Source organism: Gopherus flavomarginatus, chromosome 6, assembly GCF_025201925.1.
Source record: "Gopherus flavomarginatus isolate rGopFla2 chromosome 6, rGopFla2.mat.asm, whole genome shotgun sequence".
Classification (NCBI taxonomy): domain Eukaryota; kingdom Metazoa; phylum Chordata; order Testudines; family Testudinidae; genus Gopherus; species Gopherus flavomarginatus.
Window position 1 is genome coordinate 1 of NC_066622.1, and position 59,836 is coordinate 59,836.

A 59,836-nucleotide genomic window follows, 5' to 3' on the forward strand; every position below is an offset into this window, starting at 1 on the left:
ACCCCAACCAACCCTCACCCTCACCCTAGCCCTAACCCTAACCCTAGCCCTAACCCCTAACCCTAAACCCTAACCCTAAACCCTAACCCCTAACCTCTAACCCCTAACCCCTTAGCCCTAGCCCTAAACCCTTAGCCCTAGCCCTAAACCCTTAGCCCTTAGCCCTAGCCCTAACCCTAACCAACCCCAACCCTAACCCTAACCCCTTAGCCCTAGCCCTAAACCCTTAGCCCTAGCCCTAAACCCTTAGCCCTAGCCCTAACCCCTAAACCCTTAGCCCTAGCCCTAGCCCTAAACCCTTAGCCCTAGCCCTAACCCCTCACCCTCAACCCTAACCCTCACCCTCACCCCTAACCCCAACCCTAACCCTAACCCAACCCCCAACCCCAACCCCACCCCTACCCCTAAACCCTAACCCTCCCCCTAACCCTAACCCCTAACCCCTAACCCTCACCCTAAACCCTAACCCCTCACCCTAAACCCTAACCCCTCACCCTAACCCTTAACCCTAACCCTCACCCTAAAACCCTAACCCTCTAACCCTAACCCCTGACCCTGACCCTAACCCCTGACCCCTGACCCCTAACCCTCTAACCCTAAACCCTGACCCCAACCCTAACCCTCTAACCCTCAACCCTAACCCTCTAACCCTCAACCCTAACCCCAACCCTACCCCTAACCCCTAAACCTAACCCTAACCCCTAAACCTAACCCCTACCCCAACCCTAAACCCTAACCCCTCACCCTCACCCTAAACCCTTAACCCTAACCCTCACCCTAAAACCCTAACCCTCTAACCCTAACCCCTGACCCTGACCCTGACCCCTGACCCCTAACCCTCTAACCCTAAACCCTAAACCCTGACCCCAACCCTAACCCTCTAACCCTCAACCCTAACCCTCTAACCCTCAACCCTAACCCCAACCCTACCCCTAACCCCTAAACCTAACCCTAACCCCTAAACCTAACCCCTACCCCAACCCTAAACCCTAACCCCTAACCCTCACCCTAAACCCAACCCCAACCCCTAAACCCTAACCCTAACCCCTAACCCTAAACCCAACCCCTAACCCTAAGCCCTAAACCCTAACCCCAACCCCTAACAACCCTCACCCTCAACCTAACCCTCACCCTAACCCCTAACCCTAAACCCCTAACCCTGACCCTAAACCCTACCCTAACAACCCTCACCCTCACCCAAACCCCTAACCCTAAACCTTAACCCCAACCCCTAACCTAACCCTAACCCCAACCCTAAACCCCAACCACTAACCCTAACCCCCTAACCCAACCCTAACCCTTAACCCTACCCCTAACTCCCACTCCCACCCCCCACCCTAACCCCTAACCCAACCCTCACCCCACCCCTCACCCTCACCCTAAACCCTAACCCCTCACCCTAACCCGAAACCCCAACCCTAAACCTCACCTAAACCCTAACCCTAACCCCTAACCCCTAAACCCTAACCCTAAACCCTCCCCCTCCCCCTAACCCTAAACCCTACCCCAACCCCCAACCCTAAACCCTAACCCCTACCCCTAACCCTAACCCCCTAACCCTAACCCCCTAACCCTAAACCCTCACCCTAAACCCCAACCAACCCTCACCCTCACCCCAAACCCAAACCCCAAACCCCAACCCTAAACCCAAACCCCAACCCTAAACCCTAACCCTAAACCCTAACCAACCCTCACCCTCACCCTCGCCCTAGCCCTAGCCCTAAACCCTAAACCCTTAGCCCTAGCCCTAACCCTAAACCCTTAGCCCTAGCCCTAACCCTAACCAACCCCAACCCCAACCCCTAACCCTTAACCCTTAACCCTAACCCCTAACCCCTTAGCCCTAACCCCTTAGCCCTAACCCCTTAGCCCTAGCCCCTCACCCTCAACCCTAACCCTAAACCTCACCCTCACCCCTAACCCCAACCCTAAACCCTTAACCCTAACCCCTAACCCCAACCCTAACCCTAAACCCTAAACCCTCCCCCTAACCCCTAACCCCTCACCCTCACCCTAAACCCTCACCCTAACCCTTAACCCTAACCCTCACCCCAAAACCCTAACCCTCTAACCCTCAACCCTAACCCTCTAACCCTCAACCCTAACCCCAACCCTACCCCTAACCCCTAAACCTAACCCTAACCCCTAAACCCTAACCCCTAACCCTCACCCTAAACCCAACCCCAACCCCTAAACCCTAACCTCAACCCTAAGCCCTAAACCCTAACCCCTAACCCCAACCCCTAACAACCCTCACCCTCACCCAAACCCCTAACCCTAAACCTTAACCCCAACCCCTAACCCCAACCCCTAACCTAACCCTAACCCCAACCCTAAACCCCAACCACTAACCCTAACCCCCTAACCCAACCCTAACCCTTAACCCCACCCCTAACCCCCACTCCCACCCCCCACCCTAACCCCTAACCCAACCCTCACCCCACCCCTCACCCTCACCCTAAACCCTAGCCCTAACACTAAACCCTAGCCCCTCACCCTAAACCCTAACCCCTCACCCTAAACCCTAACCCAACCCTAACCCTAAACCCCAACCCTAAACCTCACCTAAACCCTAACCCTAACCCCTAAACCCTAACCCCTCACCCCTCACCCTAACCCCTCACCCCTCACCCTAACCCCTCACCCCTCACCCCTCACCCCTTAACGCCAACCCTAAACCCTAACCCCTAACTCCTACCCCTAACGCTTAACCCTTAACCCCAACCCCGACCCCAACCCTAAACCCTAACCCAACCCTAACCCTACACCCTGACCCCCCTAACCCTAACCCCTAACCCCCAACCCTAAGCCCTGGCCCTAACCCTACCCCTAAACCCTAGCCCTAACCCTAACCCCTACCCTCGCCCCGGCCCTAACCCCGACCCCAACCCTAAACCCCAACCCCCTAACCCAAACCCCAATCCCAACGCCAACCCCTCACCCTTAACCCTAACCCCTAAACCCTAACCCAACCCCAACCCCTAACCTACCCCACCCCTAACCCACTAACCCCGACCCTGACCCTAAACCCTAACCCTAGACCCCGACCCCAACCCCTACCCTCACCAACCCTAACCCTAAACCCTCACCCTCACCCTGACCCCTAAACCCTAACTAAACCCTAAACCCTAACCCCTAACCCTCATCTCTCACCGTCACCCTAACCCCTAACCCTCACCCTAACTCTAAACCCTAACCCCTAACCTACCCTGACCCTAACCCCAAACTCTAACCCCAACCCCTCACCCTCAACCTAAACCCTAACCCCTCACCCTAAACCCTAGCCCTAACCCCTAACCCCTCACCCCTAACCCAGCCCCAGCCCTAACCCTACCCCTAAACCCTACCCCAACCCAAACCCTAACCCCACCTCTAACCCTAAACCCTACCCCTAGCCCTAAACCCTAGCCTAATCCTCACCCCCACCCTAAACCCTAACCCTACCCCTGATCCCTGACCCCTTGACCCTAACCCCAACCCTCACCCTACCCCTCAACCCTAACCCAACCCTACCCCTCCCCCAACCCTCACCCTGACCCAAACCCTAACCCAACCCCTCACCCTAACCCTTGACCCCAACCCCTAACCCCTCACCCTAAAAACTAACCCTAACCCCCTAACCCTAACCCTTAACCCCCAACCCTAACGACCCTAACCCTAACAACCCTAACTCTAACCCTAACCCAAACCCCAACCCCTCACCCTAACCCCTGACCCCTAACCCCCTAAAACCCAACCTCCGACCCTAACCCTAACCCCGACCCTAACCCTCAACCCCAACCCTAGCCCTACCCCTGACCCTAAACCCGACCCTGACAACCCTAACCCTAAACCCTAACCCCAAGCATCTCAGTCACAGCAGTACATAGGAGGCAGTCTCTGTGCTATCCAGGACTCAAGCACCGTAGAGCTGTATAAATCAGACACTTTGAATTGCATACAGAGATTAGCAGTGCAGAAGTTGAATAAGTTTGTTCTTAGAACTAAACACCACTCCAGTATGGGACAACTATAATTTCAAGTGGTCTTCAACTGCAGTCTCCTATGAAGTTCAATTCAGTAATGCATTTTGAAAGTCAGACTACAGGGCAACACAGAGAGAGACACCACATCTTAACAAAACAATTTATTTTGACTGAGCAAAATGTACAAGGTGCTCAAATGACAGTGAATTTTCTTGACTACATGAATCTACAGATCCATTGCATAGACAAGCAACCAATGGGAGCAGACTGCTTCTTCTACCGCATGTAACTACTTTTTGCCAGACTTCTTGATGCCACCACCAGCTGCCAAAAGAAAGAAAGCCATAATACAGACATCTGAAGCCTATACAGAGGTTTAGTCCCACATGCCAACTTCTTCTACAACTTCCTTTATTACCACCTCCACTCAATCCCCCATCTAAGAACCTTCACCTCAACCACATTGTTTGTATTATATTCCACATAACTTTGAGTTAATGTTTTTTGCATAATTTTACTACTTTCTCAACTTCCTCATCAACATATGCTTTATTTTGCATTACGTTAAGCACCTATTTTTGTCAATAGGACTATGTATCCAGAGACCTCTTGCATCCATTCAAAAAAATCCTCTACTTTGTCCTCTTATTACAGAAGATGTACATCACACAAACCAGTGCTAACAACACTGAAAATCTGTTCATTCATCTCTCTGGCCCTGGTAACCACTGTGGGGTCACATGGTTGTAACAGCAAAATTTGTCCCACTAAGTCTGAAAATATACTTGAAAGGCTTTGCCAACATTTTTCTCCTCTCCTCCTCCCACATCATGTCTGGGGAGGAAAACCACACAGATTAACAGAAATTCAGAAAGTTTGCTGGTCAATTCTCAGAACAAATGAGCCCCCATCAATGGCTCCACTCCCTTGCCAAGGGCCCTAATTAGTCTTGAGAAATCTTTTGGCGGAAGAGCAAATGCTCATGTGAGTACAGCATGAGTGTCTCCTCATCCCACCTAATCAAGGTGTATTTAAGGCTGTAAGAATACAGACAACAGCAACCTTCCAATAGCAACTAGAGGCCCCAATCAGAATCAAGGCCTTGTTGTACTAAGAACTGGAGGGGGGGGCGTGGGCTGTGGTACATGGATCAGCATTCATGTCACACTTCCTGTCAGTACCTGGCTGGGACCAAGGAAGCTAACAATCCAACCAGCAGACCAAATTCGGTGATGAATCCTGGTCATGTGCCACCTGAGGCATGTTGCATATGTGCTAAGATTAAGTAATGTAGAAACATGAGAGATTATAAGATCTTCAGGACAGGGACTATGTAGGGCAGACAGACAACAGAAGGTAGGGAGAAGAGATGGTGAATTTAAAAAAAATTTTTTTTGAAAAGGTCAACCAAATTTTTTTTTTGTATTTAAATACTTTAAAAAAAAACATTTAAAATTAAATTTGCAATCATCATAGATTACAGTACGTTTAGGCCTAAACATAGGCCATTAGAATCATGTACATTACATAAAATAGAAAGCAGGACACGTTTGCTACCCAAGTATTAAAGAAAGTCAAACCAATGAACTACTAGAAGTCTATGGGTAAGTACACAGAACCAGAGTTGGCTGAAGTGCTAAATTAGCTTTTCACAGCAGTAGCCACTTTCTGCAGATACAAGGAGAATAATTTTATCTCAGTTCATTCATTCAGTTTAATTCAACAATTAGTTCATTCAAAGTTAAGAAATGGGGAGTTGAAAAAGCTGGAAAGCTTGTTTCAACTCTTCCCATCTGTGAGTAATGACATGGTGTGAAAGGATGAGACCTCGTAGTTCCAAAATCTTGAAGAACATGGTGACCAGAAACAATCAGTTAAATTCACTAACTATAGCAAAACTGTTATATTAAACAGTTTTAAATTCAAAGCGTTTGATGAACTTTTTCTTATGCATCCTGCACATTTAAGATTGTTTTATTATAAAAATAAAATTCTGTGTTGGTGAGATGAAGTAGTAATGGGATTGTCAACAGGCACAGTTATTAGAATGGACTAGTTTTTGTCTGTCCAGGCAGACCAATGAATCTATTGAGCTACTTGATTGTAATAAGTTTAGTTATATGAATATTGTAAATCACTCAAGACTGGTGCTCAAACAACTACAACAGATGAAGAAAGAAATCTTAACTGAATCATTCTGGTCTCCATTTATTGCTCATATATTCTTGTGCGTGTTTAATAACTTGAGTAATATGCAATTAAAAGCAGCTCACTTTGGAATGTAAAATAACTAAGGCTGTCAAGCACCAGCATTAACTGCAATTAATTAACTGAAAGCAAAATTAATGCATTAACTTTCTTAACACATTAACTGCATACCTGGGGCAGGGTGGAAGACATCGGCAGCAGGGGGGCTGAGGCAGCCCCAACCCACAGCTTCCTGGGTGATGGGGGGGACTGGAGCTCTGTGCCACAAACCCCACGGGGGGGGGGAGGGGGAGGCTGGAGCCCCCAGTCCCCAGCCCTGATCCTAGATTTGAAAATACAGAAACCCCAAAAAATATTTAAATAAATGGTATTCTTATATTGTTTAACAGTGCGATTAATCGCTGGACAGCCCTGAAAATAACCTAAAGTATAGTCCTTGTTATGTCACTGTAGCAAAAAAACAAAAATAACTCCTTAACTTTTCCTATCCTTAAGGCAAGCCAGTTATTGAGTGGGCCACTTACTAAGGGGGCCTTTCCCAGAAGCTTTGGTCTTCAGCTCCTCAAGTTTCTTCTGCTCTGCCTTCTGTTTTTGCTTGAAGGCCAAATCTTCCTGAAGAAAAGTCAACATTTGTTAGCATCTTCCCTCTGACCACTGCAATGAACTGACAAGGGTTTTGTGAAAAACAGTAAACTGAAGGTAAGCAACTGGAAATCGTAAAATTCCAGAAAACAAAGACCCCCAAAATTATAAATCTCTTCTAAACTAAAGAAAGATAGCCACAGAATCATAGAAACGTAAGACTGGAGGGGACCTCAATAGGTCATCTAGTCCAGTGGTTCTCAAACTAAGGCCGCCACCGCTTGTCCAGGGAAAGCTCCTGGTAGGCCAGTTCGGTTTGTTTACCTGCCACGTCTGCAGGTTCAGCTGATTGCAGCTCCCACTGGCCGCAGTTTGCTGCTCCAGACCAATGGAGGCTGTAGGAAGCGGTGCAGGCCAAGGGACGTGCTGGCGGCCCTTCCTGCAGCCTCCGTTGGCCTGGAGCCGCGAACTGCGGCCAATGGGAGCCGCAATCGGCTGAACCTGCTGACACGGCAGGTAAACAAACCAGCCCAGCCTGCCAGGGGCTTTCCCTGAACAAGCGGCAGCCCTAGTTTGCAAACCACTGATCTAGTGCATTCCCGTCACTCAAGGCAGGACTAAGTAGTAACTACACCATTCCTGACAGGTGTTTGTCTAACCTGTTCTTAAAAACCTCCAATGACGGAGATTACACAACCTTCCTAGGCCAGTGGTTCTCAAACTGTGGGTTGGGACCCCAAAGTGGGTCACCACCATATTTTAATAGGGTTGCCAGGGCTACTGTTAAACTTGCTGGGGCCTGGGGCTGAAGCCAAAATCCAAGCCCCACGAAGTCCTCAAGCTTCGGAACCCCCCGCGGTGGGGGGCTCAGGCTCCAGTCCCTCTCCCTGGGGTCTTGTAGTAATTTTTGTTGTCAGAAGGGGGTACAATGAAATTTCAGAAACCCTGCCCTAGGCAATTTGTTCCAGTAGTTAACCACCCTGACAGTTAGGAGGTTTTTCCTAATGTCCAGCCTAAACCTCCTTTGCTGCAATTTAAGTCCATTGCTTCTTGTCCTATCCTCAGAGGTTAAGAACAATTCTTCTCCCTCCTCCTTGTAACACCCTTTTATATATTTGAAAATTGTTATGCGTGTCCCCCCACCCCGCCAGTCTCCTCTTCTCCATACTGAACCCCAATTTTTTTTCCTCCCCAATTTTCCCTCATGTCATGTTTTCCAGACCTTTAATCATTTTTGTTGCTCTCCTCTGGGCTTTTATTGGACACAGTATTCCTGTTGAGGCCTAATCAGTGCAGAGTGCAGTAGAAGAATTACTTATTGTGTCTTGCTTACAATACTCCTCCTAATACATCCCAGAATTATGTTCACTTTTTTGCAACAGTGTTATGCTGATGATTCATATTTAGCTTGGGATCCATTATGACTTTAGATCTCTTTCTGTAGTACTCCTTCCTACGCAGGCATTTCTCATTTTGTATGTGTGCAATTGATTATTCCTTCCTAAATGGAGTATTTGCATTTGTCCTTATTGAATTTCATCCTATTAACTTCTGACCATTTCTCCAGTTTGTCCAGATCAGTTTGAATTTTAATCCTATCCTCCAAAGCACTTGCAACCCCTCCCAGCTTGGTATCCTCCACAAACTTCAGAAGTTTACTCTCTATGCCGTTATCTAAATCATTGATAAAGATATTGAACAGAACTGGATCAGGACCCTTGATATGCCCTTTTATATAATATTAAATGCCCCAAAAAGTAACAAAATTAAGGTTGCCCAGTGTTGCCATGAGCCCTACCAGAATATGGAGAGTGGCTAAACTTTAACCTCTGGAAACCAGGAAATAAGAAGTTAAATACATACCAGAGTCTCAATGCAACCTTAACCCTGCCCTTTTTGAGCAATACCCCAACATGCCAACACCACACATAGCTGCACTCCATCCTTAGAGGAACTAAGGAACACTGTTACAGGTTGGCTTAAAAAAAACAATTTAACTTAAAAAAAAAAAGTTATTTTTTAATGAAATTAAATTACTTGTCCTTTTTTAAATAAAACCATTTTAAAATTAAATCTGAAGTTATGACAACATACGTTAAGGGTTAAATATACTACAGTCTATTGGAATCTTTTACATTAAATAGAAATTATTGAACAGTATATGTCTGCTGCTTAAATGTTGAAGAAGATCAAACCACTGAACTGGTAGAAGTCACTGATTAAGTACCTGGAATCAGAGTCTGTTGATGTGCTAAACAAAACTTCTGACAGCACTAGCCTCTTCTGCAGGTGTAAAGAGAATATTTTCTTCTTTTCAGTTTATTCAACTAGTTTGGTTTCTTAACTTTTAATTAACTAATTGTTGAACTGATTGGGGCTTTGGTGGTTGGCTCTAAGCTTCAGGCCCCGCCCTCCCAGCTTCAGGGCTCTGGGCTTCACCCATCCCTGCTCCAGCCATAGGGCTTCAGCTCTGGGCTTCAGCAGTGCCAGCCTTACCTGATGCCATGGTCAAGAGGCAAGCAGGGGGTGAAAAGCCACGGAAGGGAGCTCGGGGTGATTGACTATGTATCTGTATTTCAAATCATGCTTACTCTGGGTGACACCCACAAGCTAGCCTTTCTGGTACAAAAATGAAGAAGCCAGACAGTTTTGCTGATGAGCCATCAGCAAAGCCAATGGATCCGGGTAGAACTTAACCTTCCTGTGAAAGTTTTGGCCAGCCTGGAAGCAATGGCTGCTATAACACTGCAAGAGCATGTGACCAGACCACGTGTCTCTGAATTCCATCTTGGATACCAGTATTTTTTCCACAAACCAGTCTGGGAACCAAGTTTTGAAACAAAGGGTTCCTCATATGCTAACGCTATATAAGGTAGGGACTGACATCATCTGTTGTTCTTCACTCCTCACACAAGATGACTCCAGGAAATACCTGCGGAACAAAGACTGAACTGGGGGAAGTGCTGGACTCAGGCTAATGGGATTTCTAACCCGTATATCAGTGGTCAACAACCGGTCAATCCTAGAGGATCTCCCTGTTGATCGTGATCTCTTAGGGTTGCCGCTAAGACAGGATTGCTGCCTGCCCCAACCTCACACTACTCCTGAAAGTGGCCAGTGCAGCCCTGGGGACAGGGGTCTCCCTCCATGCACTGCTCCTGCCTGCAAGCACTGCTCCCGCAGCTCCCATTGGCTGGGAACGGGGAGCTGTGGCCAATGGGAGCTGCAGGGGTGGTACTTGCAGAGAGGGGCAGTGCACAGAGCCACATGCCCCCCTATCCTCTGCGCCAGGGCCACAGGGGTACATTGGCCCCTTCTGGGAGCAGCGTGGGACTGGGGTAGCCAGGGAGCCTGCCTTAGCAGCAGCCATGCTAGACCACCAACCGGGAGCTGCCAGAGGTAAGTGCTGCCTGGCAGGAGGCCACACCCCAAACCCCCTCCTCACCCAGAGCCAGTACCCCCACGCCCCTTCTGCACCTTAACACTCTGCCCCAGCGCTGACCCCCCTCCCAGAGCCAGCATCCCATACTGTCTCCTGCACCCCAATACTCTGCCATAGCCCAGAGGCCTCTCCTGCACCCAAACTCCCTCTTGCACCCCAACCCCTTGCCCCAGGCTCAGCCCAGAGCCCCCTCCCACACTGCAAACCCCTCAGCTCCAGCCCAGGGCCCGCAACCCATCCCAAACCCCTTTCACAGCCCAGTGAGGGTAGGGGACAGCAAGAGGGGGGAATAGAGTGAGTAAGGTGGGGCTTTGGGTATGGGTGGCATAGATCCTGGGTTGCCCTTAAACTCAAAAAGTAATCTTGGGTATAAAAAGGTTGGAGACCACTGCTGTATATGTAGACCTGACAAACCCAAGCTGTAAAACTAATGCAGCTTGTGCCTTAAGAATCTAAGTCTGCCTGTACCATCAGTTAGGGTGAGAATCCGCTAATTCATATCCAATCTATCTAGTATATTAAGCTTAGTGTTTTTTTTATTTGCTAGGTAATCTGCTTTGCTCTGTTCGCTATCCCTTATAATCACTTAAAGTTTATCTTTTGTAGTTAAACTTATTTTTGTTTTATCTAAACCAGTGAGGTTGAGTGAAATGCATGGGAAATCATAGCTCAAGGGGCAAAAACTGTTGCATAGTCCTCTCCACAATTAGGGGGAGGTGAACTGGACAATAAATTCATAATGATTGGGGTTTGGACCATGGCAGGACAGTACAGCTTTGGGGTCCTAGGCTGGGAAGCTGGCAGTTATTTTGGCTGTAGCCTCTCTATTGTTGATTCACATGCAGTGGCTGGTCAGAGAATCTGCATGTAACTGCAGCTGGGTCAGTATGTCCCTAACTGTGTGTATGCTGGTGGAAGTGTAAGACCGAGAGCGTGTCTGCAGCTTCTCACAGCAGCACAGTGTAAGAAGGAGTCAAGGCTGGTGGGTCAGAGGGCTCGGTGACACCCCAGGGAGAATCAGTCACAGTGCATATTTGTTTTTCCTAAAGCTAAGCTCCTGGCCCTCAGAAACCGTGTACGGGCTTTGGAGACTAGAGTGGCTGAACTGGAGGAGCTAATGGAGACAGGTGCATCGATGAGACTTTCTGGGACACAGTAGATCGGTCCCACACCTGGTCTGATAGCCTCTGTGCTGCTGAGGAGGATGAAAGTCTCAAGGAAGGAGAACATCCAACTGGAGCAGAGGGAAATGATCCCATAGTTGGGACCCAGATAATGATGTGGTATCCTCTAGTACTGAGGATACTTCTCCAGGGGAGGAAACTTCAGTTATTAGGAAGAGACAAGCAATAGTTATGGGGGATTCGATCATTAGAAACATAGATAGCTGGGTTTGCGATGACTGGGAGAACCGCATAGTGACTTGCCTACCTGTGCAAAGGTTGCAGATTTCTCGAGACCTCTAGAAGGACTTATGTCTAGTTCAGGGGAGGAGACAGTGGTTGTGGTACATGTACGTATCAGAGACATAGGGAAGGATAGGACAGAGGTTCTGCAAGCCAAATTTAGGCCGCTAGGTAAGAGACTGAAGTCAAGAACCTCCATGGTAGCATTCTCTGAAATGCTTCCAGTTCCACTGCACAGGGTCAGTTAGACAAGCAGAACTGCAGGGTCTCAATCCGTGGATGAGATGATGGTGTAGGGAGGAAGAGTTTAGATTAGGAACAGGGGAAACTTTTGGGAAAGAGGGAGCCTATACAAGAAAGATGGGCTCCACCTAAACCAAAATGGAACCAGATTGCTGGCACATTAAAGAGGTCACAGAGAGAAGTTTTTAAACTAAGGGCTGTGCGAAAGCTAACAGGTGCGGAGGACCATGTGGTTCGGACAGAGACATCCCTTAGGGGACGATCTATTAATGGAGATTTTCTATGTCCTAGTAAGGAGGAGAGGGTGGAAGATGATAAAATACAGGTAGGATCTGATGAGAAACAGTCAAATGAAAGCAAGTCCCATTCAATTATATCATGTAATGGCAGACAGCTAAAAAGTGACAAGTGCTAATATTATTTATTCTTCTAGTATTTGTATAAGATGGGTGAACTACAGTGCCTCGTATTAAATGAGGATATTGATATAAATTGGCATCACAGAAATCTGGTGAAATGAGAATAATCAATGGGACAAAGTAATATCAGGGAACAAAATATAGCAGAACAGAAGAACAGGTTGTGCTGGTGGGGGAGTGGCACTATATGGGAAAAAAGCATACAATCAAATGAAGTAAAAATCTTAAATGAGCCAAACTGTACCACAGAATCTCTATGGATAGTAATGCAATGTTCTAATAAGAATATAGTAGTAAGGCTATCTTACCGACCACCATGGTGATAGTGACTGAAATGCTCAGGGAGATTAGAAAGGCTAAAAAACCCATGAAACTTGATAATAATGGGAGATTTCCAACTATTCCCATATTGACTAGGTGCATGTCAACTCAGGATGGGATGCAGAGATAAAATTTCTAGACACCACTAATGACTACTTCTTGGAGCAGCTAGTCCTGGAACCCACAGAAGGAGAGGCAATTCTTGATTTAGTCCTAAATGGAGGACAGGAACTGGTCGAAGAGGTGAATATAGCAAGATCGCTTGGTAATAGTGACCATAATATAATTAGATTTAACATCCCTGTGGTGGGGACACCACAACAACACTGCAGCATTTAGTTTCAGAAAGGGGGACTAAACAAACATGAGGAGTCAGTTAAACAGAAATTAAAAGGTACAGCACCAAAAGTGAAATCTCTACAAGCTGCATGGAAACTTTTTAAAGACGCCATAATAGAGGCTCAACTTAAATATATACCCCAAATTAAAAAACATTTTAAGAGAACCAAAAAAATGCCACCATGGCAAAACAAAAAAAAGTAAAAGCAGCAGTGACACACAAAAAAGCATCATTTAAAAAGTGGAAGTGAAATCCTAGTGAGGAAAATAGAAAGGAGTATAAACCCTGGCAAATGAAGTGTAAAAATATAATTAAGAAGGCCAAAAAAAAAAAAAAAAAAATCGAAGAACAGCTAGCCAAAGACTCAAAAAAGTAATAGCAATTTTTTTTTTTTTTTTAAAGTACAACAGAAGAAGGAATCCTGCTACACAACCAATAGGGCCACTGGATAATTGAGAAGCTAAAGGAGTACTCAAGGATGATATGGCCATTGCAGAGTGATTGAATGAATTCTTTGCATCGATCTTCACGGCTGAGAACGTGAGGGAGATTCCCAAACCTGAGCCATTCTTTCTAGGTGACAAATCTGAGGAACTGTCTGAGACTGAGGTGTCAGAGGGAGTTTTAGAACAAACTGATGAACTAAACAGTAATAAGTCACCAGGACCAGATGGTATTCATTCAAGAGTTCTGAAGGAACTCAAACGTGAAATTACAGAACTACTAAACTGTCGTTTGTAAGCTATCATTTAAATCAGCTTCTGTACCAAATGACTGGAGAATAGCTAAGTGATGCCATTTTTGAAAAAAGAGCTCCAGAGATGATCCCAGCAATTACAGGCCAACAAGCCTGACTTCAGTACCAGGCAAACTGGTTGAAACTATAGTAAAGAACAAAATTGTCAGACACATAGATGAACATGGTTTGTTGGGGAAAGAGTCAACATGAGTTTTGTAAAGGGAAATCATTCCTCACTAACCTACTAGAATTCTTTGAGGGGGTCAACAAGCATGTGGACAAGGGGGATCCAGTGGATACAGTATACTTAGATTGTCAGAAAGCCTTGTGACAAGGCCCCTCAACAAAGACTCTTATGCAAAGTAAGCTGTCATGGGATAAGAGGGAAGGTCCTCTCATGGACTGGTATCTGGTTCAAAGATAGGAAACTATGGGTATGACTACACTCACACTTCAAAGTGCTGCCTCGGCAGCGCTGCGGGAGCGCTGCCGCGGCAGCGCTTTGAAGTGTGAGTGTAGTCAGAGCGGCAGTGCTGGGAGAGAGCTCTCCCAGCGCTGCATGTAAACCACATCCCTTACGGGTGTAGCGTGCAGCGCTGGGAGCCGCACTCCCAGCGCTGCTGCCCTGATTACACTAACGCTTTACAGCGCTGTATCTTGCAGCGCTCGGGGGGTGTTTTTTCACACCCCAGTTGCAGCTCTGTAAAGTGTGAGTGTAGCCAAGGCCAAAGGGTAGCAGTTTTCAGAATGGAGAGAGGTAAATAGTGGTGCCCCTCAGTGGTCTGTACTGGGACCAGTCCTAGTCAATATATTCATAAATCATCTGGAAAAAGGGGTAAACAGTGACATGGCAGAATACGCAGATGATACAAAAACCACTCAAGACAGTTAAGTCCCAGGCAAACTGTGAAGAGCTACAGAAGGATCTCTCAGAACTGGGTAACAAAATGGCAGATGAAATTCAATGTTGATAAACAAAAAGTAATGCACATTGGAAAACATAATCCCAACTATACATATAAAATGATGAGGTCTAAATTAGCTGTTACCATTCAAGAAAGATCTTGGAGTCATTGTGGATAGTTCTCTGAAAACATCTATTCAATGGGCAGCTAAAGTCAAAAAAGCAAACAGAATGTTGGGCATCATTAAGAAAGGGACAGATAATAAGACAAAATATCGTACTGCCTCTATGTAAATCCATGGTACACTCACATCTTGAATATTGCATGCAGATGTGGTTGTCCCATCTCAAAAGAGGTGCACTGGAATTGGAAAATATTTAGAAAAGGGCAACAAAAATGATTAGGGGTATGGAGTGTCTGCCATATGAGGAGAGATTAATAAGACTGGGACTTTTCAGCTTGGAAAAGAGATGACTAAGAGAGGATATGATAGTAGTCTATAAAATCATGACTGGTGTGGAGAAAGTAAATAGGGAAGTGTTATTTACTTCTTCTCATAACACATGAACTAGGGATCACCAAATACAATTAACAGGCAATAGGTTTAAAACAAACAAAAGGAACTTTTTTGCACATAATGCACAACTCCTTGCCATAGGATGTTGTGAAGGCCAAGGCTATAACAGGGTTCAAAAAAGAACTAGATAAGTTCACGGAGAATAGGTCCATCAATAGCTATTAGCTGGAAATGGGCAACACCGGATTGATCACTTGATGATTACCTGTTCTGTTGATTCCCTTTGGGGCACCTGGCATTGGCCACTGCCAGAAGATACTGAGCTATATGGACCTTCTTAGGTCATACTGGATCAGACCATTCTCATTCTTGCATGGAGCCGCTGGAGGTGAGCACACCCCCCATCTGGCACCCCAAGCTCCTCCTGCACCCCAAGCTCCTGCCCCAAGCATTTCAGGAAAATTTGTCAGACTGGCTACCAATAAGAATTGGTGGCTGCACTCTGAGGCCACCAAAATTTTTGTTGAGAACCCCTGCCTCAGACCACTGCCTCACTATAACCACTTCACCAGTCAAGTTTACCTCCACAAAACCCAGTTACAGGTGCCACTGCTCCCTCAACCCTATTCCAAGGTGAGCAACGTCCCCTCCCGGCAGCCAGACCCTCAGCCCACCCACGAAGGGAAAAGCTCAGCACTGACTCCCACCTCGTCCATGTCCTTTGCCTGTTTCTTCGGTTGCTTCAGAGGTTTCTTCTTACCGCCTACACCAAAGGAAAAGAAAACAGTGAGAGGCAGAGCCGGGTGTTCGCATGAGAGCCCCTCCCCCACCCCCGGACCCTTTAGGGGGGAGGGAGAAAAGAGGAGAGGGGCGCTCGCCCCGGAGCCCTCACGGGGAGAAAGGGAAAGGGGGGGGCGCGAGCGGTGCCCACCCCAGAGCCACGCACGAAAGGGCGGCGGGAACACAAAGCCAAGCAAGTCTGTTTCCTCTGGGGCTGATCCGGGAAATGGGACGGGCTCAGCCTCTAGTCGCATTAGAGCGAACCCTAGGGGCCAGTAGGAGAAAAGGGGACACTAGCTTTGTAGAGACCCCGTTACCGTCTCTGCCCGACATAGCGCGACTCAGGTCCCAGCACCCTCACGAGCACAACGCTACCCCGGAAGTACAAGGCCGTCGGCTTACCGCTTCCGTCTGACTTTATGCGGCCACCGTACGGGTTCAGAGGCCCGCTTCCGAATTCACCCGGGAGTGGTCAGCACTGCGCGTGCCCGAGATAGGAGAGGCAAGGGTGTGGAACCGCGGCACGCGCACAGAAGCGGGCAGCCCGGCGGGCAGGTACCGATAAGGGGTTGCAGGGAGATGGGTGGAACGCGCGGGGAGAATTGGAGGGAGGGGTGAGCTGGGGGGCGTACAGGGAGTATTGAAGGGAGGCACAGAGGGAGTATTGGGGGAAGTGCTTATGAGATTAATTTCAATGGTCTCTATTATGCAAGAGTTCAGACTAGTTTGTCATGAATTCCATGAAGATTTACATGTAAATCTCTTAGTTTAGAAATTGTATAAATATCAAGAATTGCCTTTCTTTGAATTATTTTTTGAGGTGAGCCCAGTCTTTTGACTCCTTCTGGCACAGTAGTTTTTAAGGTTTCAAGGGCGAAAATGGATTGAATATTAATTTATATCACGTTTTTTGTAAAATCTAAACAAGTCCTATTTGACATAACACGTGAAGATGAGCAACTGAATATTGCAACATGTGCAAGTGCTTATGTACAAGTGCTAGAAGTCTCTTCAGATCGTATAAATCTTTCGCCTTTTAATAAAGGCATCTTGGTAGAATGGGGATAATCAGTGGGATACGGTAATACAGTAAAAGTTTTTTTAACTGGCATGGTGGGGGAACAAGGGGTTCTGGTAAATTAAAAATGCTGGTTAACTCAGAAGGAGGGGTTTGGGGTGGGCTTGTACATGGGAGGGGCTGCTGGGCCAGGACGTGGGAGGGAGTTTGGGTCCAGGAAGGGTCTTGGGGCATAGGAGGAGGCTTGAGGGGGCAGATGGTGGGGTGCTACCTCTGGCGACTCCCCATCCCTGCTGCTCCTGGCAGAGGCACGGCCAGGCAGCTCTGCAAGCAGGTACAATCCTGGTCCACAGCCTCCTGAACTATACTCTAACTTTGGTTAAAGAACAGCAGATTGCTAGAGTACATCCTGTAGTATATGTACAGAATTCTATGTACAGAATACTTGGCCAATAGTTTGGTTATAGTTAAGGCTACGATTTAGTCACGGAGGTCATGGCACACATGGATTCCGTGACTTTACCGGACATCATGATTTCTTCAGCTTAGGTTGTCAGCAGCTGGAGCTGGGGCTATACTCCCCTGCCCCGCAGCTTGTGGCGGGGTCTGCAGCTGGGGCTGTCTGCTCCTGTCACACAGCTTGTATGCTTATTTTTAGTAAAGGTCATGGACAGGTCACGGACTCCATACATTTTTGTTTATTGCCTGTGACCTGTCCACGACTCTTACTAAAAATAACTGTGACAAAATCTTAGCCTTGGTTATAATGAACAGGTGATCAGCTTTCCACAGGCTGTCAACACTGTAGCAAGGTGTCTTCTACATTCATTGAACTCACTACCTTCAGTGTTTATGTTGGATCACAATACAGTGGATGGACAGGTGAGCCCTTTCCTCCACTTGAGCCAGTTCCCCGCAGTCCAGCCCTCTGTTTTCACTTAAGGTGGAGAACACAGAGCTCAGCCTACTTAAGCAATGAAACTTGTGACCCTCTAGTTAGTGTTTGCACTGGTGTGAGGAAATAGATTTGAAAAAATCTAACTCTAAGTTAATGAAAAAAGGTGTGTTTGTGTGGTAGTTTATCAGCAGTCCCATGCAAAAAGCTTGTATTCATTTCCTAGGGTTTTAAAAAAAAAATGCTTAACCAGGAGGCAGTCCTGTGGTGGACAGAAGTGCAGCTTCTGATAGAGAAGGTTTTATCTATATACACCCAGCCTCATCAGTCAGCTAAAAAGAACCCTAAATCCTATTTAACTACCTATTGCACCAAATCTACTTGGGACCCACTTCCTACCAGGTTTTCTGTAGAGAGTCAAATGTTTTTCTAAGATTTCTGTCAACAATGAAAACTAAAATGGCTATGGATAAATTTCAGCCAAAGTCCAATTTAAAAGATTTCCAATTAAAAATTGTAAAGTGAAGCCAAACAAAAATTCAAAAGGCATAGAAATTAATACTGAAATTTCACACTAATAGGGTATCTACTTTTGGATGGGGAGTGGGGAACAATGTATATACCTTTCTAGCCTATTTCAGAAAGCAACCCTTTCTGTGGAGCCATTACTAGCTACTTTGATGATCTTCGTGGTTCATGTCTAGATTTTAGTTTTCCAGATACTTACGTGTGGAGAAATTATGTTGAATACTAAATTTGGCACTCCTACTGTTTTACCTCTGTCCCTTGTGTATTTGTCTTTCCCCACCCCAGTATTTAATTTCTCTTGGGGGAAGGGGGAAGGTGTCTTTTTTCCCCCCTGCACTGATCTTTTTTTGTCTTTCCCTTTTTTCCTTCTGCTTCCCCCCACCTCCGCCCAGGATCAGTAGAAGGAATGGAATAGTGCTAAGTTCAAGTGTGGAAGTGTATAGTAAACAGATCCATAGGTAAATTGCTTCTGTGCTTGAGTGCTGTGCTTCTTTGTGGCAGTTGCTGTTGCTTCCAATTCTGCAAAAGTCCACTACTCAAGGTCCCTTGAGTGAATTAGTAATCAGGAGGCATCATGGCAATATTTATGAAAAGCAGGAAGGCAAAAATATATGGCAGAACTGCCATGCATAAACATTTTGATGAAAACCATGGAAAGTATCCTAGTGCAGCCTAGGTAAGTAATGGTTGTGGAGCCATCATTAGTGTTAATTTATTGATATTTAACAAGCACATATGTATCTTTTTACAGCCTTATGTAAGTTAGATTTAAGAGGTATGTATGTCCTTTTCATTTGGTGACTCTTCTTTGCTTTATCCTTGCAGTGGTTTTAATCAGTGATTGGATTCAATATTTAGATCTCATGAGGTGTAATGGTACCATATTCTCAGTGTGGTATGGCATGCAATATCGCCATTCGTTTATACCGAGGAGCCAAAGAATGAATTTACATGTAGTGAGGACTTACTGCTCACCAGTACCTAAGAGGCCTGAGACTAAGACTGCAATGGAAATGGCCATGATACTTTTTCATCGGATGACAGAAGTAGGGAAAGTTTTTGGAAGAAACTCCCTCAAAAGAATCTCTACAACAGTCAAAAGTTGGTGGGATAGATATGAAGAGTTCGTTGGTCTTAATGAAGTTCGAGATGCTCAAGGAAAAGTGACAGAGGTAATTCTTTGCATTGTTAACATACAGAGACAATGTGGAAGGCTACAAGTGATGAGTTGTCTTGTTAAAACATAAGTTCTAGCTTTGAAATATAAAGGAAAACTTGACACTTCTCTGTGGCACCCAGGGTTGGGAGGCTTCTCACCAGCACCTGCCATTAGCATGAGGAAGTCTTGTCTATGCTTGCCGTGGTTCAGTTCCCCAATATCACTAGCCTGTGGTTACACAAACACTGCCTTCCAGGGCTCCGCAGGCCCTGCTGTTTCTTTACAGGTTAATGATAGGTACACACCAACCCCCGAGTCTTCCATGTATCCCTCTGGAGTGCCCAGCCCCTGTTCCACTGAATGCTTCCAGAATTAACAGATACCCTACTTCCAAAAGAATAGTACACACCAACTTACTAGTTTCACCTCAGGATCACCACTCTGCTCAACACACAGTCCTTAAACACATTTTTAATGACAACAAGAAGTTTATTTAATGCCGAGCAGAGTCAAGTAATAACAAGTAGATGGAAGTACTGGAAATAAAGGATTACATATAAAAGATAGCTCAGTGGTTTGAGCATTGGCCTGCTAAACCTGGGGTTGTGAGTTCAATCCTTGAGGGGGCCATTTGGAGATTGGTCCTGTTTTGAGCAAGGGGTTGGACTAGATGATCTCCTGAGGTCCCTTCGAACCATAATAATCTATGATTCTTTGATAATACTCATTCTAGAACCTACTAATGCTCACCAGCATTTTTCAGCCAAAATAGGATGTATCCCACTCTGCCGCGCTCTCAGCTTGTCCCCTCAGTAAAACATTCACAGTGTAGCTCTGTACCTATAGTTACAGTTATACCAGTTCAAAAATCCATTGTCTTCACTTGTAAACAGGACTTTTCCTCCTGCTGGTTTATTTCTTCTGTAAATTCCCTCTCAGAATGTAAATGGATGCCCATTGTGAACCAATACTCAATTTCCATGTAATCAGACATATAGATAAACATCTCTTGCCTGAAGAAACCTGTTTTCTTACCTTCTGGTGACCAGACCAAAGACATAGACCTTAAGAGCATAGTTTTCAGTATATACATGTAACTCCTTACATGTTATCAGTACTTTCACAATTATTATGAAGACGAGTGTGACACAGGGCTTGTCTACATCACAAAGTTGCAGCGCTGGTGAGGGGGTTACAGCGCTGCAACTTAGGAGGTGTACACATCTGCAGGGCATCACCAGCACTGCAACTCCCTGTTTGCAGCGCTGGCTGTACTCCCGTTTTGTCTCGGGTGTAGAGGATCCAGCGCTGGTGATTCAGCACTAGTAATCAAGTGTAGACACTTACCAGCGCTTTTCTTGACCTCCGTGGAATAAGCAGGTATCCCAGCATACCTGAGGAAGCCTCTCTGGTAATGAAGCAGGTCTCCTTCCCCGCGGTTTGCTCCGGTGTTCTCTGAATCCCCCCCCAAGCTGGTCTCCTTCCCAGCGGTTTGCAGGGGGGTTCGGGGAACGCGAGAGCAAACCGCGGGGAAGCAGGTCTCCTTCCCCGGTTTGCTCTCGCGTTCCCCGAACCCCCGTGCAAGCAGGTCTCCTTCCCCGCACCCCCGAGCAAGCAGGTCTCCTTCCCCGCCGTTTGCAGGGGGGGTTCGGGGAACGCGAGAGCAAACCGCGGGGAAGGAGATCTGCTTGCTCGGGGGTTCGGGGAACGCGAGAGCAAACCGCAGGGAAGGAGACCTGCTTGCTCGGGGGTTCGGGGAACGCGAGAGCAAACCGCGGGGAAGGAGATCTGCTTGCTCGGGGGTTCGGGGAACGCGAGAGCAAACCGCGGGGAAGCAGGTCTCCTTCCCCGGTTTGCTCTCGCGTTCTCCGAACCCCCGTGCAAGCAGGTCTCCTTCCCCGCCGTTTGCAGGGGGGTTCGGGGAACACTAGAGCAAACCGGGGAAGGAGACCTGCTTTCCCGCGGTTTGCTCTCGCGTTCCCCGAACCCCCCTTGAAGCCGCCCAACAGCGCTGCAGTGTGGCCACATCTAACACCACTTGCAGCGCTGGTTGCTGTAAGTGTGGCCACTCTGCAGCGCTGGCCCTATACAGCTGTACTAATACAGCTGTAACAACCAGCGCTGCAAAATTGTAGATGTAGACATACCCACAGTCTGTCAGTAAAGACCTCACATGACTCTCTTTGGTGAACTGGCATGTAAATACCAGATCTAGGGGATCCCTGTGAGCTAGGACTCAAGCGATTAACTCAAAAAAATTAATCGCAATTAAAAAAAATAATCACAGTTTTAATTACACTTTTAAACAATAGAATATCAATTGACATTTATTAGCTATTTTGGATGTTTTTCTACATTTTCAAATATATTTATTTTAATTACAACACAATACAAAGTGTACATACTCACTTTATATTATTTTTATTACAAATATTTGCACTGTAAAAATGATAAATAAAAGAAATAGTATTTTTCAGTTTACCTCCTATGAGTACTGTAGTGCAATCTCTTTATCAGGAAAGTGCAACTTACAAATGTAGGTTTTGTTTTTGTTTGTTTGTTACATAACTGCACTCAAAAACAAAACAATGTAAAACTTTAGCGCCTACAAGTGCACTCAGTCCTACTTCTTGTGCAGCCAACTGCCAAGAGAAACAAGTTTGTTTACATTTACGGGCAATAATGCTGCCTGCTTCTTATTGACAATGTCACCTGAAAGCGAGAACAGATGTTTGCATGGGACTTTTGTAACCAACATTGCAAGGTATTTACGTGCCAGATATGCTAAACATTCGTATGGCTCTTCATGCTTTGGCTACCATTCCAGAGGACATGCTTCCATGCTGATGACTCTTGTTAAAAAATGTGTTAATTAAATTTGTGACTGAAATCCTTTGGGGAAAATTATATGTCTCCTGCCTCTGTGTTTTACCCACATTCTACAATATATTTCATGTTATAGCAATCTCGGATGATGACCCAGCATGTTGTTCATTTTAAGAACACTTTCACTGCAGATTTGGCAAAACACAAAGAGGGTACCAGTGTGAGATTTCTAAAGATAACTACAGCACTTGACCCAAGAGTTACGAACCTGAAATTACTTCCAAAATCTGAGAGGGACAGGATGTGGCACATGCTCTCAGAAGTCTTAAAAGAGCAACACACTGATGCGGAAACTACAGAACCACCAAAAGAGAAAATCAACTTTCTGCTGGTGGCATCTGACTCAGATAATGAAAATGAACGTACATCGGTCTGCACTGCTTTGGATCATTATCGAGCAGAACCCGTCATCTGTATGGACGCATGTCGTCTGGAATGGTGATTGAAGCATGAAGGGCAATTTAGTATCGAGGTTCCCTGCAGAACTGGCAGCCCAGGGTGTCTATCCCCACTCACCCCTGGGAAGTCCCCTATGCCTCTCTGCTCCACTATCACCAGTTAATGCTGCTGCTGCTTTTCCTGCAGCTCTTTCTCGGGCTCTTGCTGTCTCTCACAGTCCTCTCACTCTCTTGGACTCAGCTCCGATCCCATCCATCTCCGATCCCCTGATGGGGAACCCGATTGTGAAGACCTCCATCTGGTTGGGACCCAGACTCTTGGGGATGCCTGGCTACCACTTCAACCACTCCCAGATCCTCTTGTAGCCCAATCTGGGTCAGGAATCTGCTCCTTAGAGTGGTCTTCGTCCTTCAGCTGAACGATTAACTGTGCCTTGGTGAATGTCCCAATGTGTAACCCTCTCTTTTTGCACAAGATTACAATGTCCTCCTTGAGGAGATGGTGATAGACCATCATTTCACTGTTCCCAAGTTGCTTTGGACTCACAGGCCTGTGTGCTCTTAGCTCCCTCATGGTTTCCAGGAAGAACCCCTGGTGTGCCAGCCCTTCTCGAGGTCACCACCTCTTTGCCAGAGTCGAGCTGGAGACTCCTCTGCCCCTGGGACCGCTCACTGCAATCCCCAGGGAAACCCTATTACTGCAAATGTCCTTCTCGCTGGTCAGACACTCCCAGGGATTAAATCGCCCCCTGAGCCATCCCTCTCTGAGCCTTCAGCACGCCTATTCCTCGTTATCCCCCCTTCGTTTTACTGCTCCCCAGTCACTTACTGCAAGAAGCACCATCCATGGGGTGCAGTCCATCCCACCGTTGCCACCAGTTGTCACGGAGTCCCTGGGCGATGCTCTGGAACTGCTCCCTACAAAGCCAGTCAGGACTCTAGTGAAGTGTCCTCTCTGTGAGCAGACTGTCTTCAGGGCAAGAAGCTCACATGGCTTCACCTTCCTGGGTCTGACCTTGGAGCATTCAGCATCCTCTGCCCTTCCATGTGCTTCCCACAGCAAGTCCGCCCAGGCAGGGTCCTGGGGAAGCCAGAGTGTCCTGCACCCCAACTTCACAGTCAGACGTGTTTCTTAGGTTTATTAGATGACAGGAACACGGTCTAAAACAGAGCTTGTAGGTACAGAGAACAGGACCCCTCAGCCGGTCCATTTTGGGGGGCAGTGAGCCAGATAACTACATCTGCACTCACTCCATGTCCCCAGCCAACCCCAGACTGAAAAGCTCTCCAGCCCCTCCTCCTTTGAGCTTTGTCTCTTTTCCAGGCCAGGAGGTTACCTGATCTCTTTATTCTCCAACACCTTCAGCTGGCACCTTTGTAGAGAAGGAGCCCAGGTCATTAGTTGCCAGGAGACAGAGTATTGGCCATTTTCTGTCCAGCCAGCATCACATCTGCCCTCGAGGGCTCTGCAACAATCACACCCCCTTCTCCCATCACCTAAATACTTAAGAACTGCATAGGGGAAACTGAGGCACCTACATAGTATTCAGAGAAAACATGAACATTCACACAACAGTGCCATGCAAATGCCTGTTCTCACTTTCAGGTGACATGAACAAGAAACGGGCAGCATTATCTCCTGCAAAGGTAAACAAACTTGTTTGTCTGAGCGATTGTCTGAACAAGAAGTAGAACTGAGTGGACTTGTAGGCTCTAACATTTTACGTTGTTTTATTTTTGAATGCAGGTTTTTTTGTACATAATTCTACATTTGTAAGTTCATCTTTCATGATCAAGAGATTGCACTACAGTGCTTGTATTAAGTGAATTGAAAAATACTACTTTTTATTTTTACAGTGCAAATATTTATAATAAAAATAAAGTGATCACTGAACACTTTGTATTCACGCAGTTAATTTTTTAAATTATGTGACAGCCCTACTGTAAACCTTATTCATCCCTGTATCCCCTGCTAGTTGACACCAAGGTCCCTGGGTCACAAAGACTGTGGATACAGTACTTAGTTCGCCAGTAGAAAGGAGAGTCCTTCACTGAACTTTGGAAAAAGAGCAACTGTATATCTTCTTTGCTGGAAATGAACTGAGGAATGAATTAATATTATGAATGTGTTCAAACCTAGTAGCTCGTCTTCTGGACTTTGTTAACTGAGAAATCTCCCTTCTCCAAATTCACATCTATGAAGTCAGCAATTTAGACCTAGTTAGTGATAAATGGGAACTTGTTTGCATTCCCTCTTTTCAGGCTGAAAAAGTGTTTATGGTAGCTCGAGGGATCGTACGAGAAGCTCGTGAGAGCATAGAAGCCCATCAAATCAAACTGAAGGAAGTTCGCGATCGTTTGGATCGAGTATCCCGGGAAGACACCCAGTACTTAGAACTGGCTACCCTGGAACACAGATTGCTGCAGGTAAGGGATATGCCAAGAGTTGGAGCTTGGGGACAGTGGGTCCCTTGTTTTTACCTCCACTGATCATTATTGCAAATAGCCAATCCTATTTCTAAAACTGAAACCTAAATTAATCTCTAGTGCCATTGTCTTGGGATGAATTTGGTACTCTACACGTTAGAGAGATGGATCATATAGGTTAGGGTTGGAATACACTAGTAAAGCTGTGGAAGAAAACCCAAGATTAAGTGAACATTGAGAATAAATTGTCTGCCTAAGGAGGCAGGAGTAGTTGGGACAATGTTCCCTGTAAAGCTGGAATTCAATAAGAAAGTCTAGAACTGAATAATTTTTAAAGGCAGAATTTAGTTCATGAGCAGCTACTCTGCTTGACAGGACTGGCTGTAGGTAAAATAATATCTGCATGGCCCCATACATCTTCCTCCCCACTTACGACGTTGTCCATTCCCACCTGGGTGTCCATGATAACCACACCTGCTGCCGCCTGTCTGATTGCAGAACTCCTTAATCTTATTAAAGGTTGTGCACACTCAAAAATAAGTGGCACTTCTACTTGGATCAGAATGCCACTAGGTGGAGCTGACATGCAGCTTTCCAAGCAATGATGTGAGAAGGTCTTCTACCAGTTCTGTTACCAGAGTTCAAAAGGACAAGAGAAAGAATTAAGGATAGCGCTCTAGCTGATGGGTCAGGTCAGTGTGTTATGAGACCCCTGGAAGAATAGGACCTCGTGACTGCATACATTACATAGGGCTAAAGTTGTCACCACTGTCTAGGTCAAGGCTAAGATATAGTTTGTAGTTATTCCTGTTGTACAAGTGGTAAAGTAGAGGCTCTGAGTGACTCATAGAGGGTTTCACAGGAAGCTGATATCAGAACCAGTCTCATGATTTCCAAGTTTATGTCTCATCTGTTAAGACCAAAGAGTCTGCTGAGTAAGTATTTTAACTCTTATGTCTCTATTTTCTGCATGTGTACTATGTGGCATCATACTGGATGCTGCTGCAGTACCGACCCTACCCTTGTCACTGTACGCATTTTCCTCCTCAGTGAATGCATTCACACACACAATCTTAATGGTCTGACAGTTAATCATCTTTTATATTGTGAGATTGTTTACTACCTACCTCCTTAATCAACACATTAGTGGGATACACAGTTAAGGCAAGATCTGTGAAGTAGCTAAATTCTGGGCTGCACTCAGCCTAGAGTTGGAGGCCAGGGCTGCGTAGCGAGAGCCAGAGGGGTCAGTACCCGCTGCCCCACGGTCAGAGTCCAGGGCCACGCGGCCAGGTTCCTTAGGTCCCGCCCCTGGAGCCTGCTGCTCAAACCCCTTCCCCCCCGATGTGGATCAAGAACTCAACTTGCTCCTGCAGCGTTGTGCCCCATCTCTCTCCAGAGGCACTTCAGGGCAGTGCAGCGCATCCAGGAGCAACAAGGAGGAAGTGGGAGGGGCCGATGCTTTGCCCCCCACCCATCACCGCCCAGGAGGCTGTTATGGCTGCACAAAAAGCCCCTGCTGGCCGCATTAGAGAAACCTTGCTCTAGTGGAACTCCTAAGGCAGGGGTTCTCGAACTGGGGGTTGGGGCCCCTCAGCGGGTTGCCAGGTTATTACCTGGGGGGTCACGAGCAATCAACCTCCACCCCAAATCCCGCTTTGCCTCCAGCATTTATAGTGGTGTTAAATATACAAAAATATGTTTTTAATTTATTAGGGGAGTAGCACTTAGAGGCTTGCTATGTGAAAGGGCTCACCAGTACAAAAGTTTGAGAACCACTGTCCTAAGGTGTGTGAAACAGTTTTCTGGAAGTGTCTCATGTTCCGGAGATGTCTTGATAAGTAATTGAAGATCATGGCATTTGCATGCACTTGTTGGGGCCCGGATGTAGGTGGCCAGCTCTAGTGGTTGGAGCACAAGTTGGAGCTGGGCATCAGGTCAAGGATCGGAATCAGGGTCAGAGCCAGAATCAGGTTTGGGGAATCAAGCCAAGAGTTGGAGCCAAAGTTGGAGACTAGAGGTATGGAACCAGGAACAGGTCAGGAAAGCAGGAACAAAGAGCAAAGGAGGGAAACCGGATTCAGGAGTGAGGTAAGAAGGCAGGGTCTGATATAGCAGCCAGGTAGAGCCCAGTTGTGGAGACAACTTCCTGTGCCTCTCTTTGCTCAGGGCTTTCTTTTTAAATTCAATCAGAGGTCCTGGTGTTCCTACAATCAGGACTCAGAGGAGCCTCCTGATGTAGCTTCAGGTTTCATCATCTCTTTGGTCAATCAGTTAGTAGTGAGCTGCTGGGTGGGAGCTGGGAGCTGACAGCCAACTGGGAACCCAACAGACCCGGTTCAAGACCCATGGGGTCATGACAGTACCATCTCCCCTAGGGGTATCCTGGTGGTGGGGGGTGCTGGACCACCGTTTCTCCGTGGTTTTTGTGGAACACCTAGAGTAGAGGCATAAATGTTTTCTGCCAGTTCCCACGTACGCGCCTTTGAGCCATACCCTTCCCAGTTGAATAGGTACCAGAGTTTGTCCTACTTAAACTTGGAATCGAGGACCTCATCAATGATGTACTCTTTGTGGCCTTGCATGCATACCAGTGGAGGAGGTGATTCCTCCCACTGAGGGAAGGGGGTTTCAATATATGTTTTCACATTGAAACATGGAATAGCAGATGGATCCCAAGGGTTGAGGCAGATGGAGCTCAAAGGTGACTGAGATGATTTGTCATCAGATTTGATAGGGACCCAGGAATTAGGAATTTAGTTTGTAAGAAGGTCTGTCTGTACAGAGATGTTTTGTTGAGAGCTATACCTTATCCCATATTGAATAAGGGGGACTTGGTTGACTGTGCTGGTCTGCATGCCTTTTATAATCCAGTTGTGCTTTTTCAAGATGGCCCTTCAGTCTCTCCTGAGTCTGATGGATCTGTTGAATCCAATCTGATGCTGCTGGATTGGATGAGGGTACAGCTAATTTTGGGTGGAACTTGTAGTTTTCAAAGAAAGGGCTCTGACCTGTGGAAGCATGTTCTGCATATGGTAATAGTGAGGATCAGTCATTCAAATGGTAGTTGGTGTAGCATCATAGATACTGTTCCAAGATTTGGTTTACGTTCTCTGTTTGACCATTGGTCTGAGGATGTTATGCAGAAGAGAGGCATATATGGACCCACAGAATTTGCAGTGCTTCCCACGAGAACCAAAAGATGAATTGCATCCCTCAGTGAGAGATAACGTTATTGGGAAGACCATGGATATGGACAAACATGGGCTATCCATAGCTGGACTGTTTCTTTGGATACAGGGAACAAAATGGGCCATTTTTGTAAGATGGTCTGCAACTGTGAGGATGATCATAAATCCACTGGACCCTGGCAGTTCTATAATAAAATCTAATGCAATAGTTGCTGAAGCCCTTGTTGTGGTTTCCAAGAGTTGAAGGAAGCCAAAGGGTTTACCATGTGGTGTCTTGGCAGAAGCACACATGTTGCAGGAATCAACAAACAGCTATGTTGTAGAATATTTTTGGAGCCACCACAAGAAACAGGATACCAAACATGGGGTTTTAAGGTGCCCCAGATGTTCGACTAGCAGGAAGTCATGGCATACTTTTAGTGCCTCCACATGTGGGGGAACAAGGGGAATGTAGATATGACCTTTCAGGAACATGACTCTCTCCTGAGTGTCATGTGGTTCTTTGTTTAGTGTGGCTAACTCCTCAGAAGGTATTCTCAAAACAGAGGCAGAATGGATTATAGAAAATAAATCCTGTGGGGTGGCAGCATTCAGGAGATTATGGGGTTTAAGTATGTGAGATATTTCCTGGCTCAGACCCTTTTGATTGGTATAATATTCTCCCTTTTGGATAAGGTAGCAGATTTGCCATTTCTAAGTCTTTGCCAGGACGATAGGAGATAAAGAAGTTGAACCATGAAAAAGACATCCCCTCAAGGGGATGATGCCATTTTTTGAAGGCTTTTTTGATTACTAGAAGTGCTTTGTTCAGGATTTTGCATTTCTTCTCTGTAAGGTTGAGTTTCTGGGAATAATAAGCACAGGGATGTAAAGTGTGCTCTGCCCCTTGTCTTTGTGAGAGTACTGCTTCAGTCACCATACTAGAGGTGTCTGCTTCTGCAACAAACAACTGCATGGTGTCCAGGTGAACCAGTATAGGAGCAGTAGTAAAGGCTAGCCTTAATTGTTTGAAAGCAGTTTGGACCTCATGAGGCCAATGGAACTGAATGTTCTTGTGGAGTAGGGCTGTGAGAGTTGTGATTTTGCTTTGAGATGTTTGGGATGAACTGATGATAAAAGTTGGAAAAGCCTAAAAAGAGCATTGCAGGTCATGTACATTTTGAGGCACAACCCAAGTGCAAACACCTGTACCTTGCACAGATTCATCTTGGTTCTTTCAGGAGACAGGATGAAACGCAGGAACTCTATAGTGGTTTGGTTAAAAACAAATTTTTCTGATTTAGCATGAAGGCCATATTGACATCGTCTCTCTAAAATGTTGTGACATGGAAATTATGCTGTTCTAAGTTGTCAGAAAAAATGAGTACATTGTCAAGAGGCACTACAACATATTTCAAGTATCAGAGGGGTAGCCGTGTTAGTCTGGATCTGTAAAAGCAGCAAAGAGTCCTGTGGCACCTTATAGACTAACAGAAGTTTTGGAGCATGAGTGGGTGAATACATGCATCCGACGAAGTGGGTATTCACCCACGAAAACTCATGCTCCAAAACTTCTGTTAGTCTATAAGGTGCCACAGGACTCTTTGCTGTTTTTACAACATATTTGTTTATTATATCCTGTAACACATTACTGAAGAAATGTTAAAAAATGCCCCAAGCGTTTGTTAGACCAAATGGCATTACTGAATACTTGAAGTGGCATAACAGAGCCTAAATGCTGTTTTCCATTCATTTCCCACTGAAATACACATGAGGCTGTAGGCCCCTGAAGGCCTAGCTTTGAAAATGTTCAGGCAGTCCCCATGTGATCTAGCAACTTGGGAATTAGGGGCAGCAGTATTGATTCCTGATAGTGATTTGATTCAAGGTTTGGTAATTTAGGCAGAGCGAGAGGTTCAGTGCTTTGGGTTCTGACATAGCATAGATTAGCTCAAATGAGACCTGCACTGCTGGTTGCAAATCTATTGGGTAATCACAAGTATAGGATATTAATTGATAAACTGTATCATAATGTGTATACACAAGGGAGCAGAATTAAGACTGTGCAGACAATCTTAACTCTGACTTTTTCTGACTTTAGTGTTTTTTGGTACAGTCTTATCGTTTGTTTGGTGGAATCATATGAAAATGTGGGGTTTCGGAGAGGAAACAGCAGCATATGAAGCTGGAGGCCCTTATGTGAAAACACTCTAGTCGGTGTAGACTTTCTAACAGTCTGCATGAAAGGGACTGCAAGATTATGGAATGACACAGAAGAAAAAACACTTATAATCAGCCAAGTCTCGACCTCAAGGGTTAATGCTTGTAACAACCCCTCCCACCCCCTCACCGCCGCAAAAAAGTAAAATAATGTAATATAATCGGAAAGTTAACAATAAAACTCCCCAGGTAACAGATTCAGCAAAGTCTTTCTAGCCCTGGAGGTGGAACCCTCCCTTTTTGAAGGTATTCTCTTGCCTCTGCCTCTCAAGCAAGCCATATTTATAGTCTTCCCTTCTCAGCCCCTGTGTAAAGAGAAGGGGAAGTTGGGTGAAAGTTAACTTCTGATTTACTGATAATATTTTGCACCCCATTACACAGATGCATAAATCTTAATAATAGTAAAGCTATTAGAGTTGCTTTATCTGTGTAAAGAGTAGTATTTATTTATTTTTGTAGGCTATGCTTGTTCGTGTGATGCTTGTCTATGCTTGTGCTGTTCGAGGTCAATTGCCAGATCTAAAAAGTATCTGTATCACTTGGGCTGGAAATATGTCATGACAATTTAAAGACAAAGTTTGCTCTCTTTTCCTGTCTGCCAGCACATAGATGGACACTGCTCAACCTATTTTCCTCTTGTCTTCCTCTCTGCCCTGGCTGCTAGGAAGGGGCTTTCTACCCTCCTTTACACAGCCTTGGCTGCTGGGACATGGGATTGGTGGGGTTGAGGATGGAGAAGGAGACAAAGGGAGTATCAATGAGACTTGAGTCGCAAAGCATAGTGCATAAAAGAGGAAATATAAGAAGACAGAAGTATAGCTGTGAAGATTCTTAAAGGCCAACACAAAGAATGTGAATTGATGTGGTAAAACGTAGGTCATCAATGAAGTATCTTGACGTAGGGAAGATACTGTTGGAGGCTTTCCACTCTTTCCTCCATTTCCCTCCATCCTGTGACAAGGGAAGTGGGTATCTCTGTAGCTTTCTCCTTGTTCATATGTAACCCAGCTCCACTTCTCCATCTCTTTATGTGGTGTGGGAATTACAACCCTAAGAGCATCCCAGTGCCAGAGGGGAAGGAACTCACTAGTATCAGGTAAGGAGTGACCAATTCAATGTACTCCAACTCACTATGCTTATAATGTGTATCTAAAAGTAGTCATGTAAAATATATCATTGGATAATTAATAACTCAGTCATTAATATTCTTGCATGGTGCATGCCCAGGGATGTATAAACAATTATAAATAAGTGCTGGAATTATATTCTTAAAATGTGTTTGGCAAGCAGTGCATAAACACAGGCTGCCTTAGACAAAGGAATATGTATTTGCTTCTCTATCCAGCCCAGTCATCAGGCAGAGACAATGAAGGTCTAATTACAAATTAGGTAAACAAAGATATCAAACTAACAAGTGGAGGAGGAGACAGCATGGCATCTAAACCGCAGCAGGAGAGAGTTTCTTGGTCTGAGTTTTACTTTTAAAAGAATACATTGCAAAAGTTTGCTGGTCTATAAAGACAGAATGAATGAATCCTAAGTGAAAGGCAATTGAATCAATTGCTTGTGTACAATATTACTGTATTATAAAACTGTATCAAATAAGGTCTTTTCTGGAAGCTAACGACACGCTGGTGATTTATGTTGTTGTGAATTATCTGCATTAACACTACATAAGGAGTTATGGATACCCATTAATAATATGCTTTACAGTCTTTGACCAGGCCAAGGAGGAAACAGTTCCCTCCCATATAGGAGGGAAGCACCTATCTCCCTGTCTCCAATGAGATTAAGCAAGGTGTGACAAAAACAATGGAAGACCCATTTACATAGAAATCAGTACAGTGATGGGAAGTCCATAGGAAGGGAAGGACAGCATGAGGTCATCCTGCTTCTTGAAACAAGGTCAATGAACTTTGGAAGATATAAGCAAGGACGGAAGCCGTCTTTGGCATCCATCACTAGACACACACACGGGAGAAGAACTCTTGCAAGCGGAGCCTGGTCTACACTGGGGAGGGGAGGGGAGGGTTGATCTAAGATACATGATTTCAGCTACGAGAATAGCGTAGCTGAAGTTGACATATCTTAGATAGACTTAGCTCCTGTCCTTATGGCACGGGATCGATGGCCGCAGCTCCCACGTCGACTCTGCTTCTGCCTCTCACCCTGGTGGAGTTCTGGAGTCGACGGGGAGCGTGTTCCGGGATCGATTTATCGCATCTAGATGAGACGCGATAAATCAATCCCCAATGGATCGATCGCTACCTGCCGATCGGCGGGTAGTGTGGACATACCCTAAGAAAGTTGAGTCCTTCAGCCAAAGGAGAGGGCAGGAGGGATTGAAGTCTCTGGAAACTGCATATAGGTGAGACACCTGCATAGGCAAAGATATTTCCTAGATTGACAAGGAAAATCAGTCCTTTGTGCTTCTGTGGAAGGTTCTGACTAAGAGAGTTATCAGTGGCTGGGGGGAAAAAGATTGGTAAGAAATCTACCTTGAACAAAAACTGTATTTTACATCTTAGCCACCCACTAGAAGGCATATTCTGTTTTGTTTTACTTGTAACATTTTTTATATTCATTCCTTATACTTGAACTCACTTTATCCTATGTATATTTGGTTAATAAATTTGTTTTATTTTTATTTTATTATAAACCAGCTCAATGCTGTGTTTGAAGGGAAGGGTGTATTTACCACAGTTAAGATAATAAGCTGTAATGTGCTTTTCATAGAATCATAAGACTGGAAGGGACCTCGCTCAAAAGTACAGTACCCTGTGTTTTGTTTCTTTTAAAAAGCAACACACATTATTATTTCTTCTGAAGTGCCCAGGAGAGGGCTGGACACTTCAAGGCACATAGTTCTGTGGAAATTCAGGACTGGAAGTATGTTGGGGTCACCTTGCTGGTTGGAAGCCAGAGTGGGGTTGTGGGTCACGGTGAACCAGGACTGGCTGCATAGCACACAGATACTCATGGTGTAAACTGCATATTTGTTGCTTATTGTGAGCATCCCAGGCAGAGAACTATAGCAGCAAAAGATTGTGAGGCACTCAGAGTTATAGGGTGAGAGGTGATACAACCGCTCACTGGTGGTCTGGATTGCATCTTGAACCCTGTGACAGGGATATATTAACAGTTCTCTATACATGCTCTCACTCTTGCACTCGGAGAGAAGGATCATGGACAAAGTGAAGAAATGGGTCTTGGCAGCTCCAGTGCTCCCAAGTCTTCATGCTGAGTTTAGACCAGGGGTCTCAAACACGCAGCAGCCTGCGCCTGCCCCCCCGCCCTGCCTTCTTCCAGGCCAGAGGTGGGCAAACTACACCTGCGGGATTGCCCCCCTCAATCCCTATGCCTCTCCGTGAAGCGGCTGATATCACGTTCCTGTGGCCGGCGGGGGCGGAGGGGGAAGTAGAGGGCGCCATGTGTTGCCCTGGCTTCTAGGCACGCACACACCCCCGCAGCTCCCATTGGCTAGGAACGGGAAACTGCGGCCAATGGGAGCTTCGAGGGAGGTACCTGGAGGTGCAGCAAGCAGTGCGTGGAGCTGTGTGTCCCTCTTCGCCAGGGGCCTCAGGGACATGGTTCCAGCTACTTTGCAGAGCGAGGCCAGGGCCAGGGCCGGGGCCGGCAGCCTGCCCTGGCCCTGGTGTGCGCCGCTGCCACCCCAGAGCCCGAAGCCCTCCTGCGCCCTGCGCCCCAACTCCCTGCCCTGAGCCCCCTGCTGCACCCCACATCCCAACCCCGTGACCTGAGCCCCCTGCCTGCACCCCAACACCCTGCTGCACCCCAACTCCCTGCCCCAAGCCCCCTGCCTGCACCCCAATCCCCTGCTGCACCCCAATCCCCTTCCCTGAGCCCCCTGCCTGCACCTCAACCCCCTGCCCAGAGCCCCCTGCTGCATCCCACACTCCTTCTGCACCGCAGTCCCCTGCCCTGACCCCCCGACTGCACCCCAACCCCCTGCTGCACCTCAGCTCCCTGCCCTGAGCCCCTGCCACACCCCTCATGCTCCCTCTGGGAGCAGGGAGGGGGCGGAGTTGGGGTGGGGACTTCGGGGAAGGTGTTGGAATGAGAGCAGGGAAGGAGTGGGAAGAGGCGGGGCCTCATGGAAGGGGTGGAGTGGGGGCAGGGCTAGGGGCAGTGAGGGGGGGGGGTGTGTCAGTGATGCGGCCCTCGGGCCAATGAACTAGCCGTCATGTGGCCCTCGTGGTCATTTGAGTTTGAGACCCCTGGTTTAGACCATCTATACTTCTCTTGATGCTCAGGGAGAAGTATAGGAAAAGAAAATGAGGAAACCAAGAACAGACTCAGGAGAGGAATATAGTGATGCCTAGAGAAGGGAGAGAAGAGGAGGAGGATACACCTGAAACCACCATTTAAAAAAAGCAGTCAGCTACATTGGAGAAGAGAACCAAGAGAGGACAAAGTCACAGAAGCCAGAGGCTTCAGTGAGAAAGGGGAGATTCACTATGTGGAAAGGAGTCAAGGAGAATAATTAGGGAAGAGATATCCTTGGTTGCAGCACTCTTTGCTGCAATTAGGGAAGAGAGATTCTTGGTTGTATTGAGCAGATTGTGTGATGCTCCTCAGGGATATCTAGGTTTCTGAGGCACCCCACCACCACCTGCCCTTAGTATGAGGCAGGCATGTCTTTGCCTGCTGTGAATCAGCTCCCTGAATCCACCAGCTTCTGGCAACACAAGCACTACTTTCCAGACCATTGCAGGTCTCACTGTTTGTATAGATAGTGATGGCACACACCTATGAGTCCTTGGTGCATTCCCTGCTGCACCCAACCTCTGACCCATGGAATACTCACAAAATTACCAGGCCCAATGTTCTCAAAGGAACAGAACAGACCAGCTTGTAAGATTCAGCTCTCGACTGCCACTTTGTGGTAACACCACAGAACTTAGATATATTTGTAAAGAAAACAAAAATACGTTTATTGTCAAAGATTCTAGTAATAGTGAGTAAGAATATTGAGAACACATGGTTACATATGAGACAAAATTTTAACACTTTCTAGAGATTAAATTTAAACAGGTTAACTTCCTGTTTGCAGTGTTGTTGTAGCTGTATGGGTATGAGATATGAGAGAGACAAAGTAGGGAAGTGAATATCTTTTATTGGGCCAACTTCTGTTGGTGGAAGTTACAAGCTTTTGAGCTATGCAGAGATCGTCGGGTCTGCAGAAGGAAGCAGAGTGGCCGGAGATTAACCTCCTGGCTAAAGGAGTTTTATCTCACCCAAAGTTCTCTTCAGTTGTTTTCAACCTAGGGTAGCTGAGATCCCTTATTCATTTTTATACTTCCTCAGTGAAGGGTGCTTGGGAGTCTTCTCTGCCCCCAAATATAGTTAAGAAAACTTTTGAAGTGTGCCCACCAGAAAGGGTTTTCCCCCCTGTCATGGTATAATTCCCCACTCTGAACCTTAGCGTCCAAAAGATGGGGTACCAGCATGAATTCCTCTAAGATCAATTACCAGCTTAGAACCTGTAGCGCTGCCACTAACCAGGAATTCCAGTGCCTGGTACACTCTGGTCCCCCCAAAACCTTGCCCGGGGACCCCCAAGACCCAGACCCTCTGGATCTTAACACAAGGAAAGTAAACCCTTTCCCTCACCATTGCCTCTCCCAGGCTTCCCCTCCGTGGGTTACCCTGGAAGATCACTGTGATTCAAATTCCTTGAATCTTAAAACAGAGAGGAAAATGCACCTTCCCCCCTCCTTCTCTCTTCCCCTCCCCGATTCTCCCTGAGAGAGAAAGTAATCGTAACACAGAGAGAAATTAACCTTTCTCTCCCCCTTCCCTCCTTTCTCCCCACCAGTTCCCTGGTGGATCCAGACCCAGTCCCCTGGGGTCTCACCAGAATAAAAAAACAATCAGGTTCTTAAACAAGAAACTTTTAATTAAAGAGAGAAAAACAGTAAAAATTATCTTTGTAAATTTAAAATGGAATAGGTACAGGGTCTTTCAGCTATAGACACTGGGAATATCCTCCCAGCCTAAGTATACAAGTACAAATTAAAATCTTTTCAGCAAAATACCAATTTGAACTCCTTTCAGCCAAATGCACATTTGCAAATAAAGAAAACAACCATAAGCCTAACTCGCCTTATCTACCTAGTACTCACTATTCTGACCTTATAAGAGCCTATATCGGAAAGATTGGAGAGAAACCTGGTTGCACGTCTGGTCCCTCTGAGCCCCCAGAGTGAACAACCACCAAAATCTAACAGCACACACAAAAACTTCCCTCCCTCAAGATTTGAAAGTATCCTGTCCCCTGATTGGTCCTCTGGTCAGGTGACAGCCAGGCTCACTGAACTTAACCCTTTACAGGCAAAAGAGATATGAAGTACTTCTGTTCTATTAACTCTTACTTATCTGTTTATGACACCCCCTTCCTGCTTTTCTCTTCCTGTTAGATTTTTTTTTTCTCTGAATGCCTCACAATCGTTCATCTGCATTCAGCTCAGACTGGTGGTAAGAAGCCCATTCTGAATGAGGCAATACTCAGTTTAGTTGTGAACATATAGATGAGTAAACATCTGTCATCTGACAGAAAACCAGTTTTCACCTGCACTGGTGACCAATACCTACAGACTTTTAAAGAACATATTTTCAGTATGTATACCTAACTCCTTACTTTGTATTTGTATATACATTTTGATGACCAGAGTGACACAGCCCTCACGATACTCTCTGGTGAACTAAAATGTATACAGCAGACCCATGTGAGGCCTGTAACCCCTCTGCACCTACTTGTCAATTGGCATTAAGAAGTTCTTGGGTCACAGGCAGTGATTATAATTACTTTATTAGGGACTGTTTTAGTGGAATGGAGGGGATCTAGGAGACAGTTGTAAAAGCTGAGGCATCAGAAATGCATAGTATGCTCAAGTTTCAAGATGAAATCTGGTTAAATTAGTAACTTTATTTGGAGTTTATAGGATAGGCATTAGAGCTTTATTTAGACTTGGAAGAATTTTAAGTGTGTGTGGGTATATGTGTGTGTGTGTGCGCGCACACACACAAAAGCTATGATTTAAAAGTTATTTAGGTTGCAAAGTCACTGAAATACACCTCTACCTTGATATAACACTGTCCTTGAGAGCCAAAATATCTTACCGTGTTATAGGTGAAATCATGTTATAGTGAACTTGCTTTGATCCATCGGAGTGCGCAGCTCTGCCTCCCAGAGCACTGCTTTACCGTGTTATATCCAAATTCGTGTTATATCGGGTGGTGTTATATCGAGGTAGGAAATGCTATATTTAAGTTTGTCTTTGCCAACCTATATGTGCCCCCTCGTGCATATGCACAATGATACAGTCTTTAGTTATACGATCACATACTATTTTCCCATAGGACTCTTGCTTTATTCTCTTGGGGAGAGGGATAGCTCAGTGGTTTGAGCATTGGCCTGCTAAACCCAGGGTTGTGAGTTCAATCCTTGAGGGGGCCACTTAGGGATCTGAGGCAAAAATTCATCCTGCTAGTGAAGGCAGGGGGCTGGACTCAATGACCTTTCAAGATCCCTTCCAGTTCTAGGAGATTGGTATATCTCCAATTATTTTCTTTTATTCAATGCACATCATGGATGGTGCTCAGGGAATCTTCATTCAGTGTGTGGTCCCATACTTCACATGTAATCTTAAAAGAATCTTAAGGTTGAAAAGCCAAGCACTCAAAAGTTAGGAAATATTATAATCAAGGTTACTTCTTCCCCCGTTTGCATGTGCATTATGGTAGAGACTTCAGCTATGTGATTCTGCATCTTGGCAGGGGGTTAGACCTGATGAAACTTGCAGTCCCTTCTAACTCTGTGATTTGGTGCTCACATACAATTTTTTCACAGGTCCACTTCTTCATTCTATTCTCAAAGTGGACAGTGCTCAGTTAATGATTCAGGATAGTGTACTGAATGAGACTAGCTGTTGTCTGTAGGGCCTCTGCCTCATTTTCTGCCAAAGTTGGAAGGTGTGTAGTGAATAAGGAAGGGGACTGTAAGAAGAAAGAATGATCTTGTATCTAAGTCAGTTAATTGCATGTCAATATGCCTGGATCTGCTGCAGACTTCCTGTGACATGCTAGGCAAGTCACTTAAACTAGAATGTTTGCAGTTGTTGTTATCTCTGTTTTACAGATAGTGAAACACTTCCAGATTTAACTCTAATCCACTAGCCTATAGTGTCAGCTGGGAAATGACTCATAGAAAGATTAAGGGCCAAAGTTCCATAAGTATCCACTAATTTTAGATGTATCAATGATTGGGTGGCCAGCTTCAAACTGTCTGCCTTGTTTTTAGAACTGTTGAGCATTCAGAAGTGCAACTGAAGTTAGTGGGTGCCATGGATACCCATCACTTCTGAAAAATTGGTCCAAATTGCATCAAATATGGCAGTGTATCCTAGCGGATAGAGTACTGGACTGGGACTTAAGAGACCTGGATTCTACTCCCAGCTCTGCCATTGGCCTACTGGGCAAGTCAGTTCACCTCTCCAACTCAGTTTCACTATATGTAAAATGGGATAATGATACTTACTTCCTTTATAAAGCACTTTGAAACCCATGGATGAAAAGCACTATATAAGAGCTAGGTACTATTATTATTTTCAAGTTGTATATCCACGTACTGAGTGTCCATGCAAATTTGGCCTTAATCTTTTCTTGCCTAAGTTCCCCTTCTGTTACATGGTGCGAATAATATCTCCCCATGTCACAAAGATAAACTCTATATTTCTCATATTCAGATATATGGTGATAACAGAGAAAGGTCTGTGAGTAAATTAATGATTCTGTATTTAACAGAGAAAGTATTGAATTTAAAAAGAAATATTGAACACTTTCCTTCATTTGCTGAACTGTTCTTTCTGGGCACAGAATGAGGTAGAGGTCTAGTGGAAAAAATCTAGATTTGGATCTTGTCATTAAAGACAGTATGTACTATGGCGCCTGTGATGGGTGTATCAGGCCTTTGTGGCCCCTGCTGGAGGCACTACTGCTCTGCCATATCCCAGGAAGCAGCAAGGTTGAAGGAAAAGAACAGCAAAGGTGAGTCCTCCAGTCCTGCTTAGAGAGACTTCACTGGAGCAGCTGTCTCAAAAGCTAGAGAGAACTGGTCCTTTGAGGGCTAGAAGGGCTAGCAACAGCCAGTCACAGCCCAGCAGGCTCAGATAAAAGGAGCTACAGGGCCCTAGCAGTTCTGTTCCAGGCTGACACCAGAAGGGCAAGGAACGGTGTTCTTCTCTGGCCAAAGGAACTTGAAGGATAGCCAGAGTTTAGCTTTCTGACTGCATTTTGAAATCTGTGTTTGCAGAGAGAGAGAGGATTTAAGAACCTTAATCCTGAGATAAGGGTGAAGCTAAAAGGATCAGGTAGGAAGAGGCCCTGGGAAGAAGCAGGAACAAATTGAATTAAATCGTATGTGTCAGCTGTTTGTAGGGTCTAGGGTGACCAGACAGCAAATGTGAAAAATCGGGACAGGGCGGGGCGGGGGGGGAGGTAATAGGAGCCTGTATAAGAAAAAGACCCAAAAATAGGGACTGTCCCTATAAAATCAGGACATCTGGTCACCCTAGTAGGTCCCTGGTTTGGAACCTGGAGTAGTGGATAGGCACAGGTTCCCCTACTGGCCCCGGTGTAAACCCTAAGAAGGGGACAAACCAGGGCCGGTGCAGCCTATTAGGCAACCTAGGTGGTCGCCTAGGGCGCTAGGATTTGGGGGTGGCATTTTCTTCGGCTGCAACCAGATCTTCGGCCACCCCGGTCGCCGCCAGCATTTAGGCAGAGGGAGCTGGGGCAGGGGGCGCGGAAAGGGCCACCTGCAGCAAGTGGGGGGGGGGGGAGGCGGCACTCAGGGGAACTCCCCGCCCCAGCTCACCCCTGCTCTGCCTCCTCCCTGAGCATGCCGTCACTGCTTCACTTCTCCCGCCTCCCAGGCTTGCGGCACCTAAGCTGGGCCGGGGAGGGGAGCTACCATGGGCGGAGGTGCCTCAGGGCAAGGGGGGAGCTGCCACAGGGCTCAGGGAGTGGGTGGAGCAGAGGTGATCTGGGGTGGGAAGCTGCTGCACGGCTCGGGGATGGGGGAGGGTGCAAGGTGGAAGTTTCGCCTAGGGCGCAAAACATCCTTGCACCGGCCCTGGGCCAACCCTTATTTGGGAGCCTGAACAAAGGGCTGATTTTAAAGGGCTCAGAGCTGGGGCTGAAGACCTCAGTAAGGGCAAACAGACTGTTTAATTATTGGACTCTTTAATACTCCAGAAGGAGTTCATTTGGCTTTTGTGACTTGCCAGAGGGCCGGGCCACTGAAGAACTGCTAAGGTTATCTGGCAGCCTACAAGGGGTTCCAAAGATGAGAAAAGAACTGTGGTATACCACCCAGACACTATGAAGTGCTCAAGAGGTGAGGTGTTTTTTAACTTCTCATTGCTTGACTTTGAAACTTGAACCATTCCTTTTTAACATAAGGAATTTTTTTATATTTCATTTACGGATCACATTATTGTAGTACCCAGAGGCCGCAGTTAGGATCAGGGCTTCTCTGTGCTAGATGTTGTACAAATACAAAGGCTGACATGGAGCTCACAGCCTAGGAACACAGGTGATATATGTAGGCTGGGGAAGAAGGAGATAATCAAGTATTCCAAATGTGTATATGCATTTAAAATGTTATGGTTTTTTTAATTGCTTAAATGTTGACTCTTTAGCTTAGTCATTAAATGTTGGGTGACTTCTAGGCCACACAGCAGAAATGGGTCTTGAAAAGGAATATAAAGGAGAGGATAGTAGGTTTATGGGTGTGTTCAGGGAGGGCTTTCCATTCACTTTAGTTTGAGTGACATATGCTGAAATTCTCATGCTGCCTGTACTAAAACATCCTTGGAATTTCAAACCATTATAAATGACAATTTACTAATGCCACCAGTCTTGCTGCCAACACAGGAACACTAGATTAGACCTTATCCTAACAGATAAAGAGGAATTTATCTCAAAATTAGAAATTGATAGTTTCAATACAAGTGATCATGATCACTTTTATAAGGTGCGAGCAGAATAAAGTCTAGACCAGTAATATACAGTTGGTGCTTTAATAGGACCAATTTCACAAAGCTGAAAACAGTTATGAGCTAAGGCAACTAGGAGGAAGAATTTAATCCGAAAAATCTGAATGATAATTGGACATCATCTAAGAACACCTTACTAGATGCCAAAAAAGCCTGAATCCCACAACTGAGGAAGAAAGCTGTACTGGTTAAAAAAAGCAACCTAGTTTAGAGAGGATGTGAAGGGAGCTATGTGTCTGTCAAAAGACAGAGAGAGAGAGAGCTGTATGAAAATTGATAAGAGAAGCCAAGGGACACAAGGAGAAATCTATGGCCAGCAGAGTTAAGGACAATAAAGAGGAGTTTGTTAAATTATATTGGGAACAAAAAGAATCCTGACAATGGTAGTGGTCCATTAATAGATGAAAATGGTAGAGTTATCAATCATAATGCAGAAAAGGAAGAAGTGTTCAGTAAATATTCCTCTTCTGTATTTGGGTAAAAGCAGATGATGCAATCTTGTCATCTGGTGATAACACTCTTTCCATTCCACTAGAATTTATGGAAGATGTAAAGCAGAAGCTACTAAAGTTAGATATTTTTAAATCAGCAGGTCCAGATAATTTGCATCCAGAAGTTTTAGAAGAACTGGCTGAGGAGCTTGCTGGCCCATTAATGCTGATTTTTCAATACATCTTGGGGCACTGGGGAAGTTTCAGATGACTGGAAGAAAACTAATGTTATGACAATTTTTTAAAAGGGTAAATAGGATGACCTGGATAATTATAGGCCTGTCAGCACAATGTCAATCCTAGGCAAGAATGAAGCATCTGATATAGGACTCAATTAATAAAGAACCTAAAGGAGGGTAATTTAATAAATGAAAATCAACATGGATTTATGGAAAATATATCCTGTCAAGCTATCTTCATATTTGTTTTACATTATGAAATTACAAGTTTGGTTGACAAAGGTAACAGTGTTGACGTAATATACTTAGAGAAGTCAAAGACATTTGACTTGGTACTGCACAACATTTTGAATAAGGACTGGAATGATATAAAATTAACATGGCACATGTTAAATGGATTAAAAACTGGTGAACTGATAGATCTCAAAATGTAATTGTAAACATGGAATCATCACTGAGTGAGTCTATTTCTAGTGGGGTCCTGCAGAAACTGGTTCTTGGCCCTACACCTACACTATTTACCATCTTTATTAATAAATTGGAATAAAACATAAAATCATCGCTGATAAAGTTTGAAGATGACAAAAAATGTGGGAGTGGCAGATAATGAAGAGGACAGGTCACTGATTGAGAATGATCTGGATCACTTAGTAAAATGGGCACAAGCAAACATTATGCATTTTAATATGTCTAAATGTAAATAAATACGTCTAAGAACAAAGAATGTAGGCCATACTTACAGGGTGGAGGACTCTATCCTGGTAAACTGTGACTCTGAAAAAGATTTGGGGTTCATGGTGGCTAATAAGCTGAACATGAGTTCCCAGTGCAAAGCTGTGGCCAAAAGAGCTAATGTGATCCTGGGGTGCATAATGGAGGAATCTCAAGCAGGAATAGAAAGGTTATTTTACATCTGTATGTGGCTTTGGTGTGACCACTGCTGGAATACTGTGTCCAGTTCTGGTGCCCACAATTCAAGAAGGATGTTGATAAATTGGAGAGCGTTCAGAGGAGAGTCATGAGAGAGATTAAAGGATTAGAAAACATGCCTTACAGTGATAAATAGATTAAGCTCCTTGAGTCTATCTTAACAAAAAGAGAAGGTTAAGGGGTGACTTGATTGTCTATAAGAACATACATAGGGAACAAATATTTAATAATGGGCTCTTCAATCTAGCAGAGAAAGCTATAACATGATCCAGTGGCTGGAAATTAAAGCTAGACAAATTCAGACTAGAAATAAGGCATACATTTTGAATGGTGAGAGTAATTAACTAATGGAATAATTTACCAAGGATGGTGATGGATTCTTCATCACGGACAATTTTTAAAACAAGATGTGATTTTTTTTAAAAGATCTGCTGTAAGAATTACTTTGTTGAAGTTCTCTGGCCTGTGCTGTACAGAATATCAGACTAGATTATCATAATGGTCTCTTCTGGGATTAAAATTTATGAATCTATGTAAAAGAAGCAGAGTAGAAGAAAGTTTGCAGATTCTTGTTTGAGAAGCAAACACATGGGTGGTTGAAGCTAGCATTGTAAGTGGGCTACAGGGTAAAGCAGTAAGAGAACAGCAGTGGATAAATACTGAGGGACAGAGCTGTGAAGGGCTTGCTGATGAGGAGAAAACATTGGAACTTGATATAATGGAAGAGGGGAAGCCAATGGAGTGATTCAAAGGGAGATTAAGTGATTGTAGTCAGTGAAGATCAAGGAAGATGATCAATTAGCTGTGTTTTGTTTGGGTCAGATAATGTAGATGAGTCAGTTTGAGTCAGACAATTTATAATGGAAGGCCAGAGAGGAGGCAATTTTGGTAATCCAGATTTGGGAGATGAGGGTCTGGACAAGTTTTAGCAATGTAAAAAAAAAAAGAGAATGGACTCTCAAAATATTCTGGTCAAGATACAGACCAAGCCTGTGTGTTGTGTGACAGAGGACTATTTGACAGCAAAAGATGATGGTGTCAGTGTTGACAGAATGAAGGTAAGGAGATAGAATTTTGGAGCAAAGTGCAGTGCACGCAGCCACATTATTTTCAAATTGCCTGAGACATCCATGAGGTGTCATCAGAGGAACAGACTGAGATGCAGGATTGCATGGAGGCAGACGTCAAAAGTGGTAAAGTAGATTTAAGAGTCATTGGTGTAAAGATGGTAATTTAAAGCAATGGGAACACATAAGATGATCCACAGTTAGATTGTAAAGGGAGAAGAGGAGGATACCAAGGACAGACCTATATGTGACAAATCTCTGCACAGCAAAGCTTAAAGTGTAATTCTTGGTCATCATTTTTAGTCTTTAATTTTCACTGGAAATTACATCTCAGATTGTTATAACTAGATTTGACTAAGGAAATCTGACACTAAAATAAGACATTTCTGAGATAGAAATGATTCCAGGACACAGCTGAGGTATATTAAATTCCACTATAGTTCTGTGCATAGAGGAAAACGTATGTATACACCAAACCAAGTATTTAATTTGTAGATGTAGACTTCAGTGTGATTTTATAATTGCACATCACATCTTCAATATGTCGTGTTTTTTGCAGGAAGAGAAGAGGTACCGAACTGCCTATTTAAGTGCAGAGGAATCCGAGCGGGAAAAATTCTCTCTCTTCTCTGCAGCTGTGAGGGAAAGCCATGAAAAAGAGAGAACAAGAGCAGAAAAAACAAAGAACTGGTCCATTATTGGTTCTGTACTGGGAGCTATTATCGGTGTCCTTGGTTCCACCTATATCAACCGAGTAAGGCTGCAAGAATTAAAAGCCTTAGTTCTTGAAGCACAGAAGGGACCGATAAGCTTACAGGAGGCCATCAAAGAACAGGCGTCCCACCACTACATACAACAGAAGGATCTCAGTGACCTCATTGTGACCCTGAGGAACATGTTGGAAGCTGGGACTGGGACAGAAGGCACAAGTGCATCATTAAAAACAGACCCTCTTTTAGTTTCTTTAAAAGAACATCTAAACTACTCTAAACAAGTCAGTTCCTGCATGGGGAGTTTACAACAGCAGCTTAGCACCCTGGAAGAAAGTTTAGGACAAATTACTGCTGAGGTACAAAATGTTAAACATGCAGTTCATTCTAGACCTGTGGAAAGAGTGGTGCTTGGCTCTTCAGCTGAGGTAAAAGGCCAGGCCTTAGCCACGCAGGATGTGATTCTAGAATTGTGTGATGCAGAGCGGAGACTGGAAACACAAATCAAGAGAAATTCAGTCTTCAGCACTGCACTAACATGCACTGTGTTTGCTGTTACTCTTCCTGTGCTATACCTTTTATTGAAAGGAAATTAGTCTCCAGTGGCGAGAAACATAATTTACTAGGTTAATAAAATTACATTTGCACTCTAAACACTGGGAGTAAGTGCCAGTCAAAAAATCTGTATTAACAGTTTCTAATCTTGCTTTCTCCATGATTCATAGAAATGGAAAATACATTTGAACATTTAGTCCTTCCCTCCTCGGCAAGCTTACTTTTTGCAGTATTTTTTTTTCCTCTAGTGATTTGTACAGTCGAGTTTAAATATCTCAAGCAATGAGAGTTCCACAACTTCATTTTGATAGATTCTTCTGCCATAGTCTTTTCTAGTTTATTCTGCAGTCTTGTAGAGCTTACTCTGAGAGACTGTTCCTCATGTTCAGTTTTGTTTTTTTTTAACTTTTCATTATTTGTGTTTATATTCTTTGGCTTCCATATATAATTCTCCCCCATTCAAGCTTATTACTTATCCTACTGATTTTTCAATTTGTCCATACCCAAAACTCTGCTGGACAATTTACCAAACAAATAAAAATGTCTACCATGAAGATTATCTAAATTTTTAAATAGGGTACAGTGAGTGGAAGTGACAAACAATAGGGATGGGATGTCTAAGGAAGGATGAAGATTACAGTAATATGATCTTGTGATTACCCATTCAAGGTGTGTGTACAGCTTGAGGATGTAATTAAAATATTTTCGGTAACTTACTGACTCACTTTTATTACTAATTTATATAGTGCCTCAAAAGTATGCTTGATGCTTTAGCTGCCTAATTATAGACTGCTCCCAGACCGAAAGAGTTTAGAACCTAAATAGATGACAGATAACTAAATGCAGATTGTGAAGAACTTCAAAAAGATCTCACAATACTAAGTGATTGGGCAACAAAATGGCAAATGAATTTTAATGTGGATAAATGTAAAGTAATGCACATTGGAAAAAATAACCCCAACTATACATACAATATGATGGGGCTAATTGAGCTACAAGAAGTCAGGAAAAAGATCGTGGAGTCATCGTGGATAGTTCTCTGAAGATGTCCACGCAGTGCGCAGAGGCGGTCAAAAAAGCAAACAGGATGTTAGGAATCATTAAAAAGGGGATAGAGAATAAGACTGAGAATATATTATTGCCCTTATATAAATCCATGGTACGCCCACATCTCGAATACTGTGTACAGATGTGGTCTCCTCACCTCAAAAAAGATATTTTAGCACTAGAAAAGGTTCAGAAAAGGGCAACTAAAATGATTAGGGGTTTGGAGAGGGTCCCATCTGAGGAAAGATTAAAGAGGCTAGATCTCTTCAGCTTGGAAAAGAGGAGACTAAGGGGAGATATGATAGAGGTATATAAAATCATGAGTGATGTTGAGAAAGTGGATAAGGAAAAGTTATTTACTTATTCCCATAATACAAGAACTAGGGGTCACCAAATGAAATTAATGGGCAGCAGGTTTAAAACAAATAAAAGGAAGTTCTTCACGCAGCGCACAGTCAACTTGTGGAACTCCTTACCTGAGGAAGTTGTGAAGGCTAGGACTATAACAGTGTTTAAAAGAGAACTGGATAAATTCATGGTGGTGAAGTCCATAAATGGCTGTTAGCCAGGATGGGTAAAGAATGGTGTCCCTAGCCTCTGTTTGTCAGAGGATAGAGATGGATGGCAGGAGAGAGATCACTTATGTTCTTCTGATGAGAGGACAGGTGCAGATATACAAATGTGATTGAGATGTCTGGCACATGACTGTTGCATCCCCTTTTGCTGATTCAAGTCTATCCCATGCTTTCCCTGCAGCCCTTATCCATCACTCGCTACCCTAGAACAGGTCTACACTATAAAGTTTTGCTGTCGTTGCTTTGTCAGTCAGGGGTCTGGGAAAAACAAAACAAAACACACTCTTGGTAACATTGCTATGCTGGCAAATCCCCTAGTGTAGACACAGCTATGGAGACAGAATAGTGCTTCTCTCGGCATCATAGGTGCTGACTCCATGGGTGCAACCAGGGCTGGAGCCTCAGCCCCAGACAGGGATCAGTAGTTCCTGAGCAGCCCCATCCCCACAGATCAGCTAGTAAATGGCTGCATTAATCACCTATGAGCTGTTCAACTTTTGTAGCCCCTGGGCCTTGCTTCAGCCCTGGGTGGGGCCCCTCCTCCAGCAGCCTTAGGGAGCTGCTCCAGCCAGGGTTAGGGTTGGATGATGGGGGAGCCCAGGGTTCCTTCTGCGCTGCGGAAGCCCCACCTGATCAGCAGCGGTGAGACCCTGCTCACCTGGGTCGCCCCGCCTCCTACCTAGCGCTCCTGGACAAGCTCCAGCTCCAACAGAGTTTTTCAAAATGTGATTTAAAATCCCTTCCCCTTTCCTCAATTTTCTGTCTCTTGATTCTTGTGAATGATATCATTTCACTTGTTCTCCTGTTAGCATAGGCTTTGTCTGGACTAGCATTTGTCCTCCTGTTGTAATTGACTGCCAATTGCTTGTTAAGTGATTGTAAATGCTAATCTAGACTTTGCAAAGTATCAGGACATGGTGGCTCAGCCTCAGGCAAACCACAGAACTTTGTGCCTAAGAACAAACATTTGTGGAGAACTTCAGTTATCAACACAATTAGCAATTACGATCTGTTAGCTCAAATTATAACAGGACCATCAACTCTAGTCTAGACAAAGCCAAAGCATGAGTCCGCCAGGCTAGGCGGGACCTGGATTTTTAATATTAAAGGAGGCAACATAAATGTGTCTTCCCTCCCCAAAACAAACAAAAACAGAACATCCAGGCCCCCAAATCTTCATGCCTTCTTTACACATCAGAAGAAAATCAAACAAAGGCACAGTCTCAGTTATTGCCCCTGTCATAAACAGATAGTTAAAGGTTAATGCCTCTTTTACCTGTAAAGGGTTAAGAAGCTCAGTAAACCTGGCTGACACCTGACCAGAGGACCAATAAGGGGACAAGATACTTTCAAATCTTGATGGAGGGATGTCTTTGTTTGTGCTCTTTGTTTTGGGTGTTGTTCGCTCTTGGGACTAAGAGGGAGCAGACGTCAATCCAGGCTCTCCAAATCTTTCTGAATCAGTCTCATGTTTCAAAATTGTAAGTAATAGCCAGGCAAGGCGGATTAGTCCTATTTTTGTTTTCTCAACCTGTAAATGTCCCTTTTTTGCTGAGAGGATTTTACCTCTGTTTGCTGTAACTTTGAACCTAAGGCTAGAGGGGGTTCCTCTGGGCTATATGAATTTCATTACCCTGTAAAGTATTTTCCATCCTGATTTTACAGAGATGATTTTTACCTTTCTTCTTTAATTAAAAGCTTTCTTTTTAAGAACCTGATTGATTTTTCCTTGTTTTAAGATCCAAGGGGATTGGATCTGGACTCACCAGGGATTGGTGGGGGAAAGGAGGAGGGATGGTTAATTTCTCCTTGTTTTAAGATCCAAGGGGTTTGGATCTGTGTTCACCAGGGAATTGGTGAAGTCCCTCAAGGCCACCCAGGGAGGGGAGAGTTTTGGGGGAACAGGAAGTGCTCCAGACACTAACTTCTCGATGGTGGCAGTGTACCAGATCTAAGCTAGTAATTAAGCTTAGAAGTGTCCATGCAGGTCCCCACATTTGTACCCTAAAGTTCAGAGTGGGGAAGGAACCTTGACAGCCCCTTTACAGATCACCTTTAAAAATGAAATTATCCTTTACATTCCTAATTCCCCAAAATCAAGGTAACTGCTGACTTTGAGGGCCTGAAAGACTGAATCTGGGTGTGAAAATTTGTCCCTTTCCACCATTGCAAGTACATAAAGAACAGAGTGCTGGGAGCACAACAGCATAGGTTAGGGTAAGAGAAAGCTGATTAGGCGAAAGAGGGCCACCAAAAAAATCTTGTCATGAAAATAGCCACAGGGTTGGTTTAGTTGTCAAGATTTTTCAGGTCATTTAAGTGAGATACAGTCCTACTAAAATAATCATGTGATATCCAAATTTTACACTTTTATTTTTAACCACATACTTGGGGCTCAAACTATGGCTGTGATCCTGATAGTACTCTGTCAGGATCCATCGTGGTTAATTTCCACCACCCACTTTCCTTTTGGGGCAGCAATAATTAAAAAGCTATTTAGGGACTGGGGTAGAATTCATGGTGCAAATTTAGGTCATTTGATCAAGAGGTTCCCAATGCATGTCCTCCCCCTGCATTATGAGCATCTATTAATTTTCAGGTTTCAGAGTGGTAGCCATGTGTCATAAACAGATAGCTAAGGGTTAATGTCTCTTTCACCTGAAGCACCTGACCAAAGGACCAATCAGGAAACCGGATTTTTTCAACTTTGGGTGGAGGGAATTTTGTGTCTGAGGTCTTTGTCTGTCTGCCTGCTTTCTCTGAGCTTTGGAGAAGTAGTTTCTGCTTTCTAATCTTCTGTTTCTAAGTGTAAGAACAAAGAGATCAGATAGTAAGTTATATGGTTTCTTTTCTTTGGTATTTGCATGAATATAAGTGCTGGAGTGCTTTGATTTGTATTCTTTTTGAATAAGGCTGTTTATTCATATTTCTTTTAAGCAATTAACCCTGTATTTTGTCACCTTAATACAGAGAGACCATTTTTATGTATTTTCTTTCTTTTTTATATAAAGCTTTCTTTTTGAGACCTGTTGAAGTTTTCTTTTCTGGGAAACTTCAGGGAAATTGAGTCTGTACTCACCAGGGAATTGGTGGGAGGAAGAAGTCAGAGGGAGATCTGTGTGTGTTAGATTTACTAGTCTGATTTTGCATTCCCTCTGGGTGAAGAGGAAAGTGCTTTTGTTTCCAGGATTGGAATTACAGAGGGGGGACTCCCTCTGTTTAGATTCACAGAGCTTGTGTCTGTGTATCTCTCCAGGAGCACCTGGGGGGGGGGGGGAAGGGAAAAGGATTATTTCCCTTTGTTGTGAGACTCAAGGGATTTGGGTCTTGGGGTCCCCAGGGAAGGTTTTTTCAAGGGGACCAGAGTGCCCCAAAACACTCTAATTTTTTGGGTGGTGGCAGCAAGTACCAGGTCCAAGCTGGTAACTTTAATAACTAGTGTAACTAGTTTAATAAGACTAGTGAGGAACCTTGCGATGATGGAGGGATGATAAACGGGAATGTGGATATGGAAGTGGATATTACTGCAACTGAGGTAGAGGCTGCACTTGAACAGCTCGATGGGTCGAAGTCGGAGGGCCCGGACAATCTCCACCCGAGGATATTAAAGGAACTGGCGCGTGAAATTGCGAGCCCGTTAGCGAGAATTTTTAAGCGATCGATAATCTCGGGTGTTGTGCCGTATGACTGGAGGATTGCTAATGTAGTTCCTATTTTTAAGAAAGGGAAAAAGAGTGATCCGGGTAATTATAGGCCTGTTAGCTTGACGTCTGTAGTATGTAAGGTCTTGGAAAAAATTTTAAGAGAGAAAGTAGTTAAGGACATAGAGGTCAATGGTAATTGTGACGAATTGCAACACGGATTTACTAAAGGTAGATCGTGCCAAACCAATCTGATCTCCTTCTTTGAGAAGGTGACGGATTACTTAGATAAAGGAAATGCGGTAGATATAATTTACCTAGATTTCAGCAAGGCGTTCGACACGGTTCCGCACGGGGAGCTGTTAGTTAAATTGGAAAAGCTGGGAGTGAATATGAAAGTTGTAAGGTGGATAAGGAACTGGTTAAAGGGGAGACTCCAGAGGGTCGTATTGAAAGGTGAACTGTCGGACTGGAAGGAGGTCACCAGTGGAGTCCCTCAAGGATCGGTTTTGGGACCGATCTTATTTAACCTTTTTATTACTGACCTTGGCACAAAGAGCGGGAATGTGCTAATAAAGTTCGCGGATGACACGAAGCTGGGGGGTATTGCTAACACGGAGAAGGACAGGGATGCTATTCAAGAAGATCTGAACCACCTTGTAAACTGGAGTAATAGAAATAGGATGAAATACAATAGTGAGAAGTGCAAGGTCATGCATTTAGGAACTAATAATAAGAATTTTGGATATACGTTGGGGGCGCATCAGTTGGAAGCGACGGAAGAAGAGAAGGACCTTGGGGTACTGGTTGATAGCAGGATGACTATGAGTCGCCAATGTGATACGGCTGTTAAAAAAGCAAATGCGATTTTGGGATGCATCAGGCGGGGTATTTCCTGCAAGGATAAGGAGGTGTTAGTACCGTTGTATACGGCGTTGGTGAGACCCCATCTGGAATACTGTGTGCAGTTCTGGTGTCCCATGTTCAAGAAGGATGAATTCAAACTGGAACAGGTTCAGAGACGGGCTACGAGGATGATCCGAGGAATGGAAAAACTGCCTTATGAAAGGAGACTCAAAGAGCTTGGCTTGTTTAGCCTGGCCAAAAGAAGGCTGAGGGGGGATATGCTCGCCCTATATAAATATATCAAGGGGGTTAACGTTAGGGAGGGAGAGGAATTATTTAAGTTTAGTACTAATGTAACCACGAGGACGAATGGGTATAAACTGGATATTAGGAAGTTTAGGCTTGAAATTAGACGAAGGTTTCTGACCATTAGGGGAGTGAAGTTCTGGAATAGCCTTCCGAGGGAAGTAGTAGGGGCAAAAGACTTTCCTGGCTTTAAGACAAAGCTTGATAAATATATGGAGGGGATGTTATGATAGGATCGTTAATTTGGGCAATTGATCTTGAATTACCACCAGACAGGTCTGCTCAATGGTCTGCGGGGAGATGTGCATGCGATGGGTACTGAGTTGCTGCGGAGAACTCCTTCTTGGGTGCTGGCTGGTGACTCTTGCCCACATGCTCAGGGTTTAGCTGATCGCCATATTTGGGGTCGGGAAGGAATTTTCCTCCAGGGCGGATTGGCAGGTGCCCTGGAGGTTTTTCGCCTTCCCCTGCAGCGTGGGGCACGGGTCGCTTGCTGGTGGTGTCTCTGCAGCTTGAGGTCTTCAAACCATTTTTGAGGATTTCAAAAACTCAATCCTGGGATAGGGGTTGTATAAAATTGGATGGGTGGGGTTCTGTGGCCTGCCTTGTGCAGGAGGTCAGACTAGATGATCAGATTGGTCCCTTCTGACCTATGAGTCTATGAGTCTATGAGTCTATGAGTCTATAACTAAGCTTGGAGGTTTTCATGCTAACCCCCATATTTTGGACGCTAAGGTCCAAATCTGGGACTAGAGTTATGATACCATGTTAGTCTGTATCAGCAAAAAGAACGAGGAGTACTCATTGGAGTCTGTTCGTGAAGTTTTTTTTGTTGAAGAATTGCAACTTTTAGGTCTGTAACTGGGTGTCCAGGGAGGTTGAAGTGTTCTCTGACTGGTTTTTTAATTATAATTCTTGACATCTGATTTGTGTCCATTTATTATTTTGTGTAGAAACTTCAAAAAAAAAGACTCCAAGGAGAAACTGCAGAACTGGAATTAATTTGCAAATGGGACATCATTAAATTAGGCTTGAATAAAGACTGGGAGTGGATGGGTCATTACACAAACTAAAGACTATTTCCCCAGGCTAACTTTTCCCCCTACTGTTACTCACATCTTCTTGTCAACTGTTTGAAATGGGCCATCCTGATTATCACTACAAAATTTTTTTTTTCTCTTGCTGATGATAGCCCACCTTAATTGATTTGTTCATTAGAGTTGGTATGGCAACCCCCATCTTTTCACGTTCTCTGTGTGTGTATATATCTTCCTACTGTATTTTCCACTCCATGCATCTGATGAAGTGGGTTTTAGCCCATGAAAGCTTATGCCCAAATAAATTTATTAGTCTCTAAAGTGCCACAAGTACGCCTCATTTTTTTTAATTTTCAAAGTACTCTAAAATCCACATGCATAATGAGATTATCTAGGATATTGGTATGCCATAACAGGGGCAATGGTGCAAGTTTGGAATAATTTGGTTCAGATGTTCCTTAGATACTTGCCCCCCACAATAAGAAGAATATTTTAATATCCCAGTTGCTCTAAAACTGACATGCATAGTGAGATTACCTTGAACAATGGTATTCCACAACTGAAATTGAGGTAGAGGGGAACTCCCATTGAGATGAATGGGTCATTTCACACCACCTGGAGCTATTGTGTTATACTGTTCATCTCTTTGGAGCATCCTAATTCATCTGAGCACACCCCACTGAGGTAAATGGGCCATGCCACACCTCAACAGCACTCCTGTACTGCAGAGGGCTGTGCAGAGCCCCTTCCTTTGCACTAGCTCGCTGAAGTAGATACAAAGTCTGGGCTCTCTGCTATTCATCTTGCTGCCTCCAACTGGTAGATGTGCTCATCACAGCCCATCAGTTACCATCTTCCTTTCTTCCCATGGCCCTTCTAGCCCTACAGGGGGCATGGTGGGGCCAGGAGGCAGGCAGAGCTGGTAGCTAAAGTGGCAGATCATTCCACTCCCACAAGTGCCCTTCAATCATGCCCCCTCACTAACACTTCTTTCTCAAGAAAGAAGGGAAATTAACTGCCCAAAAACATGGTTAATGCATGTCTTGTTTACACTACAGCACCTTTGCCAGTATAGCTATACTAGCTCGACTCTTAGTACCTTCTTCAACTTAAGAAATGTGTTTCAGATTCCTGCTGGCACTGCCAGTCTGACATGCCTTCTCTGGTTTGCCAGATTGGGTTTATAGCTGCTGGTGAACCATAATGCCACTCATCAGACTGCTTCCCAGGCTGGTGAACCACCTGTGGGTCATTAATTATATATCAGTTTAACTCCACTGATTTCATTAGAGTTGTTCCTGAGTTACACTGCTACATGTGAGGAGAGAAGAGATGTTAGTGTAGCTGGTGTTGCAAGGTATTTACGTGCCTGTAAGCGTGCGGACTCACCCCTGCAGCGCCCCTGCTGGTGTCTTGGGAATTAGCTCATTTCCAGCCTTGGAGCAACCTCTGCAGGCTGGTGTCCCACTCCCACTAGGCCCCTGCATCCCTCCCTGGACTCCGGTACCCTGTTATCTGGGGTGCTGCCCCCTGGCAGTAACCCCACAGTCTCAGGGTCTCCTCACCCAGGAGAAACCCCACCTCTCCTATCCCCACCTTACCTCTGTGTAAGACTACTGCCAATCACCAACTAGCCCCCATTCCCAGGGGAAGACTGCAGTGTATGCCACTCATCACTGGCAAGGGGGGTTTGGACCTGCTGCCTTCCTCTACCACCCAGTACCTGTTTGGCCTTATACTAGGCTGCAGCCTGAGGGGTTTCCAGGCCAGAGCTCCCTTGGCCTTCCCCCAGCCCTGCTCCACTCCCAGTACCTTGTCTCTAGCTCCCTGCAGCCAGGCCCATCTCCCTCTACAGCTAGAGAGAAAGACTCTTTAGGCTCCTGGCTCGCAGCCTCTTATAGGGGCCAGATGCGCTCTGTTTGGGGTTTGGCCACAGCGCTGCCTGCTTCCCCCAATCAGCCCAGTGACTGCTTTCTCATGCCACAGCCCTTTCCTAGGGCTGTTTTCACCCCTTCAGGGCAGGAGCAGGGTAACCATCCCTGCTACCGGGAGCGCTCTGTGTCTGCTTGGGCTGCCCTGCTGGCTGGAGCGTTCCCTCTCCTCCTCTGGCTGCCCTGCTGGCTGGAGCTCCTTCTCCCTTCCTGGACTGCTGCTGCTGCTGCTGCTGAACAAGGGGTGGGGGGGCCCTGTGGGCCAGCCCCCACTACTCCACCTCTGGAGGGAGAAGCCAGGACCCCCACCACCACCACTGCTACCACCTGTGTGGGGTCCATCCTGCCTGGCCACCTGGGTTGTTGGAGGAGGAGCCGCTGCTGCTGGGGTCGTGTTTGCCTGGGGAGCTGCTGGAGCCTGGAGGCGCGTGAGGCCTGAGAGGACCACCGGCTGCTGGGGGCGCATACGGGACGACCCTGAAGACCACTGTGGAGGGGGCCCTCAGAAACTGCATAACTCTTTGACTGTGCTCTAGTGGTGGGGGTGTAGACTGTGTTTGTGGGGGCACAGGGGGTGTGGCGTGGAGCCTGCCCCCTGGTCCATCTGTGCCCCCCCCGACCCCCACCCCCACCACCGCTGCCCCCTCCACCACCCCCACAGACTGATTACCATCTGCCTCGGTCCCCACCTCCGGGACTCAGCTGCTTGCCTGGCCAGCCACGCCCTTTTTTCCACCGTTTGGGCCTCCAGCAGCAGCCAGCCAAATCTTTTGCTCTTGCACAAGTGCTCATGGGTGCACGCACCCCCCTCCCCAAACTGACCCTTCCCCTCTGCGACAGGCCCCCTAGCCTTTCCCCTTATTGCCTGCCCCATTGTCCCTTGTAGCCTTTAGCCCACCCACCCCCAGCTTCAGTTTATTTGCCTGCCCTGCCCGTCCCCCTTTGCAGCCTTGTTTGTCCTGCCTCAGTCCCGCAACCGGCCCCTTGGTCCCTCTGCCCCACCCCCAGCCTTGTTGTGCCCCTTCCCTACTACCCCTTCGCCCTGTTCGGCCCCTCCCCTCGTACGCCCGTGCTCCTTTCGTGCGCTTGTGCCCCCCCCATTTGAGTTTTCCCCTCTGGCACTGCACCCCCCAATTGCTTTTGTATCCGTTCCCTCCCCTAGTGCGGCTAGAGGAGCCGGTTTTCACTCCCGTGTCCGGTGACTGATCCCCGCCCCCTAGTCCTTGCTTGGCCCCTTATCTGCCCCCCCCCCTCATTTTGGCACCCTCCTCCCCTGCCTACAGCCTAGCGGGGAGGAGTGGTTGACCTGCTTCCCCTCCCCTCCCTTTTTCCGGTGTTTCCTCTCCCTCCCTACTCGTCATGGCGGGGGATGCAGCGGGTCGGACCCCTGGGACGACCCCTGCCCCCTCTGCCCCGCCTGCTCCCTCGACCACCCCCCTAGTCTCCACCACTGCCGCTGCTGCCGGACCACCTGCCACCACTCTCGCTGTGGCACCGGCAGTGGCGGGCAACGGGGTATCCTCTGCTGCTGCCATGTCCCTCGCCCCCTCTGCCTCTAGGGGACCCCCTCCGGCTGGCGGAAAGGGCCAGGGCAAGAAGAAGGGAAAGGGCCCCGCTAGGAAAACTAGCCCTCCATGGCAGAGCCTGCGACCTCCGCTGCGGCCCCGCCACCGGCCGCAGCGCCCCTCCCTGCTGTTCCCTCCACCAGCTCTGCGGGTGCCCCTCCCCTGGCCCCCAGGGCATATGCCCAAGTGGTGGCGGCCCCCCCGCCTGCCACTACGTCATCTCCCCAGGCCGCCGCCTCCGCCACCATCTATAGCGGCCGGGGCCCCTTCTCCACCTTGACCAGGAAGCACGGCGTCCGTTGCCTCCTGGTGCCCGCCTCGCCCCACATGGAGACCTACGTGCGGGCGTTGGCGAGGGTGGTGGGGCCCACGGCCATCGTGGCGGCCTCCAAAATGTATGGCAAGGTCGTCTTTTTCCTTGCCTCGGAGGCCGCCGCTCAGGAGGTGGTGGAGAAGGGTCTGGTGGTGGGGGGCGTGTTCGTCCCCCTGGAGCCGCTGGAGGACCTGGGGGTCCGTGTCACCCTGACCTCTGTCCCCCCCTTCCTCCCCAATGCCGTCCTGTTGCCCGCCCTCTCTGCCCTGGGGAAGCCCATTTCAGTGGTGAGCCCTCTCCCCTTGGGCTGCAAGGACCCCGCCCTCCGTCACGTCCTCTCGTTCCGCCGGCAGGTGCAGCTTCAACTGCCGCCGGCGGTGCGTGGCGGAGAGGTGCTCGAGGGGTCCTTCCTGGTCCCCTATGAGGGGGCCCGTTACCGGGTGCACTATTCCACGGGGGAGGCCCAGTGCTACCTCTGCTGGGCGACGGGGCACGTCTGGAGGGACTGCCCCTTGGCCCGGCTCGGAGGAGCGCCTGGGACCCCCGAGCCCCGGCAGGGTGCCGGCCCGTCATCGCCGGCACCCCTGGCCGCCCGGTGCCCAGGGCCGCCCCTCCTCCTCCTCCATCCATCACTGCTCCCGCTCGGGCTGCAGGGGTACCTCTCTCGGCATGCCCAGACGAGCGGGTGGGCCCTGCCTCCGCTGCTTGCACTCTGGCGGGGCGTGTGGAGGAGGGTGCAGCAGGTGTACAGCCAAGCGTGGGAGAGGGCCCTCCCTGGGGGGTATCTTCCCTTCCTCCAGCTGTCCCACCAGTACCCCTCCAGGTCCACGACCCACCAACCCTGCCCTCTGACCCGACCCCTGACACCCAGCCCGTGAGCGATGCCATGGAGGGCTGGACCCGAGTCCAGGGTAGGCGGGGCAAGCGGAAGGCTTGAGCTCCGCTCCTACCACCTGATGCGGGAGCCCACTGTAAGACCAGAAAGGGGGCCGCAGATGCCAAGCCTTCCGTCGTGCGCTCGGGGTCGGCCCGTCCAACAGTGCCGGCCAGGGAAGCCGTGGCGGCACCAGAGGATACCATCGTCCCTCCTCTACAACCCCTATCTGTGGAGGCCTCGGATGTGGTCCCCCCTGCTCCCTTGCCACCTGCGGCCCCTGCAACAGTTGGGGCGATCATTGCCTCGGGCACTAGTGGGGAGGAGTCCGGGGTGGTGGGAGGTGAGCACCCCTCCATATTTGAGGAGATCGAGGCCCTGGGTCTGACCCTGGTTACCCAGGGGGAGGATGACCCTCCACCAGCTGGCCTCGACCTAGCCGTCCTCATCCCGGCTCACCTCTCCCCGTGTTCCCTCCTCCTGGCCACTGCGTCTGCTCCTGCCTCCGAGGGTCCTCTGGACTCCCTGCCCTGCCTGGCCGTGGTTGGCACCCCACTGACGGCCACCGAGCCCGTTGAGGCGACAACCGGTGCCCCACGGCCGGGAGACGGGCTCACAGGGGTATCCCTCGGTGGCGCGGGGCACCCGAGTTCCTTCCTGGGCGGGGGCCCCACCACTGGTGTTACGTCTCCCAATGCCGTGGCTGGCGCGCCTACCAATGAGCCTGAGCCCGGCATCGCTGGGGACCCCCTCCCTGCCCCTCCTACCTCCGCGCCTGGCCGTGAGGAGCAGCCTCCTGACGGTTCAGCTCCTGCAGTCCAGGATCCCAACTCTGTCCCTATCCCTGACCTCAGCCCTGCCCTTGTCCTTGACCCCATCTCTGTCCCCTCCACTGCCCCTGCTGTTATTGCCGCCCCTGGGGTTGTCCCCTTCCCTTTCCCGGAGGGTGACCCCCAGGCGGCGGCCTTTACGTTTCACAGTCCCGACCCCCTGGGGGCTGCACTCTTCCGTCCGCCGCCCCCCATCGAGCCGGGCTCTGAGGCGGACCGTGTGGCGCCAGCCCATCGGGCGCCACGTCGGGGGTCCGCCCCTTGCCTTCCCGTCCCCGTGGGCCACGGGGCTGTCCCAGAGGCCCCACTGGTGGGTCACCAGGGGCCAGTGGCCCCACCCCCCCATGCGCTGCAAGAGGAGCTGCGGGAGTTCCTGGAAGACGTCAGGGGCTCCCGCAACAAGGTGGCGCTTGCTCTCCAGCGCTGGGGGGATTTCCACCACATCCTCCGGGCCACGCGGGCCCGCATGGGGGAGGGCAAGAGGACCGGGAAGCAGGGTGCCACGACTTACCGCCGGGTCCGCAGCTTCCGTGACTCCTTGCTCACCTTCGGGGTGGGTCACGGTTTGCTGCGCGGCCCACTGGGGGCCGTGGGCGTCCCTGCCAGCGAGGATCCCTCCCAGCCCTCCTCATGGCACCCATCATCTTTGCCATATTGAACACCCGGAGCTGTAGGGTGGGTTTCCACAGGAGCCAGGTGCTCTCCTTCCTTCGGGAGGGGGGTTACTCTGTGATTTTCCTGCAGGAGACCCACACGGATCCGGCCGCCGAAGCCAGCTGGCGGCTGGAGTGGGGGGACGGGGTCTACTTCAGCCACCTCACCACCCGTAGTGCTGGAGTGGCTACCCTGTTCTCCCCCGACCTACGGCCGGAGGTGCTGGGGGTTGCCAAGGCTGTGCCGGGCCGCCGGCTGCACCTCCGGGTCCGCATGGAGGGGCTCGTGGTGAACCTCGTGAACGTTTATGCCCCGACATCGGCCTCGGAGCGGCTGCCGTTCTATCAGCAGGCGTCCGCCTTCCTCGGCTCCCTGGATCCTCGTGAGTGCCTGGTCCTGGGCGAGGACTTTAACATCATCCTGGAGGAGCGGGACCGCTCAGGGACCGAGCAGAGCCCGGCCGCCACGGACGTCCTCCGGGAGATCGTCAACCATCACTCCCTGGTGGACGTCTGGCGCATCCACCACCTGGACGATGTCTCCACGTTCACCTATATCCGGGTGGGAGCCCATCGGTCGTGCCACTCCCGGTTGGGCCGCATCTGCATGTCGCGATTCCACCTTTCACGGGCCCAG

The 59,836-nt window shown here is 46.8% G+C and overlaps 2 protein-coding genes across 8 annotated transcripts; one reads left to right on the top strand and one right to left on the bottom strand.

The window, feature by feature from the left end:
* Positions 1-4,113: 4,113 nt before the first annotated feature.
* On the bottom strand, positions 4,114-16,178 carry LOC127054556 (translation machinery-associated protein 7-like). Of its 3 annotated transcripts, XR_007775272.1 has the most exons (5): positions 16,019-16,178; positions 15,795-15,850; positions 6,698-6,785; positions 5,147-5,240; positions 4,114-4,289 (listed from the first exon to the last, which is right to left on the bottom strand). XR_007775272.1 is itself a non-coding variant. In XM_050960800.1 (4 exons), the coding sequence occupies exons 1-4, from the start codon at positions 16,119-16,121 to the stop codon at positions 4,255-4,257; spliced, it is 282 nt and encodes a 93-aa protein (XP_050816757.1). In that variant the 5' UTR covers positions 16,122-16,171; the 3' UTR covers positions 4,114-4,254. The 3 variants fall into 3 exon arrangements, 2 of the variants coding, with proteins under 2 accessions (XP_050816757.1, XP_050816758.1); XM_050960800.1 differs by lacking the exon at positions 5,147-5,240 and having other exon boundaries at positions 16,019-16,171; XM_050960801.1 differs by lacking the exon at positions 5,147-5,240 and having other exon boundaries at positions 16,034-16,170.
* A 92-nt stretch (positions 16,179-16,270) lies between these two features.
* Positions 16,271-46,297, top strand: CCDC51 (coiled-coil domain containing 51). Of its 5 annotated transcripts, XM_050960797.1 has the most exons (8): positions 16,271-16,422; positions 19,134-19,480; positions 25,014-25,178; positions 31,624-31,664; positions 37,009-37,066; positions 39,520-39,637; positions 40,847-40,988; positions 44,876-44,964. In XM_050960797.1, exons 2-7 carry the CDS (start codon positions 19,172-19,174, stop codon positions 40,903-40,905), a joined length of 750 nt encoding a protein of 249 aa, XP_050816754.1. In that variant the 5' UTR covers positions 16,271-16,422; positions 19,134-19,171; the 3' UTR covers positions 40,906-40,988; positions 44,876-44,964. The 5 variants fall into 5 exon arrangements, with proteins under 5 accessions (XP_050816754.1, XP_050816753.1, XP_050816756.1 ...); XM_050960796.1 differs by lacking the exons at positions 39,520-39,637; positions 40,847-40,988; positions 44,876-44,964 and adding an exon at positions 37,722-38,605; XM_050960799.1 differs by lacking the exons at positions 37,009-37,066; positions 39,520-39,637; positions 40,847-40,988 and having other exon boundaries at positions 44,876-44,970.
* The last annotated feature ends 13,539 nt before the right edge of the window (positions 46,298-59,836 follow it).

What these genes read in the sequence shown, in the direction of transcription:
- LOC127054556 (XM_050960800.1), bottom strand. Translation starts at nt 16,121, where the DNA reads ATGCGACTAGAGGCTGAGCCCGTCCCATTTCCCGGATCAGCCCCAGAG. An exon ending in AGGCAAAGGACATGGACGAG is followed by an intron (nt 6,786 to 15,794) that starts GTGGGAGTCAGT and finishes ACTTTTCTTCAG; the next exon opens with GAAGATTTGGCCTTCAAGCA. An exon ending in TTCTGGGAAAGGCCCCCTTA is followed by an intron (nt 4,290 to 6,697) that starts GTAAGTGGCCCA and finishes TTCTTTTGGCAG; the next exon opens with CTGGTGGTGGCATCAAGAAG.
- CCDC51 (XM_050960795.1), top strand. Translation starts at nt 19,172, where the DNA reads ATGAGGTGTAATGGTACCATATTCTCAGTGTGGTATGGCATGCAATAT. An exon ending in CTCAAGGAAAAGTGACAGAG is followed by an intron (nt 19,481 to 25,013) that starts GTAATTCTTTGC and finishes CCCTCTTTTCAG; the next exon opens with GCTGAAAAAGTGTTTATGGT. An exon ending in TGGAACACAGATTGCTGCAG is followed by an intron (nt 25,179 to 44,875) that starts GTAAGGGATATG and finishes TGTTTTTTGCAG; the next exon opens with GAAGAGAAGAGGTACCGAAC.